General features: G+C 33.5%; 1 protein-coding gene across 3 annotated transcripts; it reads left to right on the plus strand.

Moving 5' to 3' along the window:
- The first annotated feature begins 3,816 nt into the window (after positions 1-3,816).
- On the plus strand, positions 3,817-21,738 carry LOC114712671 (long chain acyl-CoA synthetase 8). Of its 3 annotated transcripts, none has more exons than XM_028897221.1 (12): positions 3,817-3,909; positions 5,630-6,205; positions 6,305-6,385; positions 6,495-6,788; positions 9,070-9,201; positions 9,279-9,452; positions 9,561-9,790; positions 14,276-14,393; positions 14,623-14,754; positions 14,853-14,987; positions 15,084-15,290; positions 21,375-21,738. In XM_028897221.1, the coding sequence occupies exons 2-12, from the start codon at positions 5,681-5,683 to the stop codon at positions 21,537-21,539; spliced, it is 2,193 nt and encodes a 730-aa protein (XP_028753054.1). In that variant the 5' UTR covers positions 3,817-3,909; positions 5,630-5,680; the 3' UTR covers positions 21,540-21,738. The 3 variants fall into 3 exon arrangements, with proteins under 3 accessions (XP_028753054.1, XP_028753056.1, XP_028753055.1); XM_028897223.1 differs by having other exon boundaries at positions 6,495-6,764; XM_028897222.1 differs by having other exon boundaries at positions 5,678-6,205.
- The last annotated feature ends 50,351 nt before the right edge of the window (positions 21,739-72,089 follow it).

A 72,089-nucleotide genomic window follows, 5' to 3' on the forward strand; every position in this document is an offset into this window, starting at 1 on the left:
ACCCATCCTAAAAAAACACAGGGGTTGCATGTAATTATGAGAAACTAACTATTGGTGTGTATCCATTTACAAAAAATTCCCTTCACACCCATTTACAAAATATTCCCTTCACATTCATATACAAAAAATAGCTGATTTCATTATGTTTTCAGCTGAGATTTGGGTCCTTGCATGTCTTGACAGTGTGTCCAGGCTCTTTGCATCTTTCACAATGATAAACCTTCTTATTTTGGATGTTTTCCAGACGTACTCGCCATCAGTAATTTAAACCTACATCAAGAAGCACGCAACTATCATTGACAACTTTCGCGGCACGCTTTAACAACTATCGCGGCATGATTGACAACACAATCCCATTTCGTGCTAAGGGTTTCTACCCTTACTAACCTTCATCTTTTTCTTCCTTTGCCATTAAACTAACGTCAGAACAGAGGAAAACCACCCAAAAACAACCCAAAAACAGAACACCCATTATCATTCTACACACCCAACTTAAATCACAACACACACCAACCAAAAACACAACTTTTCCATTCATTAACTTCTGAATCCTAAACCAAAAACAAAAGCTTTGAAATACCAAAGGCAAAAACGATTTTTTCATTTCCCATTCCCAAACCAATGCACAATCTGTCAAGAAAGGTAGGAGAGGAGAGAAAAAAAAGTTCCACACCTGAAGATTTGTCATATTCCTAGCATTTACAGAAGCTTCAACATCTTCTTCACCCATGGAAATCCTCGCATTTACAGAAGCTTCACCATGATAATTTTGCGCAGGAAATCCTCACCAAATGAACTTCTCCCGTCACTTTTTCTGATAACAGGGCCAGGGCAAGAGGGTAATTTCCAGATTCTGAAAACTGCATCCAAGTCCCTTTGGGACTTCAAAAAAATTATGGGATTTTAGGGGACCTATTTGCTGTATTTTTGGTTCTGTGGGACCTCAATGTCATTTTCCTTAAAATTAATAGGATGTGATAGGAGCTCTCAAGCCTGATTAATGCTGTATAAACCAGAGATACTACCATTAAAAGCCCAAGGAGACATAGAGAAAGACAAACAATAACACAAAGACGGACATCTCCTTCCTTAGCCGAAGCCGAGGAGGAAGATTCCGTGAAAACCGCTTGCCCAAGTGATAAGAGAAGAGCTCCCGCCACCTCAAAAGAGGCAAGAGAGGAAGGGAGAAAGGAGTTGCGTTTTGTGGGACAGACTCGTTAGTGCTTGTTATTGAGCCTGATATAAATCAGCTTGGAGCATTGATGTATTGGACTCAGTGTAGCTAGCAAATATATCATATGAAAGCATGTTCCCATGTCCGCCTCATCATTTCCAAATTTCACACGCACGGGACCAGCAATGAAGTAACCATGACACTCCCTCCGGTCTATAATATAAAATATTAGTTAGACTTTCTTACAAATTGAAAAATATTAGTTAAGTCATTACATGTGTTTTTAATTCTTGTGATGCCAATTTCATTAGATACCTTACAGCTAAAATCCTTCTCTTTTTTCCAGTCTAGTTCCTCCACCACTACAAACTCCAATTTTAAATCAATAAAAATTGCATATTTTTTCTTATTAAAAAAGATGATTGGAAATTCTTTCCTCTCTCTTCTGATCGTAACAAGGGAGAGAAAAAGGAAAATCATTAATTATCTTGTTAATTTTTTATATTTTGGATCCAAATATTTTTCTAAAAAAGCTCTCATGAACCAAGAATACATATGAAGGCCCTCAGTCGTTTACCCATTGAATCTATTGTGGATCAGGAATACATGTATGCATCTTTGGACGTTGCCACATCACACGTAGGGAAGGATGCTAGGGCATAGGTGGCATGCTTAGAGGGCTACAAGTTGTCTTGCAATAAGTTGGACTTACTCTAACAGTTGATTTAATGAGAATGGTTCCTCATTGATGCCTAAAACATACTTTTCCGGTTTAATATGAGACCTAATTATTAAAGTGATTTTAGTCCTAAATGTAAAACCTAGTTATTGTATTTATCAATTTTTTTAAAATTATCTCTATTGATACTCCTTCAACTATAATCAAATAAGAGAAGGAGGTAGGATATTGAGAAAGTTAATTATAGTGTTTTACGAAAAATATATCATATTTTTTTATAAGGGATAATTAATATGTAAGTCCTTATAATTTTAACTGGTTTTTAATTAGGTCCCTATAATTTTTTTTTTATCAGGTCCTTATACTTTCACTTATTTCTAATCAGGTCCTTATTGTTTACTTTGTTTTCAATTAGGTCCTTATAGTTTTTATTCTTTATTTTATAAATAATAACATTTTAAAAATAATAAATTATTGTAACAATCTTATGTTAATATTCTTTTAAATTTTTAGTTAAACAAATATATTATTTATTTTTATTCTAATTTTTATAATGATAAAATTCAAATTATAATAATAAAATTTTCTAAAATTAAAATACATTTATAAATAATTTATATTTAAGTATAATTATTATTCTGATTATTTATTAATTACTAAATGATTATATTAATTATTTTTTCCAATTATATAATTATTAATTTAAAAAATAAAATTAATTTTAAAGAATAAAATTAATAAATAATTTTTTAAAAACTACAAAGGACTAATTTTAAAGAATAAAATTAATAAATAATTTTTTAAAAACTACAAAAGACCTAATTAAAAAATAAGTGAAACTATAAAGACCTGATAAAAAGAAAAAAATAGAGGAACTTAATTAAAAACACATAACAGTAAAAGAACTTGATAAGAAGAAAAATTTTTAAAAGGACCTAATTAAAAGTCAGGTGAAACTATAAGGACCCAGAGATTAATTATCTTTTGTTTTATAATTAAGGGATAATTAATATATAAGTCCTTATAGTTTCAACTGGTTTTTAATCAGGTCCCTATAATTTTTTTTCTTTTTATCAGGTCCTTATGCTTTCATATATTTTTAATCAAGTCCTTATAATTTTTTCTTCTTTTTATCATGTTCTTATTGTTTTACTTTATTTTTAATTAGGTCTTTGTAGTTTTTTATTCTTTATTTTACAAATAATAACATTTTAAAAATAATAAATTATTGTAACAATCTTATGTTAATATTCTTTTAAAATTTTAGTTAAACAAATATATTATTTATTTTCAATTCTAATTTTTATAATTATAAAATTCAAATTATAATAATAAATTTTTCTAAAATTAAAATATGATTATAAATAATTTATATTTAAGTATAATTATTATTCTGATATTAATTACTACATGATTATATTAATTATTTTTTTCCAATTATATAATTATTAATTTAAAAATGAAATTAATTTTAAAGAATAAATTTAATAAATAATTTTTTAAAAACTACAAAGCACCTAATTAAAAAATAAGTGAAACTATAAGGACCTGATAAAAAGAAAAAAAAATAGAGGGTCTAATTAAAAACACACGAAAGTAAAAGGATCTGATAAAAAGAAAAAATTTTATAAGGACCTAATTAAAAATCAGATGAAACTATAAGGACCGGGAGATTAATTATCCCTATAATTAACTAACTTACCTAATTTTCTTAATGTAATCAAATTAGTTAAATATGTTTTATATCAAGAATAAGATGAGTATAAAGAACAAAAAGTAACAAGATATTAAAATGATATTATGATTTTTTTTTGTATTTCAGAAAAAATTTATTTCTTTTACATTATTAACTATTTTTTATTTTTAAAAACAAAATAATTTTTTTTTTAAAACAATCATGTTATGCTTATTTTTACCTAATTCTTAAAGGCCATTTTTGTCATTCAAGAGCCGAAAGTGTTTCCTGTTTCCACCACCTTCGTACTTTGATGCTTTCTTGTGCCCCCGTCTTGCAGCGATACACAATACTCTGGAGCATCTGCTTCCTGCCCCGAAGGTACTGCTCCATGCGCGTTTCTCTCCGTTGTCATTTTAGCTTTGTTGTAATTGGTGGTCAAAATTGTTGCCGTTGTTTAGATCAACGTGGTATTTAGTCGCGAGTTCCTTCTCTGGTTTTGGTTATGACTTATGATCACAGGTAGTCGCATGTTTTTTTGGGATTGTTGATCGTTTTCTGAGTTTAGTTTATTGGTTGATTTTCAATTGATATGAAAATCGTCTCCCCCCCTTTTGGGTCAATTCTCCCCTTCATATCAAATGGGATTGATTTGACTGATATTCCTCCTCCCCGAATATTTCATGTTTAAGGTGCTCACTCTGATCGTATTGATTTTTCTTTTTCTCTGAACTTCTTTTTCTGTTAATCCAAATAACATGGAATACACTAGGAGATAATGACGTTAACTTCTCCTACTATTATTATTTTTAAATTTTAAACTTTGCTCTCATTTTATCTTCATGTTTGATTTGTTCAGTTTCTTTGTCTGTCTGTTGATTATTATACTTAAGTATTTGATTTTTTTAATTCGAAATCACCAGAAATATGTTTGTGTCTTTTGTTTTTATCTTAAATGTGGAAACTATGCGGTCTTCCTTATGCTATGCTCGCTAAGAGAGCCAGAGTAAAGACATATATACAAAAGAATATAAATAAGTAAACAGGAAAGAATGGAAAGCGCTCACCTCGCAAACTAGTTAAGTACTCCCCTTGTCCCTTTTTATAAGAAACAAAACCTCTCATAGTGGTGTCCTCAAATATAAGAAACAAATTCTCTTTATCCGAAATTTTAAACTAGTCTTTTCACTTTTACCCTCATTAAATATATGTTACTTATCATCTCTTTGTAATAAATGTTCACTCATTATCTCTCATGTATTCTCTTTACAAATAAGAGTATAATTGGAAAAATATGTATATATCTTACCCACCCATTTATTTTTTTAACTAAATTTAATTAATATTTTGAACTGCATGGTTTTGGTAGTTTTATTTCTTATAATAAGGGATAGCAGAGTGTTAGTTATTTTAACTGTAAGTTTGCTTTGAAGTTCAAAAAATCTGGAATGTGAAAGGGTATGTAAAAGTGTCTGCCAATTGTTCTGAAGAGGGAATATAGTGAATAAGCAACTGTTTGGCTAGAACTTGTGCATAATGAATGTGTAGTTTTATGTGTTTGGTATGAGCACAGAACACTAGATTAGCCGCCAAGGCTGCAACTTCAAGATTGTCTTGCCAAAGGGCAAGTGTACTCCTATTCTTGACTTTATTTTTCAAAAGCAATGATTGGATCCCTGCCGCTAGAAGTGCCAAAGATTTGTACTGTAATTCAATACTGGATTTAGCTATAACTCTTTGCTTTTTAGAAGCCCAATTCATCAATGTATTGATAGGCAAAACAATTTTCGAGTCACAGAGTTCTATTCCTTTTGCAATAATAGATAAATAATATTACAACATATACATGCTATACTCACTATGAGATGCATGGCACAACAAAAACAACATATATACTAAAGAATGTAAGTAAATAGGAAAAATGCAAAAAGAACATCTTGCAAAAGAGCCACTTAGTTATCTTGACTCATAGACTTGTGTTTCATTGTTTTTATTTTGTTCCAAAAAGGGTTACAACATTTAATTTCAATAGGGGATAATTGATGTGATGCCTTTTTTTTGTGGGCCAGTTGATGATCTTTACTTTTTCCTTGTAATTTAGGTATTAAGTTTGTGTTCTGATTAATAAGGATCGTTATATCAACGATAGGCAATGGAGGATCAGGGAGATAGTTCCTTGAATTTATTCAACAACTTGTCTATTTGGAAAGATTATGGAGAATATGGGGTTGTGAGTGCTATAGTTATTGGTATACTTATACCTGTCTTGCTTTCGGCATTGTTCATGGGAAAGAAGAGAGGAAAAGTAAGAGGTGTTCCAGTAGAGGTCAGCGGTGAGCCAGGATATGCAGTACGTAATGCTCAAAGGGTAGATTTAGTTGAAGTTCCTTGGGAAGGAGCTACAACCATGGCTCATCTATTTGAGCAGTCATGTAAGAAATACTCCAAAAGGCGATTTCTTGGGACAAGGAATATAATTGAAAAGAAGTTAGTTCCATCACATGATGGTAGACAGTTTGAGACACTCCATTTAGGCAATTATGAATGGCAAACTTATGAAGAGGTATTTGCTCGTGTGTGCAACTTTGCATCTGGGCTTATTAGATTTGCTGATAACAAAGATAGTCGTGTTGCCATTTTCTCTGATACTCGGTCTGAGTGGCTCATTGCTCTTCAGGTTGGTTTGCTCTTTTGTCTTCATTTCATTGTGTCTTCTCATTTTGTTATTGATTGTTTCTGCATTCAAGCATCTTAATTTAGTTTGGCTTAATTGCAGGGTTGCTTTAGGCAGAATATAACAGTTGTTACTATTTATGCTTCTCTAGGGGAGGATGCCCTGATCCACTCACTTAATGAGGTAAGAAAATGGCTGCAATTATATAACTAGAGGAAACAAATGTATTTCAAACAGATAAGATCCAAAGTTGGGTTGGAGGTACTCACTTGAAGCTTTGGAATGTCAACAGACTCAAGTATCCACCCTCATCTGTGACGCCAAGCAGTTGAAGAAGTTAGATGCTATAAGCTCAAACCTAACGTTTATCCAGAGTGTGATTTATTTTGAAGATGATGACTCATTGAATAATGATGCTTTAGGAGATTTGAGAAAGTGGACAATTGCGTCTTTTGGTGATGTTGAGAAACTTGGGAAAGAAGGTCCTATTCCGCCAAACTTACCTTCTAAGGAAAATATTGGACTTGTCATGTATACAAGTGGCAGTACAGGTCTACCAAAGGTTTGTAACTTCATTTTGTTTTCGGTGAACACCTATATACTATTGAATACCTTTTGTACTCTGTTGATGTACAGTAATCTGGGTTGTTTAGCTATTTTTCTGGGTCTAATTGATGGTAAAATTATGAATAAAGAGTCCTTTTAAGTTCAAGTCTTTATTCCTATGGATTTAATCTTAATTAGAACCTCCAATAGTTATTACATGCACGAGGGTTTCTACATATGATTGTTAGTCTAGCAATTAACCAAATAACATGCAAAGTTACTTTTGAGACAACCATCAAATTCTAGACAAGTTTTATACTCTTCTTGAGTAATTCCTCAATAACCTGTCTCGGAAAATTAAGGAAATAATTTCCATGCTCAAAAAAGTGCTAAAAGTTTCCAGAATCAAAGTTCTGTGTCCTCTAAAAAGAATTCTATATAATAAAAATTAAGACTACACAATTTTTATTCTTATTAAATAGAGTAGAAGTTCTGTATCATTTTTTACTCTATCTTGTGGTTTTCATTTCAAATGGGAACCTAAACAACAAGTCTTCTCCCATTATGTGAGGTTGTTTACATGAATTGCACAACGCTTTTGTATTTTATCAGCTATCAATTCCTAAGATATACCATCCACTAAAAGGTCTTTGGATAGTAACCTTGATAGTTGGTTTTGATCTTTCTCTACCTGTCTGCCTTTTTATATTACTAGACCATATGTTCACCCCTCCTAATTGGTGCCTCCTCTTTATACATGTCCAAGTTACCTTAAATGATCTATACCATCTTTTCCTTGACAGATGTCATGCCAACTCTTTCGCATATGTGATCATTACAAATCTAATCTTCTTCTTGTTTTTTTTTTTTTTAAATGACCACGTCCATCATGATATCTTCATCCTTGCTATCCTAATTTTTTGCTTTTGTTTCCCTTTCATGTCTAACATTTATTACCATATAGTATTGCTGGTCTTATAAAAATTCGATAAAACTTTGACAAAACTTCCCTTTAATTGTAGTTGGTATTTTCTGATTACAAATAACTCTTGATGCTTTTCTCCATTTTAACCACTCAACTTGTATTTATGCATAACATTTCCATCAATTTCACTGCCATTCTGTATGATTGATATCATATATTTGAACTTTTGACACTTGAGGTATGATTTGATTTTCATAAATTATATTGTTTGAGTGTTAGCTTGTAAGAAGAATGAATGATTACTTTGGAATTTTCAAAACCCTTGGCAAGAAAAGCATTTTCTCATATGAGGCTCGAGGACCTTGCTTCAAGCCATACAAAGCTTTATGCTAGTTATACACATGGCCATCTGCTTCATCCTTCAGTTCTCTCCATCATGATATTGGTGTATACCTTCTAAGCAACTTGAAACAATACCTCCTTCAAGTTGCAGGACCATTGTTGCTGTGGGTCTCTTGTGGTCATGGGATTTTGCTGCTGTCTTCTATGTTTCTTTCACCACCTCCTCTGCATGTCTCCTCATCACTACATATCCTATTCTACCCCTTATTGTCGACCTCTCTTTTGTTGATGTTGTATGTTTCTTGTAGCCATGGGTTGTCCTTGCCATCCGTTCTTGATTTTCTGTCAATTTCTATGCCTGTCCTTGATGTTCATTCATCATCACCATGTTCTATATCTCTGGTATTGTTTTTTGCTGGTTCTTGGGCTCATGAGGTTTCACTAGCTGAGAGTTATAATTCCTCATTTCTTTCCTACCTACTTGTTTGCTTTGCTGTGGTACAGAGAGGATCAATTATGATGCTTATTGGGCCTGCTTGGGTGCAAATTTTACCATACTTGACCCTTAAGGGCAACAGTCTTTGGGGAGGGGTTATTGTTATGTAATAAATAAATAGAGGGAGTTGATTAAGGGGTAATCAATAGTCATGATTTGTCAGTTAGCTAAGTTCTATGGTATTGGATTATATAAATAGATGGGTGAGTTAGTATGTGAAGAAACTTTTGAATAGCGAAAATTTGAGTGTTATGTTTTCCTAGTCTCTCCCTTCCTTTTGTCCTTCCCTTCTTTCTAGTCCTCTTTGTTTCCCTTTCTCTTGTAACGTTCTTGTACATCACGATTACGAGGTAACATGACACACAGAAAGAGTAGCGTGGTCACAAAATGCAAATAAAACAACTAAAACATTTCTCACGTTCACCTATTCCCTCCCTATGAGAAAATCCTTGTTCTTAAGGAGTTGGGGGTGGTGCATGAGTATCAAAATCAAGACACTGATGTCTCAAAAATTGTTTTCATTTCCTACCATGTTTTTAATTGTTTGTAACCATGTAGGGAGTCATGATTACTCATGGAAATGTTGTAGCGACTACAGCAGCTGTTATACCAATTATTCCAAATCTTGGGACAAAGGATGTGTACATGGCATACTTGCCCCTTGCTCATGTTTTTGAATTGGCTGCAGAGGTAGTTAATTTCTTTTTAGCTCCATAACTGTCTAAAAAAAGTTGCAACATTGCTTCTAAATTATTATGGTTGTCCAGTCTGTGATGCTAGCTGCTGGTGCTGCTATTGGTTATAGCTCTCCATTGACTTTGACGGACACATCTAGTAAAATTAAGAAAGGAACCAAAGGAGATGCGACTGTGTTGAAGCCCACACTTTTAACTTCAGTACCAGCTATTCTTGATCGTATTCGAGATGGAGTTATGAAAAAGGTGTTGATTTGATAGTCACTGTTCACTAGCTTTGTTTTTCTGCATTTCATATTCATAGCTTTCTAACAGTGTTGGAGTTATTATTCCCCTTACTATGATGGACTTAAGGTTGAGGAAAAAGAAGGGCTTGTGAAGACTCTTTTTCAGATTGCATACAAGCGTCGACTTGCTGCTTTAAAAGGAAGCTGGCTGGGAGCTTGGGGATTGGAGAAACTGTTGTGGGACCTCATTGTCTTCAAAAAGATTCGTGCCCTGCTTGGAGGTGAAATTCGGATGATGCTTTGCGGTGGAGCCCCTCTATCTGCAGATTCACAGCAGTTTATTAATATATGCATGGGGTAATGGCTTTAATTTTCCTCCCTTAAATGTACCTCCTAATACTTGGAAGGAATGCAACTCATCTTTTTGCGTTCGAATACCTAATGTGTGACTTTGTGTGCGTCATTTCCCTGATTTGATCTTTTCATTTTATTTATACCAAATATTGGCTTATGATTTGTAAAGGATGAACAAGGATTTCTATATGAAAACATTTTAAGGAGTAAGTTGGAGGACAATCCAGGGATATTGCTGTGCTCATATTAGGAGTTAATTCTTTGTGTATTTTGTGATGCAAAATATGGCTTGTATTATTCAGAATGGGCACCAGAATAAATAGCTATATAGGGGCAGTCAAGGGTGACGAGGTCACGGCCTTCTAGGGTTCAGCTGAGATTTTAGGCATACAATCAGATTCAAATTTCGAAATACAAAATATTACCTAATAGAATTAATATCTACAAGACTCTCTACAGTTAGTGGCAGCTAGTAAACTAGGTTAACTAGTAAAGAGACTAGATTAGGGTTTCACGCTCAAGGCCCATTCACGAACACTCCCTCTCTGGCAAGTAGATGTCCAACATGCCTGCTTGCTTCTGAAGAATTCAAACTTGGGCCTGTCTAATGGCTTTGCGAGAACATCCGCCACTTCATGACTAGAGCTTATGTGAGAGAGATCAATTTCCTTTGACACTATCTTTTCTTTGATAAAATGTCTATCGGTATCCACATGCTTCATTCTTTCATGATGTACTAGATTATAAACCATCTGAAGCACTGAGATGCTATCACACTACATCTTAATTGATGGAATTTCTCCAATGCCAAGTTTTTTAAGTACTCTGGTTACGCACAAACATTCACATACTCTATCTGCAAGTGCTCTTGACTTAGCCTTCACACTACTTTTGGATGCAACAGTTTGTTTCTTACCCCTCGAGGTCACAAGGTTACCCCATACAAAGGTGAAATAGCCTCCTGTAGATCTCTTATCAACTTTAGTTCTGGCATGGCCTGCATCAGTGTAGATAGTCATGTCTCCGGATTCCCTTTTTTGAAAGAAGAGGCCTCTTCTAGGTGTCATCTTCAAGTACCTCAACAACAACAACAAGCCTTATCCCACTTGGTGTGGTTGGCTTCATGAATCACACGATGCCATTGTGCTCTATCAACAAGCTTTATCTTCAAGTACCTCAGTCTTGTGTAAATTGCCTCTATATGGTGCTCTTGTGGTCCATTTGAGAATTGATTGACTATGCCTATTGCATGGCTTATATCAGGCCTTGTATGAGATAGGTAGATGAGTTTTCCAACTAGACTTATGTCTTTCTGCATCTACTAGTAGTCCATCCTTTTTGTACCGTAGATCATTTGATGAATCCATGGGCATTGGTGAAGGCTTAGCTCCTAGCATACATGTCTCATTGAGTAAATTAAGTGTATAATTTCTTTGAGAAACTGAGATCCTTTTTTTTTTGATCTTGCAACCTCCGTGCTTGGAAAGTATCTCAGACTGCCTAGATTTATCTCAAAAGCAGTTGCCAAGGACCTTTTGAGTTGCTCAATCCCTTTAACATCATTTCCTGTGACAACTATATCATCAACATATACGATTAAAATAGAGAGTGTGTCACTGGCTTGGCATTGTATGTATCCTGAGCTTTTCACCACCGTGGTAGATCTCTCAAAGCAGGCTCTTGGTGATTGTTTCAAACCGTAGAGTGATTTATGCAATCTACAGGTCACACCTGGTTCTTTGTACTCTGCAAGTCCCTGAGGAAAATTTATGTATACCTCTTCCTCAAGATCGCCATTTAAAAAGGCATTCTTCACATCAAGCTGATGAAATGGCTGGTCGAGATTGGCAGCCAAAGATAGTACTGTTCGTAAAGGGGAATAGCATTTGTACCCCTTTTTGGGATGAGGAGCTGTAACAAGATGTCCTATAGTTTTGCTGACAGTGACTCTTTCCATAGAAATTATTGGTAACAATAATTGAGCAGAAATAGATTTTCCAAGAAAACCACCAACTGATTAGTCCATCAATTCTGTCACTATATTCCACCTGTCTGAAATAATGGACCAGACATAAAATTATAACAGTCTGATAGATGGCCAAGGATGCTCCGGATTATTCACTAGCCTCAGTTAGCATCTTAAGAACAGCAGAAATAGCTTAAGTGTTGTTATGGTGAGCAACTGCAAACCTCTCCCCTTCAGTAGCTTGGACCTTGAACATCATTATTAGGGCCGCTGAACCAGCAATTTTGATAGCCCATGCACTGATCTCCAGCCCAAGCACCTTTTTCCTTTGGCTCGAATCACATCACCTTCTTGTGTGCTCATTAGGTGTTTTTGGTGCATGTAATGCAAGTGTGCGTCAATGCTAAAAGGATTGATTCCCCTGTACATGTGCATATTGACCGACTGTGACTTGCTAGACATCAGTTACATGGGGCTGTGAATAGGGTTGAAGCAAATGGCAGACTCACATCTTATGGATGGAGAATTTTAAGTGGGGCAATGGATTTTCCTCAACTTCAACCATATAGACAGATCTTTGCAGCGTCTGGGAGCTCTCAAAAATTGGCTTCAAGATATTTTGGGCCATATAGACTCTTGCAAAAGGTGGGTTCAGTTGCCTACAAGTTAGAATTACCACCAGATTCAAGGCTGTATTCTACATTCTACATATCCTTGTTGAAGTTGTGCCCTGATCCAACAGTAAAGCAGCATCACCCTCCCATTGATTGGCCAGACCCACTTCAGCATTTGAAACTAGGGAAGATGTGAATAACAGAATGGGGAGAAAAAGAGGTAGTATTGTTACAGATGTGTTAGTGCAGTGGAAAGGCCTCCCAGATGATGAAGCTAGCTGGATCTCATTGTTTCAGTTACAGCAACAGCATCCATCATCCAAAATTGCAGACCCTTGAGGGTAAGTGTTCTTCTTGGGGAGGGGGTATTGATGTAAGAATTGTAAATAATAAAATAGTTACTTATAGACAATTAGGAGGGTACTATGACAATTCTAAATAAATAACTAGCCGTAGTAGTCTAGAGCCTATATAAGTGAGAGACATGCCATTACAAGGGCTATGCTCATTTCGAATAATTCAAGTATACCATTCAGAATACTCTCGTCTCTCCTTCTCTTTACTCTCTTCTATTCTCTCTTCTCCTTCCTCTTTCTTTCTACAACTGATTTATTGAATGGCCAAAGGAATGAGCTCCAACTCTTCAATGACAACAAAAGAGAAAATGTACAAAACAAGCTAATTTTCTATGGTTACAGCCAAAAATCACATAAATAAACACTCTGAAAACGAGAAAAATGAAGCCTCATGAACCAGGCTCCCTAACTTTCCAATGGTTAGGCTCTCTTAGATGCAAGACACACCCACACTTGTTCTAATGCAAACACATGATTTAGGGGAAAAGGATAGAAAGCAGAGGGGGGGGGGGGGGACAGAATAGATTTGAGGGGGAAATGAGAGAAACTGAGGGAGGAGGAAGAGATATCACAGGGCTTCAAAATATTCATTCATCAAAGTATATTAGTAGTGGAAGCTATTAAGCTTGTGTTAGAAGGAGCTTTCTTTCCAAAGAAGAAAGCTCATCAACTTGCCAAAAAAAAAAAAAAGAAGCAAACAACTGGCGAATAACAACTTGCAAACATATAATAAAATGAACCTGGTTGCTAAATACTTAATCGCTAAGGAAAGCCAACTTCCATAGAAATAATGGACTTTAAATTTCCTTCTAACATAGGCTTTCCCATATTCTATCACTCTTCTTGCCAAAACTGTAATTCATTCTTCCTACATCATTCTGCAACACAGCTCCCAAAACACAAACACACGCCTGCACTCCTCTATTTTTGGGACTGCAGCATTTCGCTTACATTGGGCCCCTTTTGACACTCGTCCTTCCTAAATCCTGTCCCTCTTTCTATTGTGTGAACCTGTCTCACTAATCCTCCAGGCCCGTCAGCCTTTTTTAAAAATTATTTTAATGTTGGCTATGACTAGTCCTCTAGTTTTGTTAATTTCGAACATTTTTTAGATCTTTGTCCTTATAAGAGTTATTAATCTTTTTACAGAAGTCTTTTTAGTTTATGAAGACTAAACCAACTATTTTTCTGATGGTTTCCTTTGTGAATTTTATCATGTTGCTTGCCTAATATTTGCTAGAATAGAGTTAATAAGATAGCATTGAGAATGTAGATCATTTCACCTTGGGCTTATTCAAGGGGTTGTTTTTTTCTTTGAGACAAGTATTCAAGGGGCTGTTAGATTTGCAAATATTAGTAATTTACATTTACATGGTTCCTTTTGACTGCAATGTTATCATGCAATCTCTGCTTTAATTCTTATGATTATTCCTGTATTGTGGTTTAACTCTGTGCTGGATTACCTTCCATTAATTATATTCCGATATACTTGTATGGTTATATTTGTGCATCTGTTATCCAAATGAAGTTATCTATCATTATGTGTCAACAGGGCTCCCATTGGTCAAGGATATGGCTTGACTGAAACATTCGCTGGAGCTACCTTCTCTGAGTTTGATGACAACAGTGTGGGACGTGTTGGTCCTCCTCTTCCTTGTTGCTACATTAAGGTGCAGCATATATCTCATTGTTGATGATGCTTTAATTTAGCATCAAAACGGTACTTATTTGTTGTGTTCCGGTTTGTAATCATGATAAAACGTATTTAATGCCAAGTTTAGTATTTTATACCATGTCAGAAATTTTTAAATTACTTATTTCTAAATTGTAATGGAAAATATAATCTGCTGCTCTTCAATGGGGAAATGATTGACTTCGTTCTTCATTCTGAATGTGTAGCTTGTTTCTTGGGAAGAAGGTGGATATATGACATCAGATAAACCAATGCCTCGGGGAGAGATTGTAGTCGGGGGATTTAGTGTGACAGCTGGCTACTTCAAGAATCCTGAAAAAACTAATGAGGTGTTCAAGGTAAACTTCATAACATAGGTTGCAAGTATGTCTCTTTGAGATTTGTCTTGGAATATTCTTGAATCTTATTAAAAGTACCTACGATTTATCTGGTACAGGTTGATGAGAAGGGTATACGTTGGTTTTATACTGGTGATATCGGAAGGTTCCATCCTGATGGGTGTCTTGAGATTATAGATAGGAAAAAGGATATTGTCAAACTTCAACACGGAGAATATATCTCTCTTGGGAAGGTGACTTTTAGCACATCATTTTTTATGAACTACTGACAGAAGGCTTATAGAAAATTAATCCGGATCTGTGTATGCTCTGTTCCAACTTTATTGCAGGTTGAGGCAGCACTGTCGACATGTAGTTATGTGGATAGTATTATGGTTTATGCAGATCCCTTCCATAATTATTGTGTGGCTCTCATTGTTCCTTCGCGTCATCCTTTGGAGAAATGGGCCCAGCAAGCTGGTGTTGCGCATGGGGATTTTCCTGATTTGTGCGATAAACCTGAAACTGTATCTGAGGTTCAGCAGTCCCTTTCCAAGGTTAGTAAATATGAATCAATGATTTGCAGGATGTACATGACATTTCTTAACTATGATTTTTGTAACCCCTTCAATTTTTTAAACCATAACTTCACAAGCTATCATAGTATAAAAGAATTAAGCCTAATACAAGAAATGTGTACCATGGTAAAAGAGAATTAAACCCAATAATAAGGGTCTACCATGGTAGAAAAGGAAACTCAATATGAAGTAACTAAATCTACCATGGTAGAAATGGACAAAGCCCAATAACCTGAACAACTACAAAACAACGTAACCTGAATTTGGGATCCAGAGTTAAAATCAACATGTTAAATCCAAGACACATTCTATGGTGAGTTAGGGCTTTGACCACAAAGCCCACAACCGGCAACCATCGTCATAAAACAACTTTCATAAATAGCCAGACTCAAATAACATTCCAAAAGAATCATAATCATTCATGATCATCATCCGAGGCATTTAAGCCATTACATCAAGTAATTTAAAAGCCAAATCCGTAGTAGTTTTTCATAGTAATTCATGGTTACTTAGAACATAATGTTCAAGGTCAAATCATGCACAAATGTGTCCAAATAGCTCTAAATGATAATGTACATCCTCCCAGCACACGAAAACGACAAAGAGGCCATTAAAAGGCAATTAATAAGCCTCAAGAGTCTTCCCTTGATGACCGCAACAACCCTTGCAGCTTCTCACATCTCATACTTCCACGATTTGCAAATCATATAATAAGACCTAGGAAAAGCTCAGAACAAAAGTATATTTCAATATACATCCCACTTCACTGAAAAGTTTGCACAAAATGCATAAACATAACTTTTCACAATAGAATGATCCATTCATGTCAAAATACAATGTACATATATATACATGCATGTGTACGTATATATAATATTTATATATAATTTTACATGTCAAAATACACTGGCAATCCCATTATCGACAAGCATACAAAGTAAATGAGCCATGGTTACTTCATGCCTTTGCTCAATTTAGCAAACTTGAGAGGACTTTGATGCCAACAACTCAATCTATAGTTAATCTACATCGTTCACAATGTTTCACATCAATTCAATTGCTAAACAAGAAGTTTACATTATAACTCAAAATCCCCAAGTTTTACTCCTAATACCAATTCCTTCTAACCAGTTCTGATCTTCAATCATTCCTAACTCAACTAGTCCATTAAAAACATTAATTGCCCATCAAATCTTCTGATTAATCAAAACCCCCAATTTCTCATCTTAGAAATATATCCACTTGTGAAGTTCCTTATCAAACTCCAAAACAATCCGATTAAACTTCAATAAACTTCAAACAAACTAAACTAAACCATTAAATCTCAATTCATTTGGTGAAAATTTCACAACTCTCTTCAACCCTAACCTTAAATTTTCAAAATCATGAGCTAATGTAAAACCAAATTGATTAAATACTAAAACTACTCTCATTAAGTCATTTAAATTCATTTTAGTCGGTGGAAACCTACCAAAATTCAAAAATCTACCCTAAACGTTGACTTATACACTTCCAAACCCGAAAAATCCAAGAACAAGAGATTGGAATCAAGGTATGGTCGCATACCCAAGTGATTGGAACCTTGAAGACCCTCCCTATAGTTTAAAAATTGAAGTCCTAGTATAGCCTCCGCATTTCTGCCCCTTTTCCTTCTATTTTTGAGATACTGCCTAATAACCCCGAAGAGGTTGCTGAGAGTTTTCTAGGGTTGCGTGCTTAGAAGAGGCAGGCAAGAAGCATGTGGTTGGTTTGAGAGAGCCTTGGACATCTCTAATCTCTAGGCAGTCCTTGTTTTTGCTATTTCTATTAGTTGTTGCTGTTACTTTCCACTTCCAGAACGAAAGCTGTCAATTGTCACATCTTCCTCTTGCTGACCTCATTGAAGGGGAGTTGTACTAGTTAATCCTACTTATTTGGCAATAATATTGCTTAGTTCTTTAAAATTTGGCATTAGACTAGGTGCTTTCTGGGGCATGGTGGGAACAAGAATGGAGTCAAGGGTGGAAAATATGGAAAAGGTGGTAGAACTACAGAGAGCTAGTGTCGAAGCAAGAGAAGAACGTGCTGCTGTAAAATGTGTAATGATAGAATATTACTATTCTTGTTTTGCTTTGGAGCCAAGCACAGCCACCCAAAAATGAAGGTGGTTAAGGAGCCCTGGGGGGGACCTGAAGGCAAGGAATGGAGGTTGTAAACCAAGGAATATGGGTGCAGGACGCAAAGACTAGACTATAAGGGAAGAAGGGATTGATGAAAAAGATGTTAAGAAATATCAAACCTAGTGGTGTCTCTTTTAGGTGTGGAAGATCCAACAGGGTGGAACTTTAGAATGGAGTGATACTTCATGATTTATGGCGTACTTGAGTTTGAGAAGCTGGATGAAGCAGTTGTAGGCTTGGAGGGGCAATCTACTAACTGGTTTCAATGGACAAAAGTCTGAGCTTCAATTGCAGATTGGAAGGTGTTTAAAACAGCTGTCGTTGAGTGATTCCATTTCAGTCAAAGTGGTGACAACTATGAGAGGATTGCCAAATTGAAACGAGTTGGGTTAGTGACAGAATTTAGAGAGAAATTTGAGTTATGGGTGCATGAAGTAGAGACTAGACTATAGGGGAAGAAGAAGGGATTGCTGAAAAAGATGTTCAGAAATATCAAAACTGTAGGCGCCTCTTTTTGGTGGGGAAGATCCAATAGGGTGGACCTTTAGGATGGTGTGATACTTCATGATTAATGGCGTACTTGAGTTTGAGAAGTTGGATGAAGCAGTTTCGGGCTTGGAGGGGCAATCTACTAACTGGTTTCAACGGACAGAAGTCTAAGCTTCAATTGCAGATTGGAAGGTGTTGAGAAAAGCTGTGATTGTGTGATTCTATTGCCGTCAAACTGGCGACAACTATGAGAGGATTGCTGGATTGAAGCAAGTTGGGTCAATGACAGAATTTAGAGAGAATTTTGAGTTATCGTCTACCACTCTTCCAGATATGCCTGAAGAATCGTTGATGGGGATATTTTTGAACGGGTTGAAGGATGAAGTAAAAGGTAATGTTTGGTTAATGGAACTTTGCAGCTTGAAGGAATTAATGGATGATGCATATCATGTGGAAGGGAGAAACACAACGTTGTAAAAAGTGGAAGAGAGGAAAGTTAGGGGTGTTAAGATGGGACCTTATCTAAAATGGCCCAGCACTAAACCTAATTCCAAAATTTGTGAGCCCATTAGAAGTCCCAAAACTTTCCCTCCTAACTTCTACAGCATGCATGGCGGACAGCGAGGAGAAGGAAGAGTCCTGCATTGCAAGATTCTTCTGGGGTTGGCTGACTGGGGCACTCTCTTTCCTCGGGATGCACATGATTGCCCCAAGGTACTGCATGGGAGACTTTAAGCGATCTGTAGCCTACAAACCCCAATCATGATTTTGAGCCTGCTATCATGTGGAATTTTTGGAGGGAAAAATTATTTCGTTTGTATTGTTGGACATTAATATACAAGGACTATATATATACACATTAGGAGAGAATAATGCCTAATAAGCAAGAGAATAAAGCCTTAAAGTCCAATGAATACTAATAAAGCCTATGCAATACTAACGGATATTCACAATAAATGCATAGTATTACCACATTCAAACATCGTTGCAGCATCATGAACTAGTCATCAACCCCAAGAAATGGAGTTTTGGGCAAAGAAAGCTAGAGTATCTCAGCCATATGGCTGACCCTTCAAAAATTGATGCCATGGTCAAGTGGCCAATTCCCAAGGATATTAAGGGCTTGAGAGGCTTGTGGGGCCTCTCTGTATACTATAGAAACTTTATCAAAGACTATGGGAAGATTGCAGCCCCCATCATTGAATTATTGAAGAAGAATGCTTTTCCATGGAGTGAGAAGCCCCAGAAGGCTTTTGAAACGTTGAAGTCAGCAACGGTGTCTGCTTCCATTTTGATCACTTCAGCTTTCCTTTGAGATAAAGGCTGACGATTGCAGAACTAGTGTTGGAGCGGTGTTGATGCAAACCGGAAGGCCCATAGCTTATTTTAGCCAACAACTCTCAGAGCAAGCGAGATAGCGGTCTGTTTATGAGAAATAACTAATTGCCTTGCTTCTTGTGGTGAAAGCAAGATTATTTGACTTCCAAGCTTTTTATCATACGAATTGAACAAAAGGCTCTCAAACACTTATTAGTAAAGATAATTATAGATCCTAACCAGAGAAGCTGGGTGCCAAAGCTGACAGGTTACAAGTTTGAAATAAAATATGAGCTGAGAAAGGAAAGTAGAGTTGCTGATGCTTTATCTTGAAGAGAGCCATGGCATAATTTTGAATGCCTTTTTTTTTTTTTTTTTAATGGCAATTTGAATGCCTTTTCACCGTGGCAATATGCTGATTTAAAAGAATTTTGAGGCTGAAATAGCTAACAATGAGAAATTAAATGATATTTGTGTGCGGATTCTCCTTGGGGGAGAAATTCCAGCCAGGTATTCAATAAAGAGTGGCTGTTTACTGTACCGAGACAAACTGGTTCTGCTAAAAAATTCTCCAAAAACTGCTGCATTAATTGAAGAATTTCATAACTGTCCTATTGGCGAACATTCGGGATACTACCTGCAGACCAACAAGAAAAAGTATTTTATTGGGAGGGAATGAAGAGGGATGTGCAGGAGCAAATATCCAAGTGCAAAACATGCCAGCGCAACAAATATGAAGCCCTTAGTCCTGCACTCTCAAATCCCATCTTGAGCAAGCCCAACTAAAGATGCAGCAGCAAGCTAGCAAAAAGAGGAGGAATGTGGAATTTACTGTTGGAGATCATGTTTATTTGTGCTTCTAGCCATGTAAGTCAAGAAATTTGGCTAAGCGTCAACACAAGAAGCTTGCACCTAGATATGATGGGCTTTATGTGGTCGGTCAAAGGATTGGGAAGGCTGCATACAAGCTGAAATTACCCGAAACAGCAAGGATTTGTCTGTTTTTCATGTATCACGATTAAAAAAATCAATTTCTCCCTGAACAAGCCCAGCCACTTCTCAGTTTCTTATCTAAGGATTATGAGCTGCGAATTCAACCTCAATATGTTGTCGAGGTGCATAAGATGACTGATGGGAGAATACAGATTCTAGTTAAGTGGTGTAACCTACTAGATCGTGAGAATACTTGGGAAGACATGATACTGTTCTGTTGCAATTTCCACACTTCCCCCTTGAGGACAAGGTAAATCTTGTGGAGGGGACAATGATGGATATGGAAGGAGAGGTTTATAGCAGGTGAAGGCCCAAACCTGACCAGAATACTCAGTTGCAGCAATTGGGCCCAGATGCACTTCCTACACAGCCCAATAACCCCAAAGAGGGTGCTGACATTCAGTTTTCTAGGGTTGCGTGTTTACAAGAGGCAGACAAGAAGCATGTGGATGGTTTGGTAGGGCCTCTGACCTCTAACGTCACGGATGTCTTTGTTCTTGCTATTTTTTATTTCCAGAACAGTAGCTAGGAATATCAGTCAATTTCGTCACATTTTCCTCTGACCTCATTGAGGGGGAGTTGTACTGGTCAGTTCTAGTTATTTGGCAATAATACAGCTGAGTTCTATGAGCCATCTACCTAACACTATAAAAGTAATTTCCTTCATGTTTTCTCTCTTCAAAAAACTTTTCCATGCTAATACACCATCGAGGTTATGGGATTAACGACTTTGCCGTTGCTACACTAGCGAATTCTAAGTTGTGTCACAGGGTGGGGTTTCATAGATGTAGTTAGAAAGTAGTGTTCTTCCGGACTCTGTAAAATGGAATTAACGACTTTGTATGGGCTGAATATGATAGATCACGAGTTCTTTCTCAGTCTCCCCCTCCTCCTCTTCTATCAAGTCGGAGTAAAGCCTGATTCTTCTCTCTTATTGTTCTTGATGGTGAGCCTGTTTGATGTGTGCCTCTGCTGTAACAGGCATTATTTCCATTTCAAGTGATGCGCCTTCAGCTTTGGAAATGACTGCTTAAATCCACTGAATTATTGACAATGTTTTTATGCTCGACATCTAATGGCTTATTTTCATTTTAATTCTTCTCAGGCCGCAAAAGCTGCCAAGCTGGGAAAAACTGAGATTCCTGCGAAGATTAAGTTACTGCCAGATCCATGGACGCCTGAATCTGGGTTAGTCACTGCAGCTCTCAAGATAAAGAGAGAACAGCTGAAAGCCAAATTCAAAGATGAACTTCAAAAGTTGTATTCCTGAATTCTTCTCTTTGGTGCATTATCTCTATTCACAATACTATGTTAACTTTTTGATTTTATTTCATAACTATATTTTGCACCCATGCGATGCACGGAGCATCCTTGGGAGAACGAAGAGCTTAATTTCACATAGTATCTATTTGTAACTATCGTTAAAACATGAAGACCGCATAGTCAAATGTATTATTAAATTACCATCACCAACAGTGGGATGTATTGCCGCACCATACATAAATAGTCGACAATACATAATATAGACCTATGACATTGTTGAAGCTTTCTTTGCTGACCACATTTGAAGTTTGTGCCAGTTGCATTCTCATAATAATCAAGAATTAAAATTTTAAACCCTGTGTGGTTGGATCAGCTAGTTGGGGCCGTTCCAGTTTAACCAAAGATAACGGGTTTGATCCCTTGGGCGCACAGCATCTTAGAGGCAACCCTAATGGTATCTGTCATGCCTCAATCTGAATTAATCTGGCTTGTAATTCTTGGAGGGGTTAGTTAGGATACTAAGTGCAAAGGCGGAAAAAAAAAATCAAGCCCTTTTTATTATAAACTCAGGAGATGGTAGCAGAAAGTTGATGATGAAATCAAGATGTGTCAAGTTTAAATTTATGCTACACAAGTTTTCACCCTAATAGCCATTGTAAAAGATAATGTTACAGGAAATTGCCTTCAAATAGGTCTTGGTGAAAGTCGAGGCATTCTATCATTTGCATTTGAAATCATTTGTGTGCCAATAATATGCTTTATTGGTTCCTTTAATAAATACACAACCATAATCACAGCCGGGAGAGTTCATAAAATATACACATTCATCTATCTAATGCTGTTTAAACATAATCATGAAGAATGACGTTGGCAGAAATTTAAATATTAAAGGATAAGATCATGTATATTTACAAGCAACCTAACCAAATAAATTCAATATAACTAAAATTCAAATAAGCATGATGTAATTGAATTATTGGTGAATAAACCCTAAATATAAATATGCCTCCAAATAGTGTTTGTTACTTTTTCTTTTCTTTTCCTTTTTTTGCTTTTTTGCTTTGCCATCCAAATAGCGTTGGTTACAAAAGCATACATTTTAGTTCCCATGTTTGCTTTAGGGATGTCAGGCTTCAGAGCAACAAAGAATGCTGAAATGAGACAGCCTTTAATCATTAGATATCTGTATATCTATAAAACCTAAGGAGTTCAAAGGTGATTTGGACTCGTGTGTATCTATAATTATAATTTGTCTACGTAATTATTTAAATGATGATTATGGAACTGTTTAAATGGTGCTTGATGGTGTTTAATTTTAAATCTGCACTAGCTAAAACAGGTAAAACAGTTCGAAATCTGTTTCCTATGACAAATTCCTTGAAAAAGGAGCTATTCACGATTCTTCATAAGAGGAGAAATCTCTTGCATATTTAAAGAGGCTAAACATATTCCAAAAGTCAATACATAAAACCAGCGTGGAGTTGTAACTGGTAAGACTGGACAATGGCTTTGAGTATCTTATTGCATACACCCTTGTTTTTCTACACTTTTCGACAATAAGTGAACTAAATATGCATAAAATTACAATTAGCGAAAGATGATTTCCCTAACCAATTCCCAGGCAAGCAAGAATGAAAATAGCTTGTACAAGGAAGATGGGTATAACATTGGAGAAAAGAATATAAACAATGCTTAAAGTGGCTATGATTCTATGATTTTTTCAGATCTTGAAAGAATATCGAAGAAAAGAATATTACAAATACTTAAAGAATATTACATCCATTAACAAAAGGTTTTCAGGCTAGAGGACAACATAAACCTGGCATCAGCTAACAACAGCAAGTAACATTTGAGTTATGTAAGTCCTCCTTTACTATTCTTTCTAGTTGAATCAGAATATATTATTTCGTAAAAAGATTTCTATAAGAAAATTAGGAACTCACACTAGAGTAAATGTTTAGACAGTAAAAGGCAAGTTATATAATTATCCATGACTGTACAGCATCAACCATCTGCTACCCAATGTAGGGCCAATTAAAGAAAATGTTTTATGGATTTATCAAAATAAATATTCATCAACTACATCCAGAAGTGAATATGCATATATGTATCTACTAATGTACATAAGTTGAGATAGAATATATATATATTTGTAGCTCTGTTGTGTGTTCTACTATCGATGTAAATTGTTAAAAGAGCAGAGTAGAGATGGATGTTAACTATAAAGCCATTAGATGAGGAAATTTCAACATCCTGATAAATTTACCTTTTTGGCTCGTTGATCTTCATATACAGATGGTATTGGTGACAAGAGTATTATATGATACATCTTGGAATCAATAGGGTTCGTATGTGTATTATATATATGACCCATGAGTCTCTATAAAAGAAATTAATCCAGAGCATCTACTAGTTGCTGGTCACTGTGCAACAAAAGTAGGCTTTTGTGATGCATAAGAAATCACCAAGTCCAGATAAATTTATAGACACACAACAAACTCCCCAATCTAATCCTTACACAAACTCCCCTTCTGATCCTTATAAACTCCCCTCTCCCCTCTCCCCTTGTAGCTCCTAATAGCTTGATTTCTGCTACTTGTTTATAATCGCGTCCGCTTTGATGGCTGCTGCTACCGCTGTTTATAGCATCTTAGGTAACGCATCATAGCTTCTTTAGTTGGAAGTATTGATACGCTTGTTTTAAAAGCTTCATCTTGCCCCATAAAAGCTGTAATTTCACCTAATGATCTTTCGGGTATGCCCAATCCCTCTAGGTTTTTTAGAATACGTTGGACTTCGCTTAGTAGTCGACATTCTTCAATCCTACTAAATAAACATAAAAAAAAAATTTGCCGGCATCTCTTACCTAATTTCCATATGATTTTATTAACCTCCTCCTCATTTTCCTGCAATCATAAAATTATAAAATGAAAGGGAAGAAACATAAAATGAGAGCCAACACAAACAACAAATATACATAACAAATATACTTACATCATGTCGTTTTCTGTGTATCCTTTCAAGTTTTTTAATTTTTCGTCGAGCATAAGATGGTAGAGCTATGGTGTTGATTTGCAAATGGATAGCCTCTTCGCCATTGTCTAATCTATTTTGAATTTGCCTCAAAATGTTCGTAAGAAATACGGCGACAATTATTGTTATGACTAATTCTCCTGCCGTACTAGACGATAATCTTTTGTTTGATCCCGATCGTGCCATATCACACTAAAAGAGAAAGGACTGGGCAAAGAGAGATGAAAGAGGGAAGGAGGCAAGTTAAAAAAGTTGAAAGTGGAGGAATGGAGACCTTAATATAATATATAACACACACACACACACCATGGAAGACTCTACGCACGTTCTTTACGTCCTCTTATGCTCCTGATAGTCTTTGCGTCCTCGCACACTCCAGATGAAGACCAAAATGGCTCTCCTAGTTGAAGACTAAAACTCACTTGCAAAACCAAATTTGTTGATGTCTAGATGAAGACCGAAACGACGCTCCTAGTTGAAGATTGAAACTCATACTTGTAAAACCAAATCGGTTGAAGTCCAGCTGAAGACCAAAACATTGAAAACCAAAACTCATACTGGTTAAAGACTGAATTTGTTGGAATTCCAATGCTCTGGCCGAGGCATGTTGTTAAATAGGGAAAAGATCTGAAACAAAAAATAAATAAATATTTCATGGGTAACTATACAACATCAGGCATCTGCTACCCAACGTAGGGCAAACTAAACAAAATGTTTTATGGATTTATCAGAACAAATATTCATCAACTACGTCCGAAAGTGAATATGTATATACGTATTTACTTATGTGTATAAGTTGAGATAGAATATGTATATTTGTAGTTCTATTGTGTGTTCTACTATCGATGTGAATTGTTAGAAGAGCAAAGTCGAGATAGGTGTTAACTATAAAGCCATTTGATGAGGAGATTTCAACACCCTGATAAATTTACCTTTTTGACCCGTTGATCTTCATATACAGATGGTGTTGGTGACGTGAGTATTGTACGATACATCTTGGAATCAACAGGGTTCATATGTGTATTATATATATGACCCATGAGTCTCTGCAAAAGAAACTAATCCAAAATATCTGCTAGTTGTTGGTCACCGTTCAACAAAAGCAGGCTTTTGTGATGCACAAGAAATCACCAAGTCCAGATAAATTTATAGATACACAACAAACTCCCCAATCTAATCCTTATACAAACCCCCTTCTGATCCTTATAAACTCCCCTCTCCCCTCTCCCTTATCCCCTTATAGCCCCTGGTAACTTGATTTCTGCTGCTTGTTTATAATCGCGTCCGCTTTGATGGCTGCTGCTGCCATGGCTTATAGCATCTTAGGTAACTCATCACAGTTCCTGTAGTTGGAAGTATTGATACACTTTTTTAAAAAGCTTCATCTTGCCCCATAAAAGCTGTAATTTCACCTAAGGATCTTCTGGGTATGCCTAGTCCCTCTAGCTTTTTTCTAATATGTTGGTCTTCATATGCTAGTTGACGTTCTTCAATCCTACTAAATAAACATAAAAAAATTTCCCACCATCTCTAACCTAATTTTCGTATTTTATTAACCTCCTCCTCGTTTTCCTGCAATCATAAAATTATAAAATGAAAGGGAAGAAATATAAAATGAGAGCCAACATAGATAACAAATATACTTACATCGTGTCATTTTCTGTATATCCTTTCAAGTTTTTTAATTTTTCGTCGAGCATAATATGGTAGAGCTGTGGTGTTGATTTGCAAATGGATAGCCTCGTAATCAAGGATGTTTTCTTTGCCATTGTCTAATCTATTTTGAATCTGCCTTAAAATATCAGTAAGAAATTAGGCGACGGTTATTGTTATGACTGAATCTCTTGCCGTACTCGACGATAACCTTTTGTTTGATCCCGATCTTGCCATATCACACTAAAAGAGGAAGGACTGGGGGGAGGGAGATGAAAGAGGCAGGAGGCAAGTTAAAAAAGTTGAAAGTGGAGGCATGGAGACCTTAATATAATATATAATATATATACACACACCACGGAAGACTCTGCGCATATTTTTTGCATCCTCCAGTGCTCCTGATAGTCTTTGTGTCCTCGTGCACTCTAGATGAAGACCAAAATGGCGCTCTTGGTTGAAGACCGAAACTCACTTATAAACCCAAATCTGTTGAAGTCTAGATGAGGACCAAAACAGCACTCTTGGCTAAAGATCGAAACTCACACTTGTAAAACCAAACCTGTTGAAGTCCAGATAAAGACCAAAACGTTGAAGACCAAAATTAACACTGGTTGAAGATTGAAACTCACACTGGTTGAAGACTGAATTTGTTGGAAGTCCAATGCTCTAGTTGAGGCACGTTGTTAAATAGGGAAAAGACCTGAAACAAAAAATAAATAAATGTTTTACGGATGACTGTACAGCATTAACCATCTACTACCTAACATAGGGCCAACTAAACAAAATGTTTTATGGATTTATCAGAACAAATATTCATCAACTACATCCATAAGTGAATATGCATATATGTATCTACTTATGTACATAAATTGAGATAGAATATGTATATTTGTAGTTCTGTTGTGTGTTCTACTATCAATGTAAATTGTTAGAAGAGCAGACTTGAGATGGGTGTTAACTATAAAGCCATTTGATGAGGAGATTTCAACACCCTGATAAATTTACCTTTTTGACCTGTTGATCTTCATATATAGATGGTGTTGGTGACGTGAGTATTGTACGATACATCTTGGAATCAACAGGGTTTGTATGTGTATTATATATATGACCCATGAGTCTCTACAAAAGAAACTAATCCAGAGCATCTGCTAGTTGCTGGTCACCGTGCAACAAAAGCAGGCTTTTGTGATGCATAAGAAATCACTAAGTCCAGATAAATTTATAGATACACAACAAAATCCCCAATCTAATCCTTATACAAACCCCCTTCTGATCCTTATAAACTCCCCTCTCCCCTCTCCCCTTGTAGCCCTTAGTAGCTTGATTTTTGCTGCTTATTTATAATCGTCTTTGCTTTGATGGTTGCTGCTGCCATTGCTTATGGCATCGTAGGTAACTCATCACAGCTTCTTTAGTTGGAAGTATTGATACGCTTGTTTTAAAAGCTTCATCTTGCCCCATAAAAGCTGTAATTTTACCTAATGATCTTCCTCGTATGCCCAGTCCCTCTAACTCTTTTAGAATACGTTGGACTTCATTTTACTAGTTGGCGTTCTTCAATCCTACTAAATAAACATAAAAAAATTTCCCACCATCTTTGACCTAATTTCCGTATGATTTTATTAACGTCCTCCTTGTTTTCCTGCAATCATAAAATTATAAAATGCAAGGGAAGAAACATAAAATGAGAGCCAACACATACAACAAATACACATAACAAATATACTTACATCGTGTCATTTTCTATATATCCTTTCAAGTTTTTTACTTTTTCAGCAAGTATAAGACGGTAGAGCTGTGGTGTTGATTTGCAAATGGATAGGCTCGTAAAAAATATGAAAGAGAAATATAAGGCATTTAAAAATGAAATTGAAGGTATGAGCGGAACGGAGAGAATGAAGAAAGGGGAAAGAAAGAGATCAATGAAAGGTGAGGGAATCAAAATGAAAAAGACGAAGAATGGGGAGAAATATATAAAACATTAATTCTGATTTTTTGCTATCAAAAAAATTAATTCTCATTTTTAATACTCTTAGATAATTAGTTTAAGTATATTGATAAAAAATTAAATTAAATATTGATAAAAAAAATGTGTATTGGTTTTATTAAACAGTTCTCTTTATTCATAAACCGTAAAAATTATAAATTTAAAAAATAAAATAATTGATGTTTTATATCTAAAGTTAAATTTATCTCCTATCTTACTTCTATATTAAAAACAAGAGCCAGTATTGAAATGAAATTCCAAAATGCTGGTAAAAAAGAAAGAAATATATAAAACATTAATTCTGATTTTTAATACTCTTAGATAATTAATTTAATTATATTGACAAAAAAATTAAATTAAATATTGATAGAAAATGTGTATTAGTTTTATTAAACAGTCCTCTTTATTCATAAACCGTAAAAATTATAAATTTTAAAAAAAGAAATAATTGATGTTTTATATCTAAAATTAAATTTATCTCCTATCTTACTTGTGTATTAAAAACAAGAGCCAGTATTGAATTGAAGTATCAAAATGTTGGTAAAAAAACAAACGATATGGATATGGGAAAATTGCACTTAAAGCGCACTGTAACCAATTTGAAATGTCCTTACTTTTACCCTTGGAAGCGAATTGGATATGCGGAAGCTTTACTTAGGCCCAAAAATTAAAAAATTTCATTTAATTCCGTGGTACTGTTTATTGAGCATTTTTTTAGATTACAAGTCAACTTTGAAAAATTATAACTAATTCTGTAAAAATCGTATGGATGTGCTCCAAATTTCTATTTGAAGCTCTTTTAATGCTCTTCAAGGAAAAAATATAAAAATGGATTATCCAATTCGTACAGCTTATTATCCAAATTTTAAAATTCATTTGGTCTAATCTGCAACTTCCACATTTTGTACCTCAACTTTGAAAAATCATATCTCTTAGTGTACATATCCAATTGATGTGATCTACCTCTCACTTTAAAGCTTGGGATGTGTACTATATGCCTACCTAAATTTGTGGCTTAATTAACTCATTTGGTAGGTCAAACTAGAGTTGGAAGATGACTGCTTCAAGACTTATGTTTTATCCATTAACTAGAGAATTTAAGTATCACATAGTAATACTAACAATTCTATAATTCTTTGCATCAATCTCTTAGCTTCTCTTCATGCAACCATTGCCCATCATGCTTGACCTAAATGATTGATTAAGGGAGAGGTGAGATTCATGAAAATCTTAGTAAGAAACATTACCACATACATGTACAAGATGGATGCTAATATATGGTATGTAATTTTCCATAAATTTAGGTTAACTAGTGGCATGCCATCATGCTTTATGCTTGGTATAAAAATTTATGGCCATGAAAACATATTAAGAATTACATTTTTAGCAACAATCATCATGTCACAACATCATATAGTCAACATATACAAACTAACATTAAGCATACCATATTAAGCACATAAAGGGGTAAGTTCACTACGTTACACAATAAATTTTCTCTTGTTTTTCAACTTGCTCCCTAAACTTCTCAACCATTTGGATTTTAGCTAACCGTACCCAAACCTTCTCTTGAATGTCTCAATGTCCTAATCACAGCCACAGTCACATACTCACTAGGACTAAGAACTATACAATGTGGAAGACTTGTATCCTTAAACTAAATCTCTTTTCCTTAATTTATAATTTAGTGTTCTAACTTTATACAAATTATTTGGCTTTCTTAATGGCCTTCTGGAGCTCAAAATATTCTACTATCTACTCCATAAATTTTTTTTAATTCTAGAGAAGATCTATAAATTTTCTCTAGTCATAACACTTCCTTTAAGATTTGCATAAAAATCATTTACTAAAATGCCATTAATCGGCATAATTGAGCATTCTATTTTATTCCAACCATTCTTCTAATCTTCTGGAAGTGAAACTAATTTTATAAATTAACATAGACCTTAAGCTTCCTAACGTCATTTTTACATATATTTCTTAGGTCTCTTGCTATCTCAAATAATTATCTTAATTGGTATGCTTTTTATCAAGCCATAATTTTATAAATTTTATTTAAGTTTCCTCAACGGTATTTTCATTATTTCTCTTTACAAAAGAGTCTTAGAATATTATTTCTCCTTTTTTTGAAATTTTCCTAAAATTTTATGTATACTTTCTATTTTTACCCTTATGATTCCGTAACTTTCTGAAATTACAATTTAATCCCTGCTTGGACTTAATTTCATAAAACATCTTTTTAAGGCTTCTAACTTAACTTTTGACCTGTATCTGGAGCCTTAAAAATGGGGATGTTACACAATTAATATCAGTCAACCCTCAAAACATTTCAAAAGTGCAGTCAACCCCCTCTGAACCAAAATAAAATTAAAATTAAGAGTAAGATTACAAAAACACCCCTCATTTTTCTTAAAATAAAAATATTAATTGTTTCCGGAGTTTCAGCCACTAGAGTTCAGAGTTTTGGCTACCAGCCCTTAGGTGGCCACCACCAAAGTTTGGAGCTTCAATGGCCACCATTATAGCTCCTGTCCTGAGGATTTCTTTTAAAATAAGATGGCCAAGAGAAGGTTTGAACCCATGATCCCTTAGCACACCAAAAGTAATACGATCACCAAGCCAACCAAACTATTTAATCATGTCATGCAAAGAAAAAACAATATATATATATATATATATATATAGAGTCATGGGTTCAGACCTTCTCTTAGCCACCTTATTTTCTTAAAAAAAAAATCCCCCAGCTACCAAAGCTACAATGACGACTATCGGAGCTCCAGCCTTTGACCTCCGGTGGCCAGAACTCTAGAGACAATTAATATTTATTTTTTAAAAAATAAAAATAAGGGGTGTTATTGTAATGTTACTCTTAATTTTAATTTCATTTTGGTCTAAAGGAGGGTTGACTAAAATTTTGAAATGTTTTAAGGATTGATTGATATTAATTTGTTGCAACAGTCCTTAAATAAAATTTTCTATTTGTGGTTCCGGAGGACAAATTAATACTCCTTCTATCTTTTCTTTTATGAGTAATTTTAAACTTTATTATATAGATTACAAATTAATTAAAAATAATAAACAGATAAAATAATTTTTTTAAATACTCTTATTTAAGCAGAAAAGGAAAATATAAAAAAATATTATAATAAAGAGAATTATAAGAGTAAGAGTATGTGGACGAAGAAAAATGATTGTTTGAAAAATAAAATAGTAAATATATTAGGTATTAAAATAAATAATAATAAAATAAAATAAAAAATTTGTTACAAAAATTTAAATACTTATATTTAAACAAAAGAAGTGGATAATAATTATTGCTCGACAGAGGAAGTATTTAATGCACCGAGCCAATCAAGAGCTGTAAAGGCGGGCTGGGACTGCATGTTTTTTATTTCTCCAGATACGACTATACTTTCCCCTCACGAGCAGGCAATAACCTGTTATTGGGAATGCAAATTTTTATCTTCAATGAAAAAATATTTATTATTTAACACTTAGTTTGAATTTATTATTTTATTTTTATCTAAAATAACAAATATATTTAAAAATATATCATTATTATACGAAAAATATAATTTTAGAAAATGGCTATCACCTTCGTTTCAGTACAAACTTGGGTTCCAACTTCATCACAAACTTTCCTGCATTGGAAGCTAATTTAATTATGAAAAAAGATCAATAATTTGCAAAAAGTGTCATTGAATTTTAAAATTTTATTATAATTTAACAGTAATTGATTAAATTTGAAAAGTAAATGACAACACATTTTTATTTTTATTTTTAATTTGAGATTGTAAAATTTTAGAGGTATTTTTATAGGGATTTTATCAAGATCTTTCGTCTATTATTCCCCTCCTCTATCCTCATCCTCAATCTTTTTCACATTAAATTCTAATGGTTTAAATTTATTTATATATTTTTAAGTAAAATTATTATAAAATTGAGTTTTATAAATATTAAATATTTACCATTATATTTCTATCCAGTGATAACGAAGAAAGAAAGGAGGATAAACAAAGGGTGGTGGAGGAAATCTTTATTAATAACTTCAGTAATTACATGCTGAAACTCAAAGCCTCATGCGTAAACAGCTGCAACTCTTCCTACTATAGCCAATGGATTTCGATCCTCTCCTCATCCTTTTTTTTAAATAAAAAAATAGAATGGTTGATATTCAAATAAAAAGATCAATTTTTATTTTTAGAGTCCAAAGTAAATTTCTATAATTGAATTTATATATTTAAATTTTATATAATATTATAATCATAATTTTATAAATGATTAAACTTCAACCATTTATTTAGTAATTTAATGTTCCCTCTCTTTTTTGATAATTTTAGGTTTAATAAAATATTTAAAATTAATTAAAAATAATAAATAAATATGTAAAAAATTAAATTTTTCAAAACATATCTTTAATTAATAAGGGGTCAAATAAGAGACAGAAATCTTAGTAATGGGATAAACGAGGTAATGTGATATGAGGAAAGACAATGAAAGACTAGAGAGAACAAAATGGTAATTATAAAAACATATTTAATATTTAAAAGATTTAATAAATACATAGGATCAAATTAATTCAAATTTTAAGATGATCCAAGAAGTGCAGAAAGGAGGAGTAGCCTAATAGGAACTGACAATGAGAAAATGACAAATAAAATGGTTTAAAAATGTGATATTTCAAATTAGATACCTAAAACTTAAAAAGGATAAAGAATAAAGTGATGTCTGATCTAGCATTTTGGAGATGTAATTAAATGATTAAAATACTATTATATTAAAAAGCTTATTAATAAGTTCTCAAAGATGTTATTCATTAATAAATTGTGAACAACAAATAAAAATATTTTAGTTATTTAACTATATTTATAAAATCATCATGTCATACTGTTAAGTTGAAAAATGATGAGTTTAGGTGGAGAAAAAATAGAGTGAAAAAAATGAGGAGAAGAAACGCCTGTTGGGAGCAAATTTTGATATTTGATAGAGTTCGTCCAGTTGCATACTGTATATTCTAGGCCTGCGTATGAGATCACAAAGTTCTCTCTAAATGATGCCCTTTTTTTTTTTGTTTTGTTTTTCAGGAATACAAAAAGCAAGTTAGAAGAAGTTGTGGAAAGAAAGAGATCGAAAACTCAAGAGAAAAGTTCTTGGGAAATATCAGCTATTATTGTGAGGCATGTGTGTACTCAGCATTCAGCTTCTTCTTGTAGTTGTATTCTTTGGCTGCAAAACTCGATACAGTTTCCTCATCGCCTCATCATTCCCCCATCGCTTCTCGTTTAAGTGTTCGTCACCGTCTCCCCCGGTGGTCCTCTTTGCTGTTGCCCACCGTCGCCCAGTTCCGTTGCATTATCTGGAGAAGAGAGGTAAGGTTTCTTTCTTCGATTTCCACTGATTTCTTATTTATTAAAACGCTTTAAATGTGTATCTTCCCTTCACAAATTAGGTTCAGTTCAAAAGATTTGCATTTTTAGTCTCATTTTCTGCAAAATGGTTTGGAACAATTTATATTTAGCTTGATAAGAGGGTTTTGAAGAAGTATTTAGAAACTCATCCCCCTGACGACCTTTGACTTTGGTAAAAAGGGTCATGTTCATTATGAATCATTTGTTTCACATTTTCAGTTATTATACATATTCTTTCAGTGTTTTCCTCTTCTTCCTCAATGGTTCAGCATTTAATTGCATTTGAAAGGAATGAAATTTCATTGAAATTCCAATAGCAAAGTAAAATCAATCATAATATCAAACACGCACTATCATCAAGCATTTTAATATTTGCTATCATTAGGAAACTACCTCTTTGTCATAATTGGGTAATCTCTAATGTGTAATAGTCAAAGTATTTCAATGCAAGGAGCAGCCACATAAACATTCACTATAACTCAACCACATAATAGCAATCATTCATGCATCAACAATAAATGTAATATCAACATTAAAGTTAATTAAATTTTGCTACCTTGATCCAATTGCTTTCTTGGTCTTTGTTCTTGCTCTTTTCCTCCACAAATATCAAAGCCTAAACACCACATTACAAAAAGGGCAACCATATTACCACTTAAACCACATAAAATTTAAAGACAAAATTTAAGTAACCCTTAACCCTTAATTCTTTGAATTTTGGAGCTTGGTTTGAAAGTGTTACTTGAGACTCTAGTTTTTTTAATTAATTAGAGCATCTAGTAGCTTGAATTTTGAGTGGCCAGTAACATGGATATAGTCGGGAATAACGATGGCCTGATGGGAGGTTATGGGTATTTTATAACTAATGAGCTATGAATACTGTTGAACTAATAATTGTGTGATTTTTCTTAGTCAGAGGACCCGTGCTTCTTACTGTTTTTCAGATGTTGGTATATAGATACTTTTGCTTTATATTTTTGTGGTGATACTTTGTATATTGTCGCCCTGTATTTAAATATTTTTTATTAACTATTTTCTAGGTCTCTAGAATTATTGCTTGTGATTGATTTTGATAAATGGAGCTTCCATAATTTATTGAAATGTTTTATAAATTTATCACTTGGAAATTATGTTATGAATGTGGTTTCTTTTTTTTTTTTTAATCATGATTAACTTTCTTTAAAAATGGTTTTAATTATCTGAGTTTTTTAAAATGAGTTTTACAAGAACCGTTTATGAGAAATCAAAATTTTTGGATTTTGGAGGCAATATGGTCACAAGCTTGAATTTTAAAGGAATTAATGGGGAATGGAGCTTATGACGGAGCTCTTTCTTCCATGCATGGCTTAGTTGGTACAGCGAGAAAGCCTATAACTTTTGTAATTGAAATATATTTGTAGACTTCATGTAAATATGACAACAAATATATTTATACATATCCAATTTCTAATGCCTTATAATGCCCTTTATAATGCCACAAGTCCCCTTTTTTCTATTTTTATTGATGGACTAATATTTTCTTATGTATTTGAATCTTTTACGATTTTTTAAAGTCATAAAAATTCAAAATTACACCATTTTTCATATGCATGAAATAGGGGTATTAGAGAGAACAGGTACAGTATTAGAGGCCTCTTGCCATAAAAAATATAGAAAGAATTTAGCTTATAACATCAACAACAAACCTTATCCTCTAGGTGGGGTCAGCTACTCACATGACACCATTGTGCTCTGTCAATAGGAGGTCTCGTTCAATGATTTCATTAAGCATTCTTCATGTACAATGAATTCTAGATATTTAAATTTTGATACTTCAAGAATAATTTAATCTCCCATCTTCACCTTCATATCACTATTGCCTTGCCTCCCCCAAAATTACAATACATAACCTTTCGACTCCAAAGTCCTTATCTTCTATGAGAAATGTTTCCATCAATTTTACCATCCTCTTGTACAATAAATCCTAGATATTTAAACTATGATACTTAAGAAATAATTTGGTCTCCCATTTTTATCTCCATATCACTATTGTCTTGCCTCTTCCAAAATTACAATGCAAAGTCCTTCTTAATAACTCCAAACTAGAGTTAATCTCTTCTTCGTGACTATTCGTACACTTAGGGATTTTTTTTTTTAATAAACTCAGTTTGAACATTCAGAACCATATTAAACAAGCAAGGACTCAAAAAAGATCCCTTATAAATTCCTTTGTCTCACCTTTCTTACACGTCTCACCTTTCTTACACTAGTAGTTTATGTATGTATTGCTTTGATATAACCAACATCTTTACAAGGAAATTTAAGTAAAGTAAACCAGATCTCCCTCCAACGTACAATCGATTCAAATTCAATACCTCCTTCAAATCGTGCTGGGAAAACGGTCTAAACAAGGCACGGGGCCTGCAGCAGACGGGGATATTGACTAATTTTAGTGCGGGCGACTTCAAAAAAGTACTTTTAAGCAAGTTTCAAGCAAGATCTCCTAACATAGCCGAGAAAGTCCTCACATTCACATACTTGCCATACTTTCCTCGTATTCCTCGCATACTTACCTATTCCATGAAAAGCTACTTATAACAAGCTCTTAGTTTGTTTGCGGTTTTTTTTTTAATTGCATTAGTTTTCGGAAAAAAGATTTGTGATAAACCATAGTCAGCACTAAAAAAAAAATTGCAAACACTTCTAGTGCTAGGGAAAATTTTAAGTAGGTATTTCCAATAAAAAGGACAATAGATATAATTTCTTAGAGTAAAATACATCAACCTCCCTCTATTTAACCTAAGTTACAAAGACCTCCTTTTTATTTTGGAAACCCATATGGACATCCCTTAAAATCAAAATATATGTTCCATAAACTTTCTTTCTAGTTTTGAGATTCAACTTCCATCCACCTAACTGCTAGTTAACTGTTAAATTATAAAATTGACCCATTATTTTGACCAAGACACTAATCCTTAACATAAATATTACTTAATAATTATCATTTATATATTTTTATTTGAAATTAAGAAATATTTCAATAAATATTTTAATATGTCTTGTTGTACTATTAAATCGATTATCATAGTATGAATTTAGTTAATTTTATAAATACAAATTTTTATTTTACAATAAATTTAAATGTTAATCTCGTTTATTTTATTAAAACTTACATGTGATGTAATTTCTTAAATATATATTAGTTGAAAATGTTTTGTAATTGTGTGTGTATATAAATGCATTTTCAATAAAATTGTACTGTTATTTTTAGTTTATTAAATTTAGTAAAAATATTAAATATATTATTAATAAGTATTAATATTAAAAGATAAACTAAATATTTAATACAATGAGGGGTAAATTAATAAACAAGGTTTATTCTAATATTTTTTTAATTAAAAAATATAGTTAAAGAATCTTTTCAAAATATTCCTGAACAATGCTAATGGTTTGGACTAAAATTTATATTATTAAAATAAAAGGAACGTGTAATTAAGGCAAAACAGCAGGATGACCAGAATATTTAATCATAAATATAGTACTCCAATCCATTTTGTCTTTTATATTTATATTTTTTTTTCAAAGGTAATCCTTGTAATAATGGTAGTTTTAGCTAATACACTTGATTAGTAAAGATATTTTTTGAAAAAATAACATGTATTTATTATAAACAACTAACTTAACTAATTTTCTTGATCTACTCAAATTAGTCAACTAACTTTTATATTAAGGATAGGATTGAAGGTAGTATATATCTTTCTGCTCACAGTCAAAATGATAAGAAAGGAACATAACATGACATTGTGAGTTCGATACTACGTCCTTGTATACTTGTCTCCTAGTGAGTTCGATACTGCCGCCTATATTGTGCATGTGGGAGAAGTTTATTCATCTGGTCATCGAAAGACACAATGGGTTTTTGCATTTGATGGATCCAAGTCTAGTGTAAACGTTGGACGGTCAATCAGTTTGCTTGCCTTCTGCTTTTGCTCTCGGTCCACAGAATATGAGTTGACTCCACCAATTCACTATAACCTTGTTGGATCAACAGTAAGTAACATCTATATTATTCGTTATTGGTGTACTAGAAGGTTTGAAATCTCCACACCCGTACATCTTGACTATTTTAGCATTTCTCAGAAATCTATCTCGAGTTAAATTGCATTACTTCTTAATTAAGATGGATAAATCCTATAACTTCTATTATATGCAGGTTGACTTCTGTAACCTCAATGGAAAAGGAAAGGAGCACATTAACTATAACTACGTTGCCGAAGCATCTGAAAATTCATCTTATCATTTCACTTTTGATTCCCCACAATGCTCGCACCTCAGGCATTCTGCATCCTCAATCAAAAGACTGGCAAACAATTCTAACTTTGTACATCACAAACGTTGCCATGTTGAGATATGTTTGCTTGATTCAATTCCATCCAGTATTGATTTTCCCCTTCCCTTTTTGTTTTTTGGGTTATCCCATCTGCAGAATACAGGTAAGGTCAAGGAAAGAGTTTTATCCATAGTTGGTGCTTGCAAACGCTAGAATGGTAAATGTGCTAAACGAAAGAGGTAGTAAACTGATTTAGTGTCTATACTATTGCTATCCTTTATGGAATCTTTGACATTAGTTATATGTTGACAATGCTTTTCACGGTTATGCAATTGGCTTTTTAGTCTGAGTTGTTTAAATTTAGCTTTTGTTTATGCATTCTTGGATGAATTCCTTTGTTTTCAATTCAAAGAATCAAATTTAGGAATAAAAAGTTCACATTGTCTCACCAAGAGAAAAGAGTCGAACCTGTTGAGGAAAAATCGCTGCTCACTTCCTGACATCAGGTGAGCTACTGAAAGTACAATTTGGGGGGTGTTTAGAAAGACTCAAATGTCCCCACCTATTTATCTTGTTAGCTAAATAATACTTTTTATTATCACAATATCTATTGAATTAATTCCTAAATGACTTAAAAAATAAATCTAAATTTCCTAGAAACTAAAAAATATCTCGTATTTTTGTGATCCAAATGTTCCTTTCTCATGTTTCATTATTAATATTCCTCTCTCATGTTTTATTGTTCTTATTTCAAACTTGGACACCCATATAGGGGAACAAAAGACCTATGCTAGCCTTAAACAGCAAAGCAAAGATCGTGTTTCCCTCCAAGACTTATAGGGAATTCCTTTGATTTTATTACTTCTGTTTTCTGTGTGCTTAATATAAAAGATTCTCTTAATTGGGTTTTCCTTTCGGATTTCAAGCATGTCTTTCATTTAGTTGTAGACTTTTGATTCAATTTTCGAGAATCCAAGGAAAAAAAAGTCTTCTTTTACTATATCTTTCTCTCAATTTCTCTCTGTTTGAAGTTTTACATTCTTTTGTCTCACTAAAATATGGGTCCTGTGCTTTGCGTGTAGAATATAGTTTGCTTATATCTTAAGTCATCAAATTTTTTATATGATCTCGGCAAAAGGACTATGGGTGAATGTATCTAATGCAATGGGAAGGCGGCAAGGGGTTCACCTAATTATAATGCAATTTCCAAGATGTGACATATATGTTATTTTCAAGTTTTTGAAGCTTAAGCTGTTTGACTTGCAAATCCTTTTGGAATTATTTACCTAGGCAGTTGGAATACAATGATGGTAGAGCATTGATTTTGACAAACAAAGGCAGGAAGTTCAAGTTGTAAAGCATTTACACTTTCTGTTCAAGTGAAGTTGATATTACAATTGTAAAGCAGTTTGTTATTCGAGCTAGTGACCTGTACACTTGGAAAATGATTTATTTAGTCTACTTTATTATCCCTTAAATTAAAGAAAGGTCTGTGTAAGTAGAATTTGTCTCTGGACAGCAATTCTCTTCCACCATAGCTTTACATTGCAAGTGTTGGCACTCAAGTGGACCTTGATAAATATCTATCTCCTAAAATACTGTGTTAATATATTTAAATTCTAGTTCATCTTTATTGTGTTAATCTTATCATGTATAATCATAACTAGCATGTGCTTCTCCATGCTATGCATGTAGAGCTTATAATTCTAGTCAAGAAAGCAATGCAAAGCAATTCTCACCTCCTACATGAAACAAATATCATAGAATCAGAGACATTTCATTAATCCACTATTTCATGAGAACAATGTCTTTGTAGGGTCTTCCTCAGACGATACATTAATGTATGATTCATGCTAATTCCTAAATATCTCCCTGTAAATATTGGTTGTAGTCTTCTTACAACCACTTCCACCAATCCATCCGAATTTCCTATTCTTGATAGTTCCTAACCTTTTTCTTTTTAAATTGCCGTCAAACCTAAAGGCAAGTTGCACATATTGGGCACTTTATTTGATTTTAGAGGTTTTAACAGGGGATGCATGTCATTTTGGGGTGACCATTGTATCCAAAAAGTGATTAGAAATAAAATAATGCAATAAAAAAGTTTAGGATTAAGGTATAATTTTAATAACAAAGTTTACTCTAAGAAGTACTAGGCATCATAAAGTTTAATTAAATGCAAAAATACACATGAAGTTGTCAAAAGGAGGTATCTAGATCATGCCATTAACATCCCTTACTTTATCATTAGTGGGACCACAAAATCAGTTTTAAGGTGTATTTTCAACAACAAAATTTATATCAAAAGACACCGAACACCATAAAGTTTACTTGAGTGTAAAAATTTACATGAACTTTCTAAAAAGGAGAAAAATAATAAAATTCATCAACTTTTACAAATGTCTGTTAACTCTATCCTTTTGGGTTTCACCGAATGTCACATTTTGTCCCATTAATTCCCATTAATTCCGACTTCCAAATCCATCCATTTTTTTCTCATCATAATCAACACACACATACTCTCTCTCTATTATACTCCAAACTTTTTATATGTATTTATCGAAGATAGCGTCTTTTCCTTATAAGATACAAGGTTCATTGTTTATACCCAAGTACTATCTCTGATTCTTAAAATAGAATGCAATTGACTAATTTGAGGATATTAAAGAAATTAAATAAATTACTTTAAGTATTATATTTATAATTTTTCTCCAAATTAATTGTCTTACCTTATAAACTGAAATCTAATTTAATTATATATATAAATATTTTAGAGATGTCATATAATATATATTATAATTAAGTAATATTTTATTTTAATTTTCTCAAATTAGTCCATTATACTAGAGAGAGGAAGAAGTGGGAATGAGTGGAGAGAAAACATGATTTTGGTGGGATTGAAAAGAATAAAATTAACAAACATTTATATGATTTGATGAACTTTGTTTCTTTCCTTCTTTTAAAAAATTCATGTATATTTTTGTATTCAATAAACTTTATGGTGCCTAGTATTCCTTGATGTAAACTTTATTGTTAAAAATACACCTTAAAACTAACTTCATAGGCCCTATCAAGGGTGAAGTAACAAATGTTAACAACATGACGTCAGATACCCTTTTTGACAACTTTATGTATATTTCTATACCCGAGTAAACTTTATGATGCTTAATGTGCCCTGTCGTTAGGCTTACAAATTAATACTAAGTTAAACATATATAGTATAGGAACAATTCAGGTCGATCTCTTGTGAAGTCAATTCAAAGCTTAGTTCCTAATTAATTAATTTTTGTGAAAAAATAAGAAAAAAAAGGGAAAGAGAAAAATCTAAGAAAGATTTAAGAAAGAAGAAAATAATTGGTAAAAATAAATTTTTCTTTTTGAGTAAGAGTAAGAAAAGGGAGCTTTGAGGAAAACAATTTGGAAAATGTAAGAGATAATTACTAATGATTAAGCTTCCTAAGGAATAAACTGCAGGCTAACACAATTCAAATGATGAGAAGTTACTATTAACATAATCAAAATATCAACCTTAAGGATTATCAACAAGAAAATTTGAATCACAGAGTTTGATACAAAGATTACCAACTTGAAGATCAAAGTCTCAAATATGAAAATTCAAAACCTAAAACCATAAGAAATCATTAAATTCATAAAGAGAAAAATCAAACTAGCAACTTCCTAGCTAGATAAAACCTAAAGCTCAATCTTTAAGATTCATCCCCAAGAAAGAAGGGGAATTAGCCACTCATGTGGCTAGAAGACGACAACATTAGAGAGAGAGAGAGAATGGTGCCACAAATGTGTATGCTTGTGCTATATGTTCTATGAGTGCAGTGTGTTCCCTATCTACATCTTGGCCCTCTTTTTATAGCCCAAGAGATGTGTTCCTTTAGGTAACCTAAAGAGGTAGAAGTGTAAAAATAATCGAGATAATATAATTTAGATTCTTGATCTTTGGTCTTGATGAATCTTTATCTTCTTTCGCATCTTTCTTGCTTCATCTTTCTTTTCTTGAATATCTTCGTATTTTCTTCTTCATGAGTGGCTTGATCTTGTAGAAATAATTATTTGAATTTGAATTGACTTTGAATCTTGATATGGATTTGATAAGGATATATTTCCTTTAATTTGATTAGTCATTATATTTAATTAAATATGAGATATTGTGGGATATTAAATCTTTTGCTTAATTAAATATAATGGCTACGCAAATTAATTAAAAGATTAATGATCTTAGAAGTTCCCAACACGCCCCTCATTAATCTATGTGGCACCTTCCTTGACTTGTTGAAGAAGTAGCTTTGTGAGATCACCGTTCTACCCTTCCTTAATGTGAGCTACTTTTTTGAGCTACATGGCCATGAAAGACTTGCAATTTGAGGTTAGGTGATGGTTCAAGGGCCCAATTGAAGAGCATATGTGATAGGTTGGTATAAATGGGCTCTAACCATATTGTAGATTGGCCCAATTACGGTCTTAAAAGCCCCAAACCTCATGAATCTCCCACACCTGCGTTTTTAACACTTTTAAGTCCATCATCAATCCTTGCAACAATGTTTGGGTTTTATGTCTTCAACCTTAGCCCATGAACCTCTTTGGAATATCTTAGAATCAAACAAGGAAATACCTTTCATCCATATAGATAAATCCATTAAAGAGAAATTATAAATACGATAGACAAATAAAACCCTTTTATTATTTATTTCATTTAATTGCCTTTATTGTATTTTCCCTTTATTTGCTGTAATTTTACCCAATTATTATCACAAACCCCCTAAAATAGATATAAAATTATATAATAAAATAGGAATTCATCAATGCCTAATGCTCCTTAAGCTAAATTTTATTGTCAAAATTGCACCTTAACTCAAAATTTAACTTTTGACCAAAAAAATAACTCAAAAACTTAATACTTTAAACTATTTATCATTTTTAAGTGACCATAGCTTCCCATTTCCATGTAAAATAGTTCAACATAAACGTCATCCACATTATATCCTACATCAGCTTTTGTTTTGCACAAAATAATATTATTAAATTAATAAAGATTAAAAAAATGAAAATTAATGGATATAGGGCAACATTTGAAGTTATTATATTTCAAATAAAACATAGCAATACATATTTAAGGATCACATTACCCGTTCGTAGGGCATGGTAAATCCACAGCATTTCAGTAATTCACCTTGCTATTATTCACCCGACTATCAATTATTAAATATGACTAATGTTTGTTATGAATGACCTATGTTACTTATCAAATGAAAGTTGTTTTTAACTAATGAAATATAATCAAAACCTATGCAAATGTTGTGAATGAACTAAAAAAAAAAAAAAAGACTTTATTACTTGATAAACAAAAGTTGTTAACAGCTCATGAAAAGTACTCAATACTTGAACTTGTAGTCAAATGTGAGGAATTTACTTGTATAAATTTTTTCATCATACTATTAATCAATTTTAATGGCTCAGTGGTTACCCATAATTTTGAAATACTTGTGGTTGTGGGATCAGCTCCCACATTCACCACTTGCCTAAAAATATTCCTCCTATCGGCGGGAGGCTGTGGAGCTAGCCAACTGCTTATGTGATCGGCAAGGGGGTGGGGAACCTTTTCCTCCCCCCCCCCCAAATTTCAAACTAATTTAGGCGATAACATTTTTGTTCTGGAATTATGCATATTGAGATGCTCTTTTGGGAATTTCACAATTTCAAGATTCTTTACAGGTGATTTTTTCAAAATAAAAAAAATAAAAATAAAACAGGAGGAAAGAGATTAAAATAAAATAAGGTAAACTAATCCTTTTAATTTCAAAATCGTAAATCATTATTATCGTTTATTTTTATCCTAAATTAAAAAATTTATATTTTTGTTTAAAAGCTATAATATCCACAAGGAAATCCTCAAATTATTCACAAAATTAATTTCCTAAAACTACTTTCCTCCCTTATCCAAACAAGTTAAAGCCCACTTTTCTCCCCATTTTTCTTCCCAATTTTCTTTCCATCCTTGTTTACGCTCCGTCCAAATAATGAGTTAGGGCAAGTTATTTATATCTATTATGTTAAGCTTTCCAATTACACATAACCATATGTTTTTTTTATTTAAATTTATAATTAAATGGTAATATTTTAAATATAAAACATATAGCAATACATGATTAGAAAATGTGACATAATGAATATAATATAAGGACATGACCTAGTTCACCGGGAAAAAAAAAAAAACTGGACCTAAGTATTGTCCTATGTTATGTATAAAATTACACCGTTGTTTTTTTTCAATGATAAAATTACATTGTGTAAAATTATTTTCACGCGGTTGGTACTTGTTCTTAATGGGTTGATACGGTCTATAACAAGCCAGCAACAATAAATTTCAAAGGAGCAAGCGTGGGGACAGACAAAGGGCTAGTTGCCCCCGCGCCATACTGTTCTACGGAAAAAATATTTCATTGCAAGATCTAATATTTATTCTTATAAGAAAAAAATATTTATCTAAAAAATATAGATAATAATTAGATTAAGTTCTTAATTACATATGGCCATGTGACCTATTATTTTTATGTGGGTTTATAATTAAATATAATAGTTAAAAAATAGGTCACATGACCATGTATGAATACATAGTAAATATAAAAAATTTGATGTAAGTATTGCCCAAAAATTTCTACCAATTGCTAGCAGTTTTATAATGATTCAAATTTAAAAATATAGCAAAATAATAAAAATTTTACTATGAAAACAAATAAATTGTGACAGCAATATTTCAAACTTTGAAATTTGAAATCATCTTATCAACACGGCAAATATATTTTTTGTATATATATAAATTTTAATTTTATGAAATAAAATTCTAACCACCAAAAAAAATTCTTTAACATAGAAGATTAAACAAATCACCGGTTTGGTTAAAATAGATTTAGATTGAGATGATAACAAGTGATAAAAAATTTCACAGATAAATATTTTTATTTTCAAATCAAAATTTTAAAATGTGATTTTTCCACAATTGAAATAATGGACACTTACAACTAAGTTTTTTTTTAAAAAAACATTTTTGTCATCAGAATTTAAAATCATATTAATCATAAAGGTATTTTTCAATTTTTTTAATATTAAAGTTAATGTTTATCACGAATTAAAAATGTTCGACTTAATAAAAAAGACTGGCCGTATGGTTGGATTTTTTTTCCTTAGTGTTTTTTTTAACCTGAAATTTTTTCATGGTTATATTAAAATATTTTTCCTTTTCCTAAAAATTTTCCATTATTTTTATATTTAAAATAAGATCAAACAATTTAAAATTTTCTAAACAATCTTTTAAAAAGAAATGTGTTTCCATTTAGAGACAGGAAACTTTCTCATTACCCTTTACCCCATGTTTAGATGGAGAGAAAATGGAAGAGAAAAAAAATAAAGGAAGAAAATGAAAGAAGAAATGAGTTTTTTTTTCCTTCTCTATTTGAATGAGGAGAGAAAGGTTAGAGAAAAGAAAAGTAGAGAAAAAAATGGGGTGTGACGCTCACTTTATTTTCTCTCCAACTTTTCTTTCCACATATGGAAAGAAAATGAGAAGAAAACTCACATTTTCCATACGCCCTCCTCAAATATAGTTAAATAATATCACATTCAACCTTTAATGCAAGTTTTCCTTTTATTTTTTACTTATGACTAATTCATAATTCAACAAAATTATCTCATTATGCTATGAACAAAATCAGAAGTTACACATCAAACTCCATTCTTTCACATTTAATGAAAAATGTAGAAAATTCACACACACACACACACATATAATTTCTTCATCTCTTTCAACTTTTATATTAAATTTTTTACTATTTATTAATAATCTTAAATAATACATAGTTTATTTATTTCATTTTATTTATGTCTGATTAGTTTATTTATTTCATTTTATTTATGTTTGATTTAAAAAAATTACCCACTTTTTTTTTAACCTTTACAAAGAATAGTTTTTTACTAAATTATTTGGTTTTTAAATATAATCACATGATAATAAATTTTATCAAGTAATTTGATTCTAAATTATTTAATGATATTAACGTTAATATGATTTTTTTTTATTATGATAGTTAATTTGATTTATAGCATGATATATTTTGATATGAGAATGGGAATATTTTAGTCATTCATATATTTGTTCATTTTCTTTCTTAACTATTTTCTCTCATTCATTCAAATAGAAAGGAAGATAACATTTTCTCTCCATTTTTTCTCCTTCTCTTTTCTTTTCTCTCAACTTTTATTCTCAATCAAACGGAATATTAGGGGCGGGAGATTGATTTTGGAAAATGTTTGTGCTTTCATTGAAAGGATGATTTTGTCCTTATAAGACCTATTTTGTAGTATAATTTTATACTACAAAATAGATTTTATATTTAGGACTAGAAGAGTAATTTTTATTTCTAAATGTGCTTTAAATTTCTAATAAAATAAAATAATAAATTATACAGATTTTCTTTGAATTTTTTAAAATTGTGTGTATAATAAGTTATATAATAATCTAAATTTTAATAAAATTATATAACTTTTATTTTTAATTAAAATTTGTGATGGTTTTAAAAACAAAATTTTATTTTTATAAAGAAAATAAAATTTTAATTTTAATTTGACTAAACAATGTTTGCATTTTTTAATTGATTTTTATGTTAATTGTAAACTTTAAAAAAAATCAGGTTTAATTTGGTAAATTTTATAAATTCATATCAGTTTTAAAAATAAAATGTAGAAGGAAATATGAGAGAAAATGTAGGAGGTTTGAATAGGAATGATATGGTATTTTTAAATTTATATTTACATATGGGGTTCATTTAAATAATTTTAATTTTTATGATACTCTTCCATAAACATGACTCCTCATTTCTCTCTCTCTCTCTCTCTCTCTCTCTCTCTAATTCTCCCAAATAAAAATAAGACACTTAAATTAAGTTTTTTTTAGCATTTTTATCATCAGAATTTGAAATTATTTTAATCGTAACGGTATTTTTCATTTTTTTAATATTAACGGTTGTTATTAATCGCAAATAAAATTGTTCCATTTAATCAAAATAACAGACTGTCTAGTTGAAATATTTTCCCTCATAGTGTCATTTTACTTGAAATTTTTTCCCGGTCAAATTAAAATTTTGGACCTTTTCATAAAGGTTTTCCTTTACTTTTTATATTTAAAAGAAGATCAAATGCCTATTTGTTTTTGTTCTTTGTTTTTTTTGTTCTCAAAATAATTTTATAAAATTTCTTTTGAAAACAAATTTTGAAAATATTGTTTGGAAAATAATTTTTTTAAAAATTGTGTTTGAAAAAAAATAAAAAAATTACACTTGGACAAGCTGTAGTTGTCACATGAAATTTTTTTTCTTGTTAAATTAAAATTTTGGTCCTTTTCATAAAATTTTTTCTTTATCTTTTATATTTAAAAGAAGATCAAACAATTTAAAGGCTTGTTTTTTTTTTCTTTCTTTTCTTATTCTCAAAACAATTTTATAAAACTATCTTTTAGAACAAGTATTTAAAAAAATTCTTTGGAAAAATTTTTTTTAAAAAACCACATTTGAAACAAAAATATAAAAAAATCATACTTGGAAAAGTGGTAGTTATCACCAGTAATGATATGTAGTGGGTAGTAGATGAAAAGAAAAGAAAATTTTTCCAATTTTTCAAAAAACACAAAAACAAAAGCATGAAAACATATAAAATTTGTTGTGATTTTCTAATTTTTAAAAATATGTTACTTTTTTTTGTTTTTTAAAACAATCAACTAAAAATAAATTACCAAACAAATTTATTTTTCCAAACAAGCCCTAAAATTTTTGAAGTGATCGGTTAATCTCATTTTGGGAAATACTAGTATTTAGGGGGAATTGCAATCAAGTCCTAATAACGTAATTTAATTACTTTAAAGTCTATCAACAAGTAAGAAGATGCAATGACAAGTTCTAATACAGTAAATGACAACTGGTAAGACTTTTTGTTAATTTTTTTCTTTTGGACCTTAGGATAATTCTCCCTAGTATTTATCTTTTTAGTTAAAGGAAGATTTTGCCCTTACTAGGTATGCTCAATGGCATCTTTTTATCTCCTACCGGACCCATTTTACCTATTTCAAGTTCCCGGTGGTGGAGGAACTCTCTCATTCCTGACAAGAACCCTCCTCGTTCATTGCAGTATCGTCCTCCCACATTCTCGATTTCTCAAGTACGCGTTAATTGATATCCTCTCCGCATCAGCTTCTGCCAAGTTTTTTTAATCTTATTATTTCATGATTTATGTTGTTAGGAAAAATGGAGCACTTTGTTGGTAACAACTTTGAAGGAGTAAAATCAATGCAACCAACAAGTGTTGGTCCAAGTAGAAGGGACTTGGGCCTCTTAAATATCATGTCCTGGGTTCGATCCTTGGGGCGATGTGTATGAAAAAAACACTGTTGGGAGGGGTCCTCGCTACGACGCCTAAGAGTATCCTGAGATATTAGTCTCTTACCTTTCAGGTAGGAGGATACTCTGGGCAACCAAAAAAAAAAAATCAATGCATGAGAAGATGGGCTTAATACTTGTTGAACTTGATGATGGGCAAATCATTTTGCATACAAAATTTCTTGAAAGAAATATTCAGATTTTCAATGATTTTCAGCAGTGGAGGAAAGACCAAAATCCTTTTGCATGTTATGAGTTTAAGTATGTATAAGCTTCTCCTATCATCGTTAATATTTTTTTTGAAATATTAATATTACTACCTCTGATCCTAATTATAAGCTCTCATCTAGTGGGGAGTCCTAATTATAAGATGTTGTTTAGTCTTGTAGTCAGAGATAGTATTATGACACTCTTGGTAAAATAACGAATCGTTGCTCCTCCGTTGGTAGAGCTATGAAGGAAGACTCAATCAAGTGAGAAAAATTGAAGGTGAGAAGTTGTATGTTAAAAAGTGGATTGGTGCTTGTAATGTTGAATTGTACCTCAATTGTAATGGTATCACTAAGAAGAACTCCAAAGCCAATATTCCTCCTCTTTCTAGTGGTGTGAAGAAGAAGGAGCCCAAAGACAGAATACGCCCTCTTAGAGACCATGAGGAAAAAAAAAAAGGAAGCCTATAGAAAGAAGACTCCAGACAACACCTAGAAGCCTCCATGCTCTGTGCATCGTTTACTCCAAGAGGAGCATCCTTATGACCCATGGAAAGTGATGGTCATATGCATGCTTCTAAATCGAACTCAGGGAAGACAGGTATGGTTTTGTATATCTCCTTTTAGCTTTCAATTTTCTGTCGGATAAAAAATATTTGCTAGTTTGTATTGTTTCTTAGAATCTTAATAAGGTCTTCATATTTTTATATTGATTTCATGATAGTTTTTAGAGGTGATATATGAAACATTTAGGTTGAATGGATCCAATTTCAGTGCTATGGTAACTTATGAGAGTTTTGAAATGCAGGTGAGACCAGTGATTCGAAATTTTTTTGATTTATGTCTTGATGCAGAGACTTGTGTTCAAGTTCCTGTTGATGAAATAACAAAGGCAATCACCAATCTTGGTTTCCAAAACACAAGGGCAAGGAACATAAAACTCTTTTCATCACAGTAGTGGAGTGATCATTGGACTCATATCACTAAACTACATGGCATTGACAGGTAAAGTTAGAATGTGCATTTATTTTTTTATTTTATTGGTTATTTGATTATAATTTTTAGTTGGTTTTATCCAGCTGAGTGATTCTATTTTAATCAGGTATGTTGCTGATGCATATGTAATATTTTGTATGGGAAGGTGGAAGGATGTGGTACCTCAGGATCACATGCTAGTTCCTTACTGGAAATTTCTTCATGAAAAATACAAATGAGAAGTGCATGTGCTTTTGAAAGTCACCTACAGTTATTTTGAGGTATGAAACTTTAGGAAAGATTAATATTAACATAGCAAGGATTTAAGTTTTCTCCCAACTAACTGGTCCTAATGTTTAATGTTAAGATTTGGATGAGCTTGAAGTTGTTGGAGCAAATTACTATGATTCAATTTTATTTCAATTAACCATCTCTTTGGACATGTCTGTTTTCAAGCTGAAGATGTTGACTTAGCTTGTAGATCCTTTAAACATAGCAATGGTGGCATTTTTGCTTGACAAATCAAAACAGGAAGTTGAAAGGGTTTAAAATTTAAATCTTTCAGTCATGTAGAGTTAAAATTTCAGATGACAGTTCTTTCTGTCATTCAAACACTTGGAACATGATTTATTCCTCTTAAATTAAGAGCTAGCTGTCAAACGGACCTTTGTAACCATCTATCTACCCAATTACTAAGTTAATGATTTAGGTGATACTTAATAGTCCAAGAAAGCTATTTTTGCTAAGTTAATGTTGCAACTAGTATATCCATATTGCTTGTGCTTTATATTGCACTCCATTTCTTAGACTTTATGTTGAATTTTGGGGAGTAAGAGTCATGCTCAAGAGTCAAAGCACTTGCTAAATTGATCCTTGATTTTATTTAATATGTTTATTTACATTGCAGTAAGATTTAGTAATAAGGAAGGAGTCTCGTGTTTAAGCTCTTTTCTCGCTAAATTTATACCTAACTAGTGTGTGCTTTTCAATTAATGTTGTGTAACTTTGGACCCTATCTTTAATTCGTAATGAAGAAATCTCTCCCTTTTGAGCATGGCTTTACGTCCACATTCTCACGAAGAATGTGCGAGTTTTGAAAATAGACCTAGATTGTCAAGCTGGCTTGTTTGTAGGTATAAAAACTACAAAATTGAGTTGTTTTCAATTAAAAAAATTATAATAACCAACTTATTTTGAGTTAGCAACTATAATGGCTAAAACCCCTTCACTAAAAAGCAACACATGTTTATAATTAGAGTCTTTTCCAATGTATATTGAACATCAAGAAAATAGGTTTGGACAATTTATTTGTTTGTCGCCAAAACTGAGGTCTTTTAATAGTTGGTATAACGCAAAGGACCCATTAATGATCAATTAATTTTGATAATATAATTATTATATAATTTAATAGACATTATTTATTTCAATTCGCATGCTTTATCTGTTTTGTATTAATATTAAAAACATGGCCAAAAGGCTCCACACTTGATGGGATCTTACTAGTTCATATGGGATCCAGCCCAAAAACAACACGACATTTAAGAACCGTCACATGGAATCCATCCCATAACATGACATTTAAGAACCATCAACCATTTGGGCCACTATGCCAGACCCTGTCAAGATTGACTTCACTGTTCTTGATGGTTGATGCAAGTGCAAGGATAGTGGAAACAAACTTGCATAGGATAGCAGAGGGGCATCTATCATCGCAATAGTTTCGTCAAAACTTTTTTGTCTGAAACAAAAGTCACAATGCAAAACATAGACAAGAGACCTATAGAAACAAACGACATAGGTAGTAACACAAACGTGTATCTGCCTTGCATATACCTTGGAGATGCCCCCCAGACCTCAAGGTCCCTCTATGCATGGAAGACCCATTGAGCCATCTGTTAAGTGGAAATTTCTGGTGTACTGCACAATCATAGAACTGAAGGAGAGGGTTAAGATTAATTAGAAAACTTACCACTCTAATATAACAAAGCCAGAGTTTGGACGGAGTAATACTGGGGAGCAATTTACAACCAATTGACCATTAGTAACCCAAAATCCAAAAGATAGTATCCAGTTACAGTGCTTCAGTTTGAATTGAGGAAACCCAAATCAGCCATTTGACTTCCATTTAAGTTGTTGTTTCTTCCCTCCCACCTCCAAGCTGATTCTGGCTGCTTTGCTTCTGCAAACTGATTCCAAAAGAAAGTAGTCCCTACAAACCATAATAGAACACATTAACCTTTAATAAATACACAACCATAATCACAACCGGGAGAGTTCATAAAATATACACATTGATCTATCTAATGCTGCCTAAACATAATCATGAAGAATGACGTTGGCAAAAATTTAAATATTAAAGGATAAGATCATGTATATTTACAAGCAACCTAACCAAATAAATTCAATATAACTAAAATTCAAATAAGCGTGATGTAATTGAATTACTGGTGAATAAACCCTAAATATAAATATGTAAAAGACCCCCAAATAGCATTTGTTATTTTTTCTTTTCTTTTCCTTTTTTTGCTTTTCTGTTTTGCCATCCAAATAGCGTTGCTTACAAAAGCATACATTTAAGTTCCAATGACATCAAGTTACTATAATATACTTTTGAAGTCTTTTCCTATGTTTGCTTTAGGGATGGCAGGCTTCAGAGCGATAAAGAATGCTTGAATGAGACAGCCTTTAATCATCAGATATCTGTATATCTATAAAACCTAAGGAGTTCGAAGGTGACTTGGACTCATGTGTATCTATAATTATAATTTATATGCATAACTGTTTAAATGATGATTATAGAACTGTTTAAATGATGCTTAATGGTGTTTAATTTTAAATCTGCACTAGGTAAAACAGTTCGAAATCTGTTTCCTGTGACAAATTCCTGGAAAAAGGAGCTATTCACAATTCTTCATAAGAGGAGAAATCTCTTGCATATTTAAAGAGGCTAAACATATTCCAAAAGTCAATACATCATAACAACTCAGAGTGGTAACTGGTAAGACTGGACAATGGCTTTGAGTATCTTATTGCACACACCCTTGTTTTTCAACACTTTTCGAGAATAAGTGAACTAAATATGCATAAAATTACAATTAGCAAAAGATGATTTCCCTAACCAATTCCCATGCAAGCAAGAATGAAAATAGCTCTTTAAGCAAGTGAAGACATTTTGTACAAGGAAGATGGGTATAACATTGGAGAAAAGCATATAAACAATGCTTAAAGTGGCTATGATTCTATGATTCTTTTAGATCTTGAAAGAATATCAGAGAAAAGAATATTACCAATACTTAAAGAATATTACTTCTATTAACAGAAGGTTTTCAGGATAGAGGACAACATAAGCCAAGCGGCAGCTAACAACAGCAAGTAACATTTGAGTTATGCAAGTACTCCTTTACTGTTCTTTCTAGTTGAATTAGAATATATTATTTCATAAAAAGTTTTCACAAGAAAACTAGGAAATCACACCAGAGTACATGCTGAGACTGTAACAGGAAAGTTATATAATTACCCATGACTGTACAGTATCAGCCATCTGCTACCCAACGCAGGGCCAACTAAACAAAATATTTTATGGATTTATGTGAACAAATATTCATCAACTACATCTGAAAGTGAATATGTATATATGTATCTACTTCTGTACATATGTTGAGATCGAATATGTATATTTGTAGCCCTGTTGTGTGTTCTACTATCGATGTGAATTGTTAGAAGAGCACAGTCGAGATAGTTGTTAATTGTAAAGCCATTAGATAAGAAGATTTCAACACCCTGATAAATTTACCTTTTTGACCTGTTGATCTTCATATACAGATGGTGTTGGTGACGTGAGTATTGTACGATACATCTTGTAATCAACAGGGTTCGTATGTGTATTATATATATGACCCATGAGTCTCTGTAAAAGAAACTAATCCAGAGCATCTGGTAGTTGCCGGTCACCGTGCAACAAAAGTAGGCTTTTGTGATGCACAAGAAATCTCCAAGTCCAGATAAATTTACAGATGCACAACAAACTCCCTAATCTAATCCTTATAGAAACCCCCCTTCTGATCCTTATAAACTCCCCTCTCCCCTTCTGGCCCCCGTAGCTTGATTTCTGCTGCTTGTTTATAATCGCGTCCCATTTGATGACTGCTGCTGTTGCTGCTTATAGCATCTTAGGTAACTCATCACAGCTTCTTTAGTTGGAAGTATTGATACGCTTCTTTTAAAAGCTTCATCATGCCCCATAAAAGCTGTAATTTCACCTAAAGATCTTTCGGGTATGCCTAGTCCCTCTAGCGTTTTTAGACTACGTTGGTCTTCGTTTACTAGTTGACATTCTTCAATCCTACCAAATAAACATAAAAAAATTTCCCACCATCTCTGACCTAACTTCTGTCTGAATTTATTAACCTCCTCCTTGTTTTCCTGCAATCATAAAATTATAAAATGAAAGGGAAGAACCATAAAATGAGAGCCAACACAAATGACAAATATACATAACAAATATACTTACATCGTGTCACTTTCTATATATCCTTTCAAGTTTTTTAATTTTTCGACGAGCATAAGACGGTAGAGTTGTGGTGTTGATTTGTAAATGGATAGCCTCGTAATCAAGAATGTTTTCTTTGCCATTGTCTAATCTATTTTGAATGTGCCTTAAAATATCAGTAAGAAATTACATGATAGTTATTGTTATGACTGAATCTCTTGCTGTACTCGATAATTTTTTGTTTGATCTCGATCTTGCCATATCACACTAAAAGAGGAAGGACTGGGCGAAAGGAGATGAAAGAGGACAGGAGCCAAGTTAAAAAAGTTGAAAGTGGATGCATGGGGACCTTTATATAATATAATACACACACACACCCCACATAAGACTCTGCGCACCTTCTTTGCTTCCTCCTGCGCTCCTGATAGTCTTTACGTCCTCACGCGCTCCAGATGAAGACCTAAGTGGCGCTCCTGGTTGAAGACCAAGACTTACTTGTAAAACCAATTCTATTGAACTCTAGATGAAGACCAAAATGGTGCTTCTGGTTAAAGACAGAAACTAACACTTGTAAAACCAAATCTGTTGAAGTCCAGATGAAGACAAACATTGAAGACCGAAACTCATACTAGTTGAGGACTGAATCTATTGGAAGTCTAATGCTCCGGTTGAGGCACGTTGTTAAGTAGGGAAAATATCTAAAAAATAAATAAATAAATATTTTATGGATGATTGTAGAGCATCAGCCATCTGCTACCCAACGCCGGGCCAACTAAACAAAATGTTTTATGGATTTATGTGAACAAATATTCATCAACTACATCTGAAAGTGAATATGTATATATGTATCTACTTCTGTACATATGTTGAGATCGAATATGTATATTTATAGCCCTGTTGTGTGTTCTACTATCGATGTGAATTGTTAGAAGACCACAGTCGAGATAGATGTTAACTGTAAAGCCATTAGATGAGAAGATTTCAACACCCTGATAAATTTATCCTTTTGACTCGTTGATCTTCATATACCGATGGTGTTGGTGACGTGAGTATTGTACGATACATCTTGTAATCAACAGGGTTCGTATGTGTATTATATATATGACCCATGAGTCTATGTAAAAGAAACTAATCCAGAGCATCTGGTAGTTGCCGGTCACCGTGCAATAAAAGCAGGCTTTTGTGATGCACAATAAATCCCCAAGTCCAGATAAGTTTACAGATACACAACAAACTCCACAATTTAATCCTTATAGAAACCCCCTTCTAATCCTTATAAACTCCCCTCTCCCCCTGCAGCCCCCCGTAGCTTGATTTCTGCTGCTTGTTTATAATCGCGTCCCCTTTAATGGCTGCTGCTGTCGCTACTTTTAGTATCTTAGGTAACTCATCACAGCTTCTTTAATTGGAAGTATTGATACGCTTCTTTTAAAAGCTTCATCTTGCCCCATAAAAGCTGTAATTTCACCTAATGATCTTTTGGGTATGCCTAGTCCCTCTAGCATTTTTAGACTACATTGGTCTTCGTTTACTAGTTGACGTTCTTTAATCCTACTAAATAAACATAAAAAAATTTCCCACCATCTCTGACCTAACTTCTATCTGAATTTATTAACCTCCTCCTCCTTTTCCTGCAATCATAAAACTATAAAATGAAAAGGAAGAACCATAAAATGAGAGCCAACACAAATAACAAATATACTTACATTGTGGTGTTGATTTGCAAATGGATAGCCTCGTAATCAAGAATGTTTCCTTTGCCATTGTCTAATCTATTTTGAATCTGCCTTAAAATATCAGTAAGAAATTAGGCGACAGTTATTCTTATGCCTGAATCTCCTGCCGTACTCGATGATAATTTTTGGTTTGATCCTGATCTTGCCATATCACACTAAAAGAGGAAGGACTGGGCGAAGGGAGGTGAAAGAGAACAGGAGCCAAACTAAAAAAGTTGAAAGTCGAGGCATGGAGACCTTAATATATTATATAATATATATACACACGCCACAGAAGACTCTGCGCACCTTCTTTGCGTCCTCGCGCGCTCCAGATAAAGACCTAAATGGCACTCCTGGTCGAAAACCAAAACTTCCTTGTAAAACCAAAGCTATTGAACTCTAGATGAAGACCAAAAGGGTGCTCCTGGTTGAAGACCTAGACTCACACTTGTAAAACCAAATCTGCTAAAGTCCAAATGAAGACCAAAATGTTGAAGACCGAAACTCACACTGGTTGAAGACTGAATCTGTTGGAGGTCTAATGCTCTGGCTGAGGCACGTTGTTAGATAGGGAAAAGATCTGGAACAAAAAATAAATTAATGTTTTATGGATGATTATAGAGCATCAGTCGTCTGCTACCCAACGTAAGGCCAACTAAACAAAAGATGTTTGGTAGAGCGTTCTGAAGGTGGTACTGTGTGTTGAAGGAGAAAAAAGCACGATGAGGCTTAGATTAATGTTTGGATTTACAATACATCAAAATGGGCTTATGATGCAAAAGCCACGGTATCTCAAAAGCTAAAATTTATTGCTTTTACCATTTCACATGACCCACCGTGGAGAGAGAAAATAAGACCATGAGAATAAATCACCAAATCAGATGCTGGGAAAAAAATCACAGGCAATATTGCATTAAAAAAAGTTTATAGGTAAAATTATATAAAAAAAATGGCTATAGGTAAAATTACACTACTAAAAACATAAAAAATGTTGGGTACACCTAAAAAATAAGATTAGGACTAAAAATGCACCTTTACCCTTATAATTTGAATATATTTCTTAAAATTATCACATTATTATTTAATAATGTTCATATCTCTTTTACTCATTTTATATCCAAACTTACTTTTCTATTAACTATCCAAAAAGTTTCAGCTTTTTAAACTCATTTTTTACAAAACCCAATCCAAACATAAATCACATTACACTATCTGACTTTTACTCAATCTGACTTTTGTAAAAAATCAGATTGAAAAAAAGTTACTTCTTCCATCGCTATCCCAAACACACCCAAAATGTTTTATGGATTTATCAGAACAAATATTCATCAAGTACATCCGGAAGTGAATATGTATATATGTATATGCTTATGTACATAAGTTGAGATAGAATATGTATATTTGCAGCTCTGTTGTGTGTTCTACTATCGATGTGAATTGTTAGAAGAGAAGAGTTGAGATGGGTGTTAACTATAAATCTATTAGATGAGGAGATTTCAACACCCTGATAAATTTACCTTTTTGACTCGTTGATCTTCATATACAGATGATGTTGGTGACGTGGGTATTGTATGATACATCTTGAAATCAACAGGGTTCTTATGTATAATATATATGACCCATGAGTCTCTACAAAAGAAACTAATCCAGAGCATCTGCTAGTTGCCGGTCACCATGCAACAAAAGTAGCGTTTTGTGATGCACAAGAAATCACCAAGTCCAGATAAATTTATAGATACACAACAAACTCCTCAATCTAATCTTTATACAAACCTCACTTCTAATCCTTATAAACTTGCCTCTCCCCTTCTAGCCCCTTATAGCTTGATTACTACTGCTTGTTTATAATCGCCTCTACTTTGATGGCTATTGCTCTGCTTATAGCATCTTAAGTAACTCATCATAGCTTCTTTAGTTGGAAGTATTGATATGCTTCTTTTAAAAGCTTCATCTTGCCCCATTAAAGCTGTAATTTCACCTAATGATCTTCCGAGTATGCTTAGTCCGTCTAGCTTTTTAAGAATACGTTGGCCTTCATTTACTAGTTGATGTTCTTCAATCGTACTAAATAAACATAAGAAAAATTTATCACCATCTCTGACCTAATTTTTGTCTGATTTTATTAACCTTCTCCTCATTTTCGTGCAATCATAAAATTATAAAATGAAAGGGAAGAAACATAAAATGAGAGCCAATACAAATAACAAATATACATAACAAATATACTTACATCGTGTCATTTTCTGTATATCCTTTCAAATTTTCTAATTTTTTGGCAAGCATAAGACGATAAAGCTGTGGTGTTGATTTGCAAATGGATAGCTTTGTAATCAAGAATGTTTTCTTCACCATTGTCTAATCTATTTTGAATCTGCCCTAAGAAATTCGGCGATAGTTATTGTTATAACTGATTCTCTTGTTGTACTCGACGATAATCTTTTGTTTGATCCCGATCTTGCCATATCACACTAAAACAGGAAGGACTGGGTGGAGGGGGATAAAAGAAGGCTGGAGGCAAGTTAAAAAGGTTGAAAGTGGAGGAATTGAGACCTTAATATAATATTATATATATGCACACACCACGAAAGACTCTGCGCATGTTCTTTGCATCCTCCTGCACTCCTGATGGTCTTTGCATCCTCGCACGCTCCAGATGAAGACCAAAATGGCTCTTCTGGTTGAAGATCGAAACTCATACTTGTAAAACCAAATCTGTTGAAGTACAGATAAAGACCAAAACGTTCAAGAACGAAATTCACACTGGTTGAAGACCGAATCTGTCGGAAGTCTAATGCTCTAGCTAAGGCACCTCGTTAAATAGGAAAAAGATGTGAAACAAAAAATAAATAAATAAATAAATAAAATTACTCCTCCTTTTGTCGTAAAAAATATGACATTGTTAGGTATTTTTTAATAAATACTCCTCCTTTACCTAATTAATTTGATTAGATTAAGCAAGTTAGATAAGTTAGTTAATTATAAAAAATTTGACATATTTTTTTAAAATACTATAATCATCTTCCTTAATATTTCCTTTCCATCATGCTTGAAGGAGTATGGCTAATTTAGGAAAAATTAATAAATATGAAGTAATTTATATTAATTTTAGTTTTTTATTTATATTATATCTTGTTACAAAAATTTTTATATTATATTTGGAATAATTTTTGTGTTTAGGCAATTTAGATATTATAGGTACAAATAATAAGGATAATATAAATAAAACATCCGATTGCATTAAAAATAATTAATGTAAATGTCTTCCACGCATACAAATCCCCTCTACGTACAAGCGGTTGCTTTTTTTTTTTTTGAATGAAAACTGGATTCCAAAGAAACAAAAGTATAGCCAAGCTAAACGAGCTAACACCCGTCATCAAGCTCCTCCTCCTGTTGCATAAGAGGTGGAGGTTGATCAAGAGTACAAAAATTGCCTTACATCGTGTGAGATGATTTGGCCAAATAGTCAACAATTCCTAAGTTCTCCCTAAAGGTGTGGCTAATAATCACTTGCCAATCCCTACAAAAGAGCATCCTACAATCATTTACAAGGTCTCTAAAAGGGTGGTGGTTGTTACAACCTTTGAGGACCAAATTTAAAGCCTCAATACAGTCAGAATAAAGACAAATGTTTTTGAAACCCTTAGACCAGCAAATGTTAAGCCCATGGATAATACCAAGTAATTCCGCTATTACAGGCGGAACCTTAGTGAGCTTACATTTGAAGCCCAGTATCCATCTACCTTCCTTGTCCCATATCGCTCCTCCGCATCCACTATCTCCATTTGCCAACACTGAACCATCTATCTCCAGTTTGACAAAGTCATGAAATCTATCCTCAATGTGCCGCGTACTCCAACTATAGCTATATAGATTATGGTTGCGTAGGAGATCTTGGTCCCAGCAAGCTCTGTGAAAGCTGGAGCTAGGATTATGAGGATTATCACTATGGTCTGTACCGAAGAGCTTGTTGCATCGTTCAACCCATATATCCCAGCACACATAACCAAAAAGGTCTTTCCACGCAATTTTCTTTGTAAATTCCTGCCCTGCTTCTTTTCTGAAATTCCATCTGATCCAGTCAATTCCATTCAGTGTGTTGAAACAATCCCACTCTATCTGCGACACCATAGTCTGCCATTTATGTCGTGCGTGGGTGCAATCTCTAATCAGGTGCATGCTTGTCTCCTCCTCTTGGCAACCAAACGGACACGACGCCGTATCTGTCAGACCTCGTCTCTTTTGTAGTGCCGCTGTATGCAATCAATCATGTATAAATAGCCACATGAAGGTCTTGATTTTCTCAGGAACCTGCCACCTCCAGACGTGTCTCCATATGCTGTCTCTTGGGTTTTGAATACCTGCAGAAAGAAAAGAATAAGCAGATTTAACAGTAAAATTCCCATCTAAAGATGGTTTCCAAATGTATTTGTCCTTCCCTCTTTCCTCACAGGGGGGGTGTGCACACACGAGTTTCCCAACAATGTCCGGATTAAACCAATGGCTGAGTTTGGTCCTATCCCATTCTCCCCAAGGTGTAACATAGTCGGTCACCTTCTCACTCCATTGAATGAGTCCTTCCCGCTCTGGAATCAAATTGATCAACGGCATATTCATCTCCGACCAATTGTCAAACCAAAAGGAAGTAGTCTTGCCATCCCCAATTTTCTTACCAAGGCCCTTCTTGAAGCTGTCCCATAAATGACTTATAGCACGCCAAGTGAGTGACGCATTAGTTCGTTTATTCACCACGGGCTGTTCCTGGTTTCCACATTTATACTTGTTCCTCAGGACCTTAACCCAAAGAGCGTCCTGTTCACAAAGTAATTTCCAGCATAATTTTAAGATGAAGGCTTCATTCTGCTTCCTCAGATTCTTGAGTCCTAAGCCTCCAAATTCCTTCTCCATGCTTACTTGTTGCCAGGAAATGGGGTGCATCTTTTTTCCTCCATCCTCCTCTCCCCAGAGGAACCTTCTGTTGGTCTTCTGTAGTTCATCAATCAATCTCTTAGGCAGAAGAATTGTTTGCATATGATAGGAAGGCAAGGCAGAGAGCACAGATTTTATTAATGTTGAGCGACCCGCTAGACTTAGCAACTTCCTTTTCCAACCTGCAAGTCTTCTCTGAGATTTTTCTAAAATTGGAGCAAAAAGAGAATAGGAAGCCCTTTGGTGAACAAGAGGGATCCCCAAATATTTTCCCAAATCCCCTGTTAAACCTACCCCCATCTTTGTACTGAGATCAATGGCTCGGGAAAAGTGAACATTTCTGGAAAAGCAAATTTGTGTCTTCGTCCTGTTCATCTTTTGGCCTGAGACTCTGCAGAACTTATCGATGCACTCCACCATAGTCTCCACTTGCCAATCTGAGGCTTCCCCAAACAAAATTAAGTCATCTGCAAAGAACAAATGAGATATAGCCGGACCAGCTGATCGTAGCTTAATCGGCTTCCAGGACCCTTCATTGATCAAATCCTTGATGATGTGACTTAGTCGCTCCATATAGAGGGTAAATATATAAGGGGAGATAGGATCCCCTTGTCTGATGCCCCTTGTAGCTTTAAATTCCTCTGAAGGTTCACCATTCCAAAGCACCCAGAAGGAAGCACTAGAGATACAAGCCATGATTACCTTGCAGAGGTTCTCCTCAACCCCCACAAGTCGTAGAGTGTCATAAATGAACGGCCATTCAAGTCTGTCATAGGCTTTTTCAAGATCAACCTTAATCGCCAGCCAACCCTTATTGCCTCTTTTCCTTTTCATGGAGTGAATCACCTCTTGAGTAATAATGATGTTGTCGCTACTCTGTCTTCCTGCAATGAAACTACACTGTTGCTTATCCACCACCTTCCCCATAATGGCTTTCAATCTTTTACTGATAATCTTGGTGATGATTTTATAGCTTACATTGCAGAGGGAAATGGGTCTAAAGTCCTTCATCTGTTCTGGTTTATCCTGTTTTGGGATAAGAACAATATTGGTGTTATTCAGGTCAGCAACACGCAATGGATCCCGAAAAACTTCCTTAACCAGATTACAGACTTTAGGGCCAATAATGGACCAGTACTCATGATAGAAGAAAGCTTGAATACCATCTGGACCAGGTGCTTTGAAAGCTTCAATATCAAAAGCCGCTTCTTTGATTTGCTCATCGGTAACCATAGTAGATAGATTTGACACCTCTGCCTCTGTTAGGAATGGAAAACAATTGACAGTATGTAGCTGTTCCTTTTGTGCTAATTCAGAACTGAATAGAGATTTGTAGTATTGAAGGGCCATTTCCTTTAAGGTGTTATGATCAAAAATCCATTCTCCTTGGGAATTTTGGAGCCCTTCAATGTTGTTCCTTTGTCTTCTAATCACCGTAGACATATGAAAAAATTTGCTGTTTCTATCACCATATTTTAACCAGTTACAACGGGACTTTTGAAACCAGAGAAGTTCCTCTTGTGCAAGAACCTTATTGTATTCTTTCCACATCTCTATCTCTTGTTGTCGAAGATAAAGATTGTCCTTCCTAGCCCGTGATCTATCCACACCTTTTAGCCTCCCCATTATGTTTTCCTTCTTCTTAGAGATGTTCCCAACTATGGTGCGGTTCCAGTTTTCAGCTTCCTTAGTGAAATTCACTACACTTTCTTTCCATTCACCTTGTTCCCAATTCCTCTTGACAATTTCAATAAACCCATCTTCCAACATCCAGGCTGCTTGGCATCTGAAGGGTGGCTTAATTCGCCTTCTGTTTCTATATCCAGAGCTGTTTATGAGGATAGGACGGTGGTCAGAGCCAAACTTCATCAAGTGATGGGATTTGGTAAAAGGGAACAGGGTATTCCAGGCAGTATTCATAAAGCCCCAGTCCAGTTTTTCTTTCATGCAATTCCGTTCCCAAGTGAAGTGGTCTCCCACACTTTCAATGGCGACAAGATTAGAGTTGTTAATACAATCCTCAAACTATCTCATTGAGGTGAAATTAGGAGGGGATCCTCCCCGTTTGTCAGCACTAGTTAAGTAAGCATTGAAATCACCCACAACTAACCAAGCCTCATTGATCGTGGAGCTGATATGTACAAGATCCTGCCACAAAGTTCTTCGAAGGGACATATTCGGTTCCGCATACACACAGGTTAGAAGGAATCATTTATTATCTTTTCTAAGAAGAGCAGCCACATGAATTAGTTGTGTAGTAGAGAGATGGTAGTCAATATGGATTTCTGTTTCATTCCAGAGCAACCAAATCCCACCAGCAAAGCCTGTAGCTTCCAGTCTAATCCACTTCTCAAAGCCCAACCGAATCATAATACGATCTGCTTTGACTCCACTTACCCGAGTTTCATATAAAACCAATATGTCAACAGGATTTCCTTTCAACAGATCTTTTACTCTTCTCAGAAAATTTTTGGAGGCAGCGCCTCGGCAGTTCCATGATAAAAGATTCATGATTAAAGAAAACCAGGGACAAAAACACTTATCTTAGGCGTTCTGGTCAGATTCCATCTTACTGTCATCCAGCCGTGTCTCATCCACGTTGTCCGTAGTCTCAAACCATAGGTCAGTTACCTCGCCACTTTCTGAATTGAAATTAAGTTCTCTGGCTAACGGTCGTGGGTCTGGAGGTTTTTTTTGGAAGAGAGGTCTGCATGTCAGCTTCCCTTTCCAGCTGATTACTCTCATGGTGTTGGATATACATTTCTGGCTGGGTTTGTTCTCTCGTCTCACCACTATCAAGCTTGTTTCCTTGTAAAGCCTCTTCAATATTTGCTCGTTGGTCTGGGCCCAGAGAAGAAATTGAACCCATAATCAATTTGTGTAATCTAACCGTGGGCTTTCTTTTGAGAATGGGAGAAAAGGTTTTGGGTCGCGATAATTTACTTCTCTTCTTTCCAAAGTAGGTGTTGGTTTCAGAGTTGGGCCTGGCAGTCTCTGGGCTTAGGGAATTAAAAACAAACTGGACCCCACTAGAGGGTTTCAGCACCGGCTCTTTTTTATATCCAACCGCTTCGTCCCCTTTTCTCCCCAAGTTGTCGCTGTCATTCTGATGCTTACTACTTTCCCCATTTTCATAGGTGCTGTTCTCGAAGGTCTGCACCCTTGTATTGGTAGAAGTGGACTCCGAATGGTTCTTAGCATTGGTTTCTTTCTTCCTCCACTCAGTACCAGATGCCTTTTTCTTGCTAGGCATTCTCTTTTCTGCCGATTTGACGTTATTGACTTCCTCCTGCAGCACCTCATATCTAGAACCCGAGGCACTCCTCTGTTCCTTCTCCTTACCCCTTGTTCCTCCAGTTTCCTTAACTAGGCTCTTATTTTCTGACTCCCTTTTCTGACCACGGTATTTGACAGGACGTTTGACCTTCATCCACACTCCAAATTCCTCGAGATGTGTGACTCCTGGTGTACTGATCAACGGTTGCCTAACATCATTACCGGTCGTCGTGTTCCCAGCTTCCGTCACCGGAGTGTTAGGAGCTGCCCTGTTTGCTTCATGGTTATGTCCCTGATTCAGCGCGCAGTTCTCCTGGGTATGCCTATATCTCCCACATCTAAAACAAATAGTCTCCAGGCCCTCGTATTCTACGGTAAAGATTCTTTTCCTTAGCACGAACCTGGATTGCAGTTTTTTATTCAAATCCACTTCCACACTTACTCGAGCGAATTTCCCTCTCTCCACGGAAGTCTTCCTATTTCCCGACTGAGCCAGTGTATTAACATCCACTTTCAATGTCTTCCCTATCAGGTTTCCCAATTCCCACATACACTCTTCATCATAAACATGTATTGGAAGTGTAGGAACTCTGACCCAAATGGCCACCTTTCGCACCTTATTGGAGTATGGGTTGAAGTTGGGACTCCATCTTTGCACAGCCAGGTAGTGTCCTTGTATAAGCCAGGGACCATCAAACAACAGCTTTCGCCTCAGTTCCATATCCTCAGTTCGAAGGATAAAATAATTGTTGGGGAGATCAACTATTTCAAAGTTCGTTGACTTTAGGAGCCAAGCAACTCTGTCTTTCATCATATCTAGGCTAGCGAATCTGCCTAGAATGGTGATGATTAGTGCGTCTTTCCAGGGTCTGCAGAGCTCTTTCAGCTTAGCGTCATTTAATTCCATCTTCGGGAGGTTCTGTATGATCTCCCGTTGCTCTTCAGTGAGTTCAGGTGCAGTTTCTTCTTCCTCTTTTAGCCACTCTGCCATCAGTTCATCAAAACTCTGTTCTTTCTTCTCGTCTGTATCCTTACCCAGCAGCTTGTTTTTGTAGGAAATTTGGGTTTTGGCCTGACTTTGGGGGAAACCTTCATCGGAGTTTACTCCAGTGCTCTTGGATTCGTCTTGAATCTTGCTTTGCCTTGCGTTCGCTTCCTTCATAATAGTATCCTCATTGTGCTTCTTAATATGACGCCTCAGGATGTCTTCTTCTTCTTTTGTTTGAGCAGTCGTCTCAGCCATAGGTTCATCAAGTTCTGTTGGAGAATCAGCGTGCACACCGTTTCTCTCTCTAGACCTCTCGCTCTCACTCATCTCTCGGAGATACGATACGTCCAAGCAGTTGCTTTAATACCAATCAAAACTCGCCCAATGCTTACCTTTCTTTCTTTCTTTTTTTTTTTGGACCAGATCACCTAATGCTTACCTACTTTCTCCTTTTCCCATCCTTTCTGCGCGCTTCGCACTTTCAACAATTGCATTTGCAGCAACAAAATTTAGCTTCTTTGACACGCATCCATCGTATCATTATTTTTGGCTAGTACGACAATATTTTTTTCAATTATTTAGAAATCCATTTCTTTCTTTGTTTTTATCTTCATTAAAAATATTAAGAAATATGTTAGCTTGTAAATTACTAATTTTAATAAAAATGAGCTCACTAAAAACATTAAAATTAAAAATATTAAAAATAAGCCCTTATTTTATTATAATTTTTCATATCTTATTGAGAATTTAATGATATTTATTGAGCTTAATACTCTCTCCTATTCCCATACCATCATTTGCTACCCTCCTCTACCCTCATCCGCTGCTCTTTTTGAGTGAAAAAAAAGAAGAGACTGAGAGAGTGAGTCTTTTTCTATTTAAAAAAAAATATTCAGTACTTCCAAGATATTTTTCAGTATCCTAAATTAATTTTTATTTATACTTATCACTCTCAAATATATTTTTTTAATAGTACTCAACATCTAACCTTCATCTAACCCTCAGTGTCTATCGTAAATTTTAATAGCATCCAGTAAAATTTTTTTACTAATACCCAGCTGACATCCATCGTCCATCGTAAATTAAAAAAATATTTTACACAACTAATTTATGATAGGAAAAAAATATTTTAAAGTATTAGATATTTTTTCAAATTAAAAGAAAAGCCCCCACCCTCCGTGTCCAGCTTCCTTCCTTTTTGGAACACGGGGTAACCTAAACAGCACTTAAGTGCTCCAGACAAAATTCTCAATGATTGCCAAAAGTGACCAAAAAAAAATCACTTCTATTCATTCAAAATAAATAAATAAATAAAACCGCTTCTATTCATTTAAAAAAAATCACTTCTAAAAATATCTCCCAGCACCTGCTTATTATTATTAGTGTAATGAAAAAAATAATTTAAGTAAAAATAATAAACAATTGACCAAAATAAAATTAAAATTTGAGAGTGAAAACAATACAATAATACCTCTTGGACCAAAATTAAAATACAATAATATCCCTCCTTGTGCTACCGTCAACCTTCACATGATTTTTATTTCTTTTTTTTCAAATAAGCTAGGCAGAGATGGGTTTAAAGGCATGAGTGGAATGTGAGGACAAGCCAACTCATAAAAATAAATAAATAAATAAATAGTCCAAGTGAAATTTGTAGATACTAGGTTGAATGAATTTTCTTCGATATAATGAAATTATTTTAAGTATTTCTAATATAATAAATAGATAGTTTTTAATATAATAATCAAATATTAAATATTGAAAAATTAACGGCAAAAAAATAAACTATTGAAAATTTGCTCCCTCTGGCACGGAATGGAGATGCCATTGACTCCTCAAATTGGGTACGGCAACATCTCTCTTTTTCTTTTTCTTTTTTCCCCAAAGACTCTTAAAAGTTTTAGACTGTTTGATTTTGATCACATTTTGAAGATGGTGATGATAAAAGAATTCAATTAGATCCAAGAGAGGGATTTAATTAGCCGAAAATTTATTGATAATTAAAGAGCATGCAATGACAAGTTCTAATGTAGTGAATGACAACTAATTTATATTGCTCACTTGTCAATGAGATTTTTTAGTAATTAAATTGTTTTTGGACCTCATGATAATTCTCTCATAATAAAATGAAATTCCTGTTGCTTTTTTTTTTCCCTTTGCAAGAGAAAAAAAAAAAGAAGGATAACTTATTTTCAATTTTCAATTGCCAACTACACAATACCCTTATGGCTAAAATGACTATAAACTCTCATTAGAAAAAAATGTTAAAAAATTTCAAATCTAAACATTAAATTTTTAGTGTTAGTTCATTATTTATATAAAAATATGTACATATATTACATATTTATTATTTTTAATTAATATTATGAACAGTATGATTGTGGCAGGCGTTTTTTTGTAATAAATACAAAAATAAAATATCATAAACAATACATTCAGCAATAGAAGGCAGGGGTTCACAGTCTACCAATAGGCGTTTGAAGTGGTGCCATACTGCTGTGGGCATGAAATCCAAAGTTGAATTGCCTCCTTAAATTTATTGATAATTGAAGAACATATAGTGACAAGTTCTAGCATAGTGAATGACAACTAATTTATAATGCTTATTTGTCAATGAGATTTTTTAGTAATTAATTTTTTTTGGATCTCATGATAATTCTCTCATAATAAAATGACATTCCTGTTGCTTTTTTTTTCCCTCTTTGCAAGAGGGAAAAAAAAAAGAAGGATAACTTATTTTCAACTACCAACTACATAATACCCTTATGGCTAAAATAACTATAAACTCTCATTAGAAAAAAAATGTTAAAAAATTCCAAATCTAAACATTAAATTTTTAGTGTTATTTCATTATTTATATAAAAATATGTACATATATTACATATTTATTATTTTTAATTAGTATTATGAACAGCATGATTGTGGCAGGCACTTTTTTGTAATAAATGCAAAAATAAAGTATAATGAACAATACATTCAGCAATGGAGGGCGAGTGTAAACACCTGAAATGTTAATCAACCTCAAGCAGCTGTTGGGAAATATATCCAATGTGGAGAAGAAAAACTCAGTAGATAACAAGCTATAAGTTCTCATTTGCTCACCTCATCACCTAGATTCATTATTCTATCTATCTCTGGATGTGGATATATCATTTTCAGATGATATGAAGGTGTCTTCAGTTGATTAACAAACATCCATTAAAATACCTAATCCCACAGCTCATACAATCAAAAGATTTGCAACAACTTAAAACAACCAATTCAACTCATGAAAGACTTGCCATTAAAGATCAGGATCAGTAACTTGGAAAAAGACATAAAACCTTGCAATGCCGATGAGTAACACTTCATATGGAAATCCTAAAGGCTTAATCTTTTCTACCATTTACTTGCCTCAAATGGGGAACGTGGCAATCTCTCTTTCATATTTTTTTCAGAAACTCTTTAAAATAGTTTAGACCGTTCGATTTCAGACTCTTCTCCTGTTACTTTTCTTTTGCTTCTGCCATTGCGAAAAAGAAAGAATTATAATTTATTTTCAATTATTTAAAAAAATTTGATGAAATGTGGGATAAGAAATAATTTTAGTTTCATTTTATTTCTAGGATATTTGAAGTATTTAGACTTATTATCATTTCAAAATTTATTTAGATTTATTGATATTTTAGTATTTTTATTATTAGAATTATTTGTTCAGAATAATCACTTTGGAGGTACCTATGCTTTTTTCAGTTTTTAATTTGATACCTATGTATTTTTTCTTTGAATTAAATCTTTAATTTTTTTCTATTAACATTATTAACCCTTACATAGAGACTAAAAACACTAATAGAACAAAGTTACAAGAACTAATGTAGTTAAAAAAAGTAAAATTAAATGATTTAATTAAGAAGAAAAAACATATAGGTGCCAAATCAAAAATTGAGAGAAAATGTAAGTACCCCCATATGATTTTTCCTTACTTATTATTATCATTTTCATTATTATTATTATTTTAGTATGGATAGATCTAGATTTTCATATTACGGTAGACTGGAAATGTTGGAATATTGCAGTTATATAGTTTTTTGTCTTGGCTACCCTTGTGTGTTTTAATTTCCTCATCTACCTCTTCCTTGCCTGCTCTTACCTCTTCTCTTTCCCATTCCCTCTTCATATTTTACATCAGAATTTCAAAGCTAAATTTTAAAATTTGAGTGTAATTTTTTTAAATTAATTTTTCTGCATAATCCAATTAATTACCTTTATAATTTAATTTTTCCTGTTAAAAAGTAAAGTCTGTCATTTTCACATAATTATGCTTTGGATTCTCTTCATCTTTAAAACGTGAAATCTAATCATTGATTTCTAAGGGTCCATTTGGATTGGCGGTGAAAAAAGTAGTTTGTTTCTAATCTGATTTTTAAAAAGTTAAGTTTGGTAAAAGTTAAATTGAGTAAGATGAATTATGTTTGGATTGGAGTTTAAAAAAGTTAATTTATAAAAGTAAAATTAGTAAAAGGTTGTTTGAATTATGATTAAGTAAAAGTAAGTTTGTTTGTAAAATTATCAAAATGAGTATGAGTTTTAATAAATAATAAAACATGATTAAAAAATGATTTTACATAATACAATAAATTTAAATTAAATTAATATGAAGAAGTAAATATTAATGAGTGAATTAATTTTAAAAAAATAAAAGAAAGGAAAGAGACGTGCACTAATAACTAATATGCACTTCCTATTTGTACTCTATTTCTCTTTATCAGAATTCAGATCATAACACAAAAGTATGCCTTTCTTCTTCTTCTGAAACACAGAAATAGGATTCACATTTTATCTTTCTCTTTTCACTTTTTCAACACTATAAGCTTCTAAAATTAGCTTCTCCAAAAGTCACGTTTACTGCCATTTTTTGGTCCCGTATTAGATCCCCTCACAGCCCTCCAGAGCAGCCCATAATATTACAATCGGGTTTAATGCACTTACAAGATGTGTTTGGGCCAGCAAACGTTGACCCAAACAGGCACTAAATTAATTTTCATGGATAATAAGTAATTGTAATAAAATATTATTATTTTTTAGTTGCAAAATCTATTTATTTCTAATTATATTAAAATATTTAATTAAAAACACATCTAATAAATTATAGTAATAAGCACTGAAAAATTCAATATATTAATGAGGAAAAATATCAAAATTATATATTAAATATGATTACTCTAAAAAAAATCAAAAGTGGTTTAACGGTGCTTTAGTGGTTTTAATATTTGAGGTTGCTGTCACATTTCATTTTGAATTTATGATTTTAGCACTATTTGGAAGTGAATTTCCTTAAATAAGGGAATTGAAGAGGAGAGGAGGGAAGGAAAAAGAAAATTTTAAAAATTAAAAAATTGAGTTATAAAATTTTGATGAAAATAATATATTCCTCCGGTCCTTAATATAAGACTTATTTAATTAATTTGATTAGATTACATAAGTTAGATAAGTTAGTTAATTATAAAAAATATGATATATTTTTCCTAAAATATCACAATCATCTTCCTTAATATCTTCTCTCTCTTTTCTACTTGATTATGGTTGAGGGAGATCTATAGAGATAATTTAGAAAAAATTGATAAATATGAAAAAATAGGTTTTATATTTAGGACCAAAATCAACTTAACAATTAGGTCTAATATTAAAGACTGAAGGAGTATAAAATAACAGAGTAAGAAAAATAAAATAAAAACTTTTAACCCTATTTTTGTAATTTTTTAAATTAAGTTTATTAAAAAAATTTCCTTTTTTTCCTCTAATTTGTTTATGGCAATAAAGGGAATTTTCGCAGCTTTTTCTTTTTTCAAACAAATTATCCGCGTCCCTTGCGGTGTGGGTCCTGATGAATTAAAAAATTAGGACAATTATAATTCTTGTGGTTCTTCCTTCTTGATTTAAAGGACAGGGTGGTAGTAAATTTTTTTTTATCTTCTAGTCACTGGTTTGCCCACTAATGTGCGAACTAGCCTACTGGACCGAGCAATTTTTCAATACTTCAATATTTGATTATTGTAGAAAAAAGTTTTCAAAAAAAAAAAAAAGGGACAAAATCAAAAGGAAAGGGGGAGGTGGGAGGGGGGAGGAGGAACTTCCAAAGTTCCAAGGAAAGTTACAGAAAAGGTATAATAAGGCTGGAGAGAGGAGAGAGTACAAATAGTTGTTAACCGGGTGCGCAGAGAAAGAGAGAGAGAGAGACGGGGAATAAATGGCAAGAGGGCAAACGGAAGAATGAAAAGAAAAGACACCTTCTGTACATTGCTCATAAAAGAAGGGGATAAAGACACCAGTCGTCTTTTGGGCCCCTAATTTGGCATTAGCGATGGATTCAATTATGACGTGACTATGCTAGACATAAAATATGGAGGCAATTCAAATTTAGATTTCACGCCCCACAGCAGTATGGCATCCCTTCAAACACCTACTGGTGGACTATAGACCCCCACAGCAGTATGGCATTACTTCAAAACACCTACTGGTAGACTGTATTGTTGATAATATTTGAGTTTTGCATTTATTACAAAAAAACGCCTGCCACAGTCATACTGTTCGTGATATTAATTAAAAATAATAAATATGTAATATGTGTACATATTTTTATATAAATAATGTAATAACACTAAAAATTTAACGTTTAGATTTGAAATTTTTTAACATTTTTTTCCTAACGAGAGTTTATAGTTATTTTAGCCATAAGGGTATTATGTTAAGGAAAAAAAGTTATCCTCCTCTTTTTTTTCCTCTTGCAAAGGAAAAAAAAAAGCAACAGGAATGTCATTTTATTATGAGAGAATTATGATGAGGTCTAAAAAAATTTAATTACTAAAAAAATCTCATTGACAAGTGAACAATATAAATTAGTTGTCATTCACTATGCTAGAACTTGTTATTGCATGTCCTTCGATTACCAATAAATTTATGGAGGCAATTCAACTTTGGATTTTACGCCCACATCAGTATGGCACCACTTCAAATACCAACTGGTAGACTGTAGCCCCCGTCCTCTATTGCTGAATGTATTGTTCATGACATTTTATTTTGCATTTATTACAAAAAAAGTTGCCACAAGCATATTGTTCATAATATTAATTAAAATAATAATATATAATATGTGTACATATTTTATATA

Source organism: Neltuma alba, unplaced genomic scaffold (assembly GCF_004799145.2).
Source record: "Neltuma alba isolate B1F8T4 unplaced genomic scaffold, ASM479914v2 tig00011390_pilon, whole genome shotgun sequence".
Taxonomy (NCBI): domain Eukaryota; kingdom Viridiplantae; phylum Streptophyta; class Magnoliopsida; order Fabales; family Fabaceae; genus Neltuma; species Neltuma alba.

Bases quoted from the DNA above. Each gene is read 5' to 3' on its own strand.
- LOC114712671 (XM_028897221.1), top strand. From the start codon at position 5,681: ATGGAGGATCAGGGAGATAGTTCCTTGAATTTATTCAACAACTTGTCT. The intron at 6,386-6,494 runs GTAAGAAAATGG...GAATGTCAACAG, and splicing joins TGATCCACTCACTTAATGAG to ACTCAAGTATCCACCCTCAT. The intron at 9,791-14,275 runs GTAATGGCTTTA...ATGTGTCAACAG, and splicing joins TTTATTAATATATGCATGGG to GGCTCCCATTGGTCAAGGAT.